The sequence below is a fragment of the Lactuca saligna genome, chromosome 4 (genome assembly GCF_052625555.1).
Source record: "Lactuca saligna cultivar CGN05327 chromosome 4, ASM5262555v1, whole genome shotgun sequence".
Taxonomy (NCBI): domain Eukaryota; kingdom Viridiplantae; phylum Streptophyta; class Magnoliopsida; order Asterales; family Asteraceae; genus Lactuca; species Lactuca saligna.
This window is the reverse complement of record NC_136420.1, coordinates 119,388,467-119,460,555: the sequence shown is the minus strand read 5'-3', so window position 1 is coordinate 119,460,555 and position 72,089 is coordinate 119,388,467. Positions and strand designations below refer to the sequence as shown.

The 72,089-nt window shown below is 37.8% G+C and overlaps 1 protein-coding gene and 2 pseudogenes across 1 annotated transcript; 2 read left to right on the top strand and 1 right to left on the bottom strand.

Moving 5' to 3' along the window:
• Window positions 1-19,426: 19,426 nt before the first annotated feature.
• LOC145042694 (putative UPF0481 protein At3g02645 pseudogene) lies at window positions 19,427-21,450 on the top strand (annotated as a pseudogene).
• A 16,845-nt stretch (window positions 21,451-38,295) lies between these two features.
• On the bottom strand, window positions 38,296-40,633 carry LOC145040089 (uncharacterized). The gene is made up of 7 exons (XM_078988071.1): window positions 40,600-40,633; window positions 40,386-40,450; window positions 40,113-40,265; window positions 39,655-39,977; window positions 39,274-39,588; window positions 38,485-38,680; window positions 38,296-38,442 (listed from the first exon to the last, which is right to left on the bottom strand). Exons 1-7 carry the CDS (start codon window positions 40,631-40,633, stop codon window positions 38,296-38,298), a joined length of 1,233 nt encoding a protein of 410 aa, XP_078844197.1.
• An 8,683-nt stretch (window positions 40,634-49,316) lies between these two features.
• LOC145042693 (putative UPF0481 protein At3g02645 pseudogene) lies at window positions 49,317-51,252 on the top strand (annotated as a pseudogene).
• The last annotated feature ends 20,837 nt before the right edge of the window (window positions 51,253-72,089 follow it).

Sequence of the window (72,089 nt, the reverse complement as noted above, 5' to 3'; positions counted from 1 at the left end):
AAGACAATTCAAAAATTCCCAAATCGCCCTTCATGGACCGTGCTTAGCACGGGCCTCAAACTTTTCTAGTATATATATATATATATATATATATATATATATATATATATATATATATATATATATATATATATATATATATATATAAAGGCATTATTGGTATAGTAAGTTTATCAAACCTTGATTGGCATTTGGTGTGAAGACTATAGCAAATGTAAATGTATTTTTAGTGGAGCCACTATTAAGAACACCAAGTTGTCCGTTTGATGATGAATCAATGTCAACCATGGTTGACCATCCGGTCAAAGTTTCTTGTTTGCTTGGTGGACGTCATCTACAAAACACCTGTGTGTTTCCTGAAACTATAAAAAGAATTAGTATTTATAGAAAGTTAGAAACTTTATATATTTGTTAAAAAAAGAGAGAAAGTTTGCACACCTTTTGTATAATCAAATTGATATGAAGATTTCTTCCCACGATTTGTTATTCGTTGCATTTGACTTTAAGATGCTCCCACTGTGCAAGTAAAAATAATGATAGAAAATTATAAAACTTACAATAAGGTGAGAATTTAATCATGAATTTACTAATTTACCCACTAATGCTTGAACTGTAGAAACCATGTTATTGAGATTAGGAAGGAACTGGGTCAGCACAATGGTGTGCTTGAAAAGAGAGCTGAGAGTGGCCTGGTTTCAATAGCAAGTTCCTTGACTGTAGTAACCCAAACTTTCTTTTCATGTTCATATCTACTTGATATTTCCCTCAATTCTTCAGATTGCTTCTCCATTTTTTGGTCTAAAAATAAACAAAATAAAGAATTTCTAACATCTATAACAAAATTATTATTTATATCAGCAAATGAAAACATGATAGTAAAACGATAGCAGTAATTTCATAAGGAAAAATGTCACAAACATGCATACACATATATACATACATAGTCTATTAAATATTTCATTAAAGCGTTTATAAACATGAAAATAGGAAAAACTCATTTGAAACTATAGTGTTGTTCTGTCTGCATTAAGTAAAAAAAACAATAATAATAGAGAGACTAACCTGGAGTTTGTCTTCCCATCTTTTAAGTTTGTCACTATATTCTCTCATATTAAGAAAATATTTATGAAGCTGCAAGAAAAAAGAAACTATACAACATGAATACAAAAAAAGAAAAATAAATTAATGGAAGTGCCTTAATCAATTGATCCTTGCGATTTAAAGTGAGCTTTTTAGCAATTGCAAGTGCATCCTTTAATGAAAAACTTATGAAGGGTAGAATCATAATTTGGTGTAAAGGAAGAGATCGATCATACAGTTTGTAACGACCTAGTTTCCAAGGTAAAATTTTCATTTTAGAATAAGCAAACACAATGTCATACATTAAGAAATCCAGTTATAATTGTTTTTAAAACATAAGTCAAATACAACTTTTATTCCAAAAAGTCTGTGAGAGAGTGCACGTCGTGCCATCACGCCTTGCCCTTGGAATTGAAGTACCTGAAACCATAAACAAAACTATAAGCACGAAGCTTAGTGAGTTCCCCAGAGCATACTCCACACACAAATCACATAACATGATAGCTATAAAACCTACCTCTACCATATACACAAATCAATCAGTATAAAGTTACATCTACCACACAACACATATCAATTAGCTATAAATCTATCTCTACCATTAGCCATAAGGCTATCTCTACCCTTAGCCATCCATGTTATCTCTACCATTAGCCATACATGCTATCTCTACCATTAGCCATACATGTTATCTCTACCATTAGCTATAAAAGCTATCTCTACCATATATCAATGCATAACAATGCCACACATCTCCACACAACAAGTATGCTAACTATAATAAAATTACTTGGCCTTGGTGCCTTAGACCCATTGGTATGTTGAGAAGACTCACCTCGAATGCGGAAACTTCCTGAAGAAATCCTTAGTTGTTTCCCAAACCACTTCCTAACCATCAATACCAACACAATATACCCAATTAGAAACTGGGTCCCATACCATAATCCTTAATCCATGCATGGGGATAAAATGACCATTTTACCCCTGGCCCAGTATGATCCAAAACTGAGGCCCAAATCTTGAAAATAAAACCCAACACCAGGTAGGCTATCCAAGCCCACTAGTGGTCCACCAATGGCCTAGCTTTCTCAATTGGGCCCAATCCATTTAATGGGTCTTTCCCTAAGCCCAAACATCTTCTTGGCCCAAAACATCTGACTCCTAATGGCCGACTAAAGCTCAAAGACCCAAAGTCCATTGCTTGGCCCAACCCGAGGCCCAAAACATTACAAGCCCAAAACTAATGAGTACGCAGGGCGTACTCTTAGGTACTCTAAGCATATTAACCGGAAGTGGTGTACGTGGCGCGTACTTGCATGTACGCACAACGTACTCCTCTGTTAAACTACTTTTCCATTAAGTGCTTAATACTCAGGATTTCCAACATCAAACTTCAGATCTAGGTCCATTAAGACGTCTAAAGGCATAAAGTTGGCAACTTTATTCCTTTGCATGCTCCATATGTTTTCAAAAACCCATTAAGAACTTTCCAAGGGTCTTGATCCATGCATGAGATTAGAATACTCATCAGATTGCATTTTTATGAAGTAGATAGACCAAAGGACCTCAGATCAACACTCCCTAACTTCTGGAGTTGCTTAACTCCCAAGAGATAGTCCAAAAGCTCATAAAAACACCAAACAAGCCCTAATCTAGATCTCAAGCTATAAGATAACAAGGTAGAAACTCTATACCTTCTAAGACTTGCAAATGAGCTGGAGAACCTGGATCCAAAAGCTCTTTCCTAATCAATGGAACTTCAAGACAATCAATCCTCTTCAAGAACACCAAAATGCACTCCAATATGGCCTTACATGCTTACACTCTCACGATTAGGGTTAGGTTTTCGAAGAGGGGTTTAATGATGAGAAGGAGGCTGACCCTAGCGGGTGTAATGTTCTTTATATAGTGTCACACCCTAAAACTTAGGGTTTAGTGACTCTCGGCGTACGCTAGGCGTACGTCTCGAATCACCCGTGACCATTTACTCCATCTATGTTGGGCGTACCCCAGCTTACGTTGGGCGTACTCTTGAGCTAGCCACCTTAGATGCATGGGATCATCTTATCACTAATTTCCATTAGGGGCTAAAATCAACAATAAATACCAAGTGTCATAACTCCTTCATTCCATGTCTGTTTCTAACGAACTTTATATCCATAAAAAGTTGGCGGGAAGCCCTACGCTCCCCTTGACACCTACAAGCCTAAAACCTTTCAAAAAAAATCCTAGGACCCATAAAAGACCAAATCACCCCTACCCCCTTGGTTTCCGATGCTCCAACCGAGTAAGTTCAAATAGGGTGTTACAACTCTCCCCTACTTAAACTAGAATTTTTCCTCGAAGTCATGCATCACCATCCTCGACATACCAGACTACCTGAGCACCACAGCCACAAACCCGGGGATATTCCAATCTTCCCAACGCAATCAAAACCAACCCTCGTAGGTTGTAGAATCTGAAGATGAACGATTTCCTTGCGACCTGATCTTGTCTATTCCGTTTGAAACCCAAATCCCTAAGATGGTCTGTCTCTCTGACAGACTGCCCACAACAAATCATCCTTAAACTGATTCCTCGAGAGACCGGCATAGATAGAATACTTCCCACTCATGATACCATGATGTTTCTTAAAGAACAGAAGTCATCGACTAATTGTGACTACCGAATAACCTACAATTCCATTCATAGGCTCCAAATCATTGAATTCACTCCAATTCCTCTTGTTGCCATATGATTGCTTTCCTAAAGAACGGCCGGGAGCTTCCCGGTACCAACTTGTCTGCCAAGTATCTGAAACACCGGAAACCTTCCTGATTGCTGAGCCAGAGACACACGCTCAGTAGTCCCATATCACCTCCAAAGGACACCCTGCCTGACAATAACTGCCCTGAAGATGCCTCCTCTATCGACTCCTTCAATCCTTGATCCACCTGATCATAAAAAGCTGACAACCCTTCGCCACAGAATCTGACGTAATGACGAATGCTACTAGAACAACTATAGACTTACATCATACCCGACCTCCCTTGATCTGACGTTACCTAGGTTCAACATGTCGTGGTCCCATTACTGATGGAACCACTCAAGGTACATCATGATGGCTTGTGCCACCATCAAACCATACCCATTCGTTACCCTGGTATACTGCATATGATGCCCTTGGCATCCTTACACTCCCGAATCCCATCTCACGGAGTTAAAATCCTGAACCGAATCTGTGCGAACCCCAATTCCAATTCCTCTCGAAAACAGGTCGATACACTGGCACTCACTCGGGATCCATTAGGCTTCATAACCTCTGATTACCCTTACCTGACCGATAATTAGGCGTCTACCCGACCGGTAATTACGCGTCCTTAGCTGATTTCCAAGATTACTAGCCTCGTACCCGGTCCAACCACTAGGTTCCCAAGAGGTCAAATATCAAGACTAACCAGTCGTAGCCTTTTTGCATCCCACACCGCTTATCCACATGATCCTGCAACTTAGGGTTCAAACCCTTGTCTCAACATTCTCTACCAATTCCACCCCGAATTCCCATAAACATTCGGGCTCGCCCACAGAGATCCGATCGAATCATGATTACCTACCCTGATTCTGCCTAAGATGCGGATTCCTCATGACCTTGCAAACTGGTCTACCCTGGTCTAAGCCATCTGAACAAATTTGTGAATGCTATAGCTGCATCCGTAGACTTACAACACTCCCAGCTAAACTCAACTACTGATTAGACCCTACCTGGTCCCCTCCTCCAGATCCTGCTTTATGGCGTCAAGAAGATGCGATCCAAAAGTTGGGGAGTTTCCCGAACTCCCATCCCTTGCTATCATATATTCAGTTGGACCCTAACCACCCTTTCCTCCCCAATAGGAATGTGAAATGCATCCTCGTCTCACACTCACTTCCATCATGGATATCTGAGTGATTCGCCCCCACTTAGATTCAACTAGATCCGCTCGACACACTAGTATTGAAGGATTTCCCAAACCCTCTCCTGTCATATTGACAGTCTGCCAATGGTCGGCGACTAATAGAGCTAGGGTTCCACGAATAACCCTTCCAGACAACATGACTCCTGAAAACCAGCTAGCACTTCTCGAATCCCAACAATGCCAATAATTCTAGCTACTTGAACTAACACCGCTCTCGCGGCCCTCGAATCATCTACAATCTCTACCTCGAGCAGGAATCCAAGGTTCCCGACGCAACCTCAGACTTCTTGCCAAGTGCAAGGGACACGAACGATCGGGTAGCACCCAAATAAAACAAAACATGCACCGACATACCATCGACCAAAAAGGTCCTTATACTAGCATAACTTACCCATCATATATATGAATAATAAAAAGCAGGGAATAATAGACACATACCAGCCACAACGTCCAGTGCTGCCTGAGCCTCCTCAATGATCAACTGAAATGTGCGGCTCTTCACCACTGGATTGGCCTTTGCAGGGTGGCCATCGTTAATCCTCATCGTGGGGGGAGCACGCACCGCCACCACTCCCACTCCTCCTTGCAACCTCGGATAATTGACCTGCTTATGGTCGGTCTGGTTGCAGTGAAAACAAATCAAGCCCTTCGTGGGGCAATCCCTTCTTAAGTGGCCCTTCTGGCCACATGCATAACATCTCGTGCTTGTGATAAGACAAGATCCACCGTGCACCCTAATGCACTTAGCACACCGACCCTAACCCTACTGACCCTTGCTGGATGTATCTAAGGTCTTGGTCTTCTTAGCCTGACCCCCCGCTGTTTGTGTCTGCTCCAGATCCGCTTGGTGCGGAAATCCAACTCCATCTCTTGTTCTCGGGCCTTCTTGACCATCTCATTCAGGTTTTTGCACCCTGTAAAGCTCATAAACTCTCGGATATCATCCCTCAACATAGAATGATATCGTATCCTCCGCATCTCCTCATCAATAGCATATTGTAGGATCAACAAAGCTCGTTCCCGAAACTTGGCGATGATCTCCATCATAGTCTCGGTGGTCTGCTAAGGGTCATGAAACTTCCTCACAAGCCGTTGCACCTCAATGGATGGTGCAAACTCCAAGTCGAATCGCCAAACAAACTTGACCAAAATCATCTCAGCCACACTGGCTGCTCCCACCTAACTCGTAACCTCTCCTCACCAATCTCGGGTCCTTTCTATCAGCATGCAAAAAGAAAATACTAACTTTTCCGCTTACGGGAAAGCACTCGTACACTGGGCGTTCTCAATATCCGCTACCTAGTGTCGGCTAACAATGGGGTCCCTGGCCCCCAAAAACTCTAGTACCCTACACGCCTTGAACTCCCAGAACGAGGGAGTTCGGGTCCGAATCTGGCCCGCAACAATCTCAGCTCCGAGTGATCTGAGTCTCTACTCCATGATCTCCATAATGCCCTCCTTGACTGTCCCAAAAATTACTAGAGTAGCGTCAAGGATGCCCCTGGTAACCTCGGTTGCAATGAGCTCGCATAGCCTTTCATCAATCGTATCAGTAGTGTCGCCTGATCCTTCCCCATATTCAGATCCCGATCTTGATGCCCCTACTTCAAATTGTGTCACCACCATGCTAGATTGAAATATCATAAATCATAACGATTAGGATTTCCATAAAGGGATGTCCCCCACACTGCTCCTCCTAGTAGTCGTCACATCTAACATTGGTTCAGGTATAAGTCTTGTGCTTTCAGTAGTATAGGCCTAATACTACCTTCCACAACTACATGTACCTTTCCCCAATGCTCTACCTCATAACCCCAGTTCGTCCCAAAACCAAACCATATTCCACAAACTAACGTATACATCAATCTTAGGCTGCCCTAAGATTTACTCTACTCATATCAATCAAACCAATCTTGACAGGTTGCCTTTATGCATGCGAATTATACACAGAAAAGGATCAAATAGACTTTCGAATAAAAGATTCTACCCTAAGACCACAACCAGACGAGGAACAGAAAATAACGCCAAATCAATCATTCTAAGGCTATGAGCTCTTAACCGTATATAATTTTAAAGCTCTAATGTAACATCTAGGAATTTCAGAAGTAACGTTGAAGGACTAAAAGTGTAAATAAGAAGGTCGACTCGGCAAGTCTATGGATAGACTCGGCGAGTCAAGTCGCGTTTCAGGTCGCGTGATAAGTGACCAACTCGGCGAGTCGGATGGGTGGACTCGGCGAGTTGGTGTTGTATGGAGAAAACCCTAATCCCGGGGGTTAAGCCCTATATAAACAACATAATACCCACTCCCCAGCCTCTTTACCTTCCCTTTGAGTTCCAGAGGCCCTAGATTCGTGTGAGCATTCATTTGTGAGTGATTAGAGCCTTGGAGGAGGACATCGTGGAGGGGAATTGAAGATCAAGAGGATTTGGAGCAAGGGGCCTTGCTGAAATTTCGTTCATTCTCCAGTAGGAGCTTGTATTTGAGGTAAGAGATCTGTTCTTGAGCTTTTATCCATCTAGATCTATCATTTGTGGGATTTTTGGGTGTATATCTAGTGCTATATTCAGTTTGGAGATTAGATCTAAGGTTGCTACCTCAGATCTAAAATAGTGATGATCCGAAAGAGCATAAAGTCCCTGTTCAAGAGCTGTTGATGAAGTCTTTTAGCCCCAAACCTTAGCCCAAGAGTGTATTATGCTTAGATCTCCTTGGATTCACGTAAATTTTTCCACGTTACGTGATGGATGGCTTGTATAAGAGTAGATCTATGGATTGGAGACCCTGCATGGCTTGGAAAGCCTCTGTAAGGGTTAAGAGCTAGTGGTACTCAGCGAGTCACATGGGTGTACTCGGCGAGTTGCATGAAGATAGGAAGAAACTCGGCGAGTTGGTTGAAGATAGCCTTGGACTCGGCGAGTCTGTTCTTGGACTCGGCGAGTCTGGTCTTGAGGTCCTAACCTTTTCTGGTTAAACTGAGAATCAATGAGTCAAGGGATGACTCAGTGAGTTGAGTACGGTTTGACTCAGAGTTGTGGGACTCGGCGAGTCTTGGTGCGACTCGACGAGTTGAGTCGTGTTATGGGAGTTTCAGAGCATTGGGACATGACGAGTCAACGGGCTGACTTGACGAGTAGAGTCAGTTAGGAGGGTTGGATTTGACTGAGGACTTTGACTTTGACCAGGGGTTGACCAGTTTACTTCCAGGGGTCTTTTGGTTGTTATTGGTATTTATTGTTTTCGATGATTCAGTGGTGGAGTTCGTGAAGGTGGTCGAGCAGCGTGATTTTATTCTCCAGTTTTCAGTAACAGGTGAGTCTTCTCACTATACTTTACCTAGAGTGGTAATAGAGTTATGTCACAGAGTTATTGTATGCTATCTATGTGATGTGTGGCACTGCATTATTTCTATGTGATTTTTGTTGTGTGTATATCAGAGTTAGGACCGAAAGGTCCACAGAGCTTGGACCGGAGGCTCCACAGAGTTAGGTTTAGAGTTATGTGCCAATGTAATTGTATGCTATTTATTTTCTGAGATTTATTGTGGTATGTGATATGCCTGATTTTGAGTTTTTTGAGTTAGGACCTTTGGGTCCATAGAGTTAGAACCTGAGGGTTCACAGAGTTTGGGTGCACGGACCCACAAAGTTATAGCCTCGAGTGGCTAATATGTGTTAGAGTGGTATTTTGGGGAACTCACTAAGCTTCGTGCTTACAGTGTTTTGTATTATGTGTTTCAGGTTTCTCAGGTTCACTGGACGGCACCGACTCGATTGTACACACCGGGGGAAGCGTTTGTTTGAGGATCCTGGTCTATTAATTGATTAAACAAAAGAGTTATGTATTGTAACTTAAACAAATGGTATTTTTATGAAAAGCGTTAAAGAGATAAACTATTTTAATTTTCAAAAACTTGTTTGAAAAATTTCAGTGTTACAAGTTGGTATCAGAGCCTTGGTTTGAGGGATTCGGATGCACCTTCGGGTAAATCTGGACTCAAAGTGAGCATTTAAGACATTTCTTTTCAAAAAGAAATATGTTTTTATAAAGCGAATAGGAGTTTCAAAGAGAAAGCAAAAAGTGCAGTGTGTACAATCAGCCAGAGCCCGAACGGTGATTTCCCAAAATACTCTTACTTTTGTGTTATGAGATATTTATGATACATTTGATAAGATATTATGCATGCTAGAGACATGCTAGGTATTTCATATCTTAGGACTAGAGTGGCCTAATTTGTGATGCCTTAGTCTAGGAGTTGTTGTTATATGTGATGTGCTTTTGAGTATGAGTGAGAGTATTCAGTTGGAATCGTTTTAGGGGATTTGAGTAGAGGAGTAATCTAGGAGAGACGCCTAGATGACTATTGTGGTGTTTATCGAAGAATAGTTAGAACTCGCGAGGGGCAGAGTTGCAGAGTTTGGTGGTACCTTGAGAATGAGCAGAGCAAGAGGAGTTATCATCAAGAGTGAGCTCTATGTATTCTTCGATGCCCAAATGTTGCTTGCTTCGTGCTTTGTAGAACTCTCGATGATGGGAGTCAGCTACCAAGTGAATATGACGATATTCAGTAGGTAGATGACTGGCATCATTAGGAGCTCTTCAGCAGTTGATGGCGGAGAAGTGGGAGAAACCTTAGCCAGATGAGTACGCTGGTGGAGTGGAGCATTTCGCTGAATAGCGACTACGCGTGATAGAATTAGTGAACGAGAAGGTTGAGCAGCTACTTAGGAGCTCTGGGATGGTCCGTGTGGAAAGTATGGGTAGATGTGGCAGGTAGTATGGGCCCGTACTACCGAAAGCAGAGGACCCATACTCGATACAGGGAGTATTCTGAAGGTTCTAAGTAGCATACTGAGGAGTGATGTCATTGTTCGAGTACCATACATCATAGCATATTGAGGAGTGATGTCATGGTTCGAGTACCATACATCGTAGCAGATTGAGGAGTGATGTCATGGTTCGAGTACCATACACCATAGCATATTGACGAGTGATGTCATGGTTCGAGTACCATACATCGTAGCATATTGAGGAGTGATGTTATGGTTCGAGTACCATACATTGTAGCAGATTGACAAGAGATGTCAGGGGCTGAGTACCATGGTTCTTAGCAATTGATGCTTGTGATTCTTCAGTTGTCCGATCAGGATTGATTGGTGGAGTTTGGACGCGATGGGGTTTTAGTCCTGAGCACCATGATTGAGTCCGTAGAGGCATCCCTTGAGAGGGAGGTCGGGAGCATTTCAGAGTATTATTGGTAAGATGTCAGATGTAGTCGCAAGACTCAGGGATTTGTAGAGAAGGCATTTATGGGGGATTACGGCCTGAGTGAGCGATCAGTCAATGGACGAGATGTCACCTTCTGTAACCTGATGGGTGCTATTTATGTTTCTGTGGGAAACAGGAGAAACGTGAGATTTCAGTTTTGGAGTATAGGAGTAAAACCCTACGGGTTGACATTGATGTTGATTTTTCCACCAGAGTATCAAGCAGCATGTCCTCCACGTGGAAATGATCTACCATGAGCAGGTAGTCAGTGGGGACTGAGATGGTCAAGGACCACATTACACCCTAATTGAGTATCGTAGGGCGTGTGGTGGCGATATCAGCGGGTAATCCAGTCGAGTATATCAGGGCGGAAACTCTTTTGTCTATAATGGATATTGAGTATGGGAGTGGAGACCCTGTTCTTGTGATGATTCAGGTGTTGGAACTTGGGTTGAGAAGTTGAGGTTGAGGAGTACGATGATTTATTGTTCCAGTCTAAGAGTCGGTGATATTACTGGATAGTTGAGATGTTCAGTATTAGGATGGTATGAGACTTTGAACGACTAGACTCAGTCGTGATGAGAAGTTCCTATGAATTTCTTCTGAGATTCAGGGTATTTGAGGTTGCGTAATCTCTTTAAAGGAGATTATTAGGCGTTGCGTAGCACCTTCCAAGGGTAGGTGCGATATTGCTAGTGGAAAGAGTCTGTAGGATGGTGTGTGCGTCAATTGGTGATGGTTCGAACCCTAAGTGGGGGAGAACTGGGTATTTTATTGAGGGAACCAGAGATTGGTGTAAGAGAGGTTAGGGGTTGGACACAGAAATCTGCGGCTGAAACTCGTGATGCCAGGGTCATTGGTGATCAAGGAAAGGTGCAGAGTGAGATAATGCATGTGGTATGTGTCTAAGAAAGGAAGGGTGTCTCATCGGCAGTTGGCCAATGGTCAGGAATCCGGTGGTGGCTAGGGCCATTTCAAAGGGAAGACTCGTAACGATGGTATGGGCAGTTGAGAACTTATGGGTCGAAGTATGGATTATTTATGCCCTCTTTAGGGTGGATAGAATATTATCAAGCAGCCAACTCTTGGGCCGATATGTGTATACTTGCTTGGATTTTGAGTAGTAGGGGAAAGGGTTTCGGAGAATCATCAGCGTGTTCTAAAGCGTTAGCGTGTTCTGAAGCGTTAGCGCCTTCTTTGTATTCCAGATGAGTGTTTGAATACAATGAAGTTGTGCATTGGGTAAAATGAGGAATTGTTTATGGCGTTCAGAGGAAATGTGTTATTGTATCTATATGGTGCTGGGAGTAGGAGATCAGTGGTTAAAGCAGGACATCGCGATGTTTTTTAACGGTGTTCCATGGTGACCGGGTTTAATGTTCCGATTTCGAAGTTATTTAGAATCTTGAGTTGGGACAACTACTGGTGTATCATGTGTTTTCAGTTCCAGTGGGAGCCGTTCGGGTATTAGCATCAAGAGGGATTATTTAAGAAAGTGGATCTTCGTAGAGGTAGGTATTTTGTTTTGGCGGTTGCCACCGGAGTCTGTGATGCATATGTGTGGCAAGTGTGTATAGCTATCTATGATAGTCTACGTAGCATGAGTTAGTGGGCATAATGTGTCGTTGGGATGAGAATGAGAGTAGGGCGTAAAGCTACGGGGAGTCGTAGTATTCACTTGTGAGAGGGTGTTGTGATGCTAAGGGGAGCCGTAGTACTCACAAGTCAAAGAGAGGGAGTCGTGGTACTATGGGAAGCCATAGTACTCACTAGTCAGAGGCTGTCGTGTTATTACGGGGAGCCGTAATACTCACTAGACGGCAAGAGAGTGTGATGTTGGAATGTTCCCCGATCAGGGTATGATGCAGAAGAGTTTTAGGCTTTAGTAGCCTTAGCATAGAGTTTTTTTTGGAGCCTAGTGGTTGAACCAAGGGCAGGACTGGAGGTCAGAGTTGATTCGATCCTCGGTTGGATTGTGTTTTTCGTATGAGGAAAAGAGAATTTCGTGACTTGTGAGTCACTGAGCCGGGATAGTGGTCACGGGGAGGAAGCTCGTGAGATATTTTGGATCATGTTATAGGTGATCTTGGGAGGTTCAGCTGTGGAGTCAAAAGCTAACTTGGTGCTCAATATCGAAGTGGGATATGAGGAATGAGCTAGAGTTTATCATGGTGATGTCTGAGGACACTTCAGGGCGAGCAGATGATTCAGACGCTCGAGGACATGCTTCGGGTACGTGTATTAGATTCTGGAGGGAGTTGGGACACGCATTTTACTATTGGATGAGTTTTCCTATACAACAACCATCATTCGAGCATTGGTATGCCACCCTTTGAGTTGTTGTATAGGAGGAGGTGTCGGACCCCTATTTCTTGGGAAGAGGTGGTGCATGGACCTGAGAGTCCTTGCGAGCAGATTTAGAGCATGTGCGATACATGGAGTAGCGGTTACTCTACTAGGGATAATATAGAGTGGGGTGTGAGCACCGTGGCACTTGTCTGAAGCGGTAGGATTGACAAGTAGATTTCCTTGGGTAAGGAAAGAGAAAGGTAGGTAACTCTGGGAGAAGTGTTGATTCACGGAAGTGAAAGCAGTGGTGAGAATGGATGATTAAGAGTATGGTGGTTGAACACCGTGTCTGTACTAGTGGTAAGGAAGCGCATCCGGGTTGGGTGTCTGTTGAGGTTGCGGAAGAATCACCGGTGATTTAGAACCAGAGGAGTTCGGAAGAAATGCAAGGATAGAGCCTTGGATTTAAGTATGGCTGTGATTAGGAGGTTATGTATATAGTGGTAATTCATTCTGGGGATGTCTGATGGTGTCGTCAGTATGTCGCGATTGCAGAGGAGAGCTCAGGAGAGTTGTTCAGGAGCTGAAGGATGTATCCTCCTGTCAGCGTGAAAGGAGTAGAGTCGAATTCAGAAAGGAAGAGGGATAAGTTCAAGCAGTGAAGCCAATAAGGTTGTATTAATCGAGGCAAGGGATAGCAGTTGGTAGGAGTGAATACCCGGTCAGAACTCGATGGTTCAGGGTATTATCTAGTCTTGCGAGAGGCAAGTGTATATGGAGATCAAGAGTGATAAGTGTCTCTATCTGAGGAAAGAGCCGGTGGTCGGCTTGAGACAGTTGATATGAATCAGTAAGCAAGGAGTTGGATCATTTTTGGGATGATATCGGTGTTTGGAAGGATATGCGTCAGTAGAGATCCGAGGTTGCAATGTCGGGTTATGATTATTGGAATTGTGTGCTGCAGCAGGCTTCGAGGATGAAGCCTAATTTAAGTGGGGGGGAATTATAACATCCAGGAAATTCAGAAGTAAAGTTGAAGGGCTAAAAGTGTAAATAAGAAGGTCGGCTCGGCGAGTCGAGTCACGTTTCAGGTCGCGTGATAAGTGACCAACTCGTCGAGTCGCGTGGGTGGACTCGGCGAGTTGGTGATGTATGGAGAAAACCCTAATCCCGGGGGTTGAGCCCTATATAAAGAACATAATACCCACTCCACAGCCTCTTTACCTTCCCTTTGAGTTCCTGAGGCCCTAGATTTGTGTAAGCTTTCCTTTGTGAGTGATTAGAGCCTTGGAGGAGGACATCTTGGAGGGGAATTGAAGATCAAGAGGATTTGGAGCAAGGGGCTTTGCTGAAATTTGGTTAATTCTCCAGTAGGAGCTTGCATTGGAGGTAAGAGATCTTTTCTTGAGCTTCTATCCATCTAGATCTATCATTTGTGGGATTTTTGGGTGTATATCTAGTGTTATCTTGAGTTTGGAGGTTAGACCTGAGGTTGCTACCTCAGATCTAGAATAGTGATGATCCAAAAGAGCATAAAGTCCTTGTTCAAGAGCTGTTGATGAAGTCTTTTAGCCCCAAACCTTAGCCCAAGAGTGTATTATGCTTAGATCTCCTTGGATTCACGTAAATTTTGCCACGTTACGTGATGGATGGCTTGTATAAGAGTAGATCTATGGATTGGAGACCCTTCATGGCTTGGAAAGCCTCTGTAAGGGTTAAGAGCTAGTGGTACTCTGCGAGTCACATGGGTGTACTCAGCGAGTTGCATGAAGATAGGAAGAAACTCGGCGAGTTGGTTGAAGATAGTCTTGGACTCGGCAAGTCTGTTCTTGGACTCGATGAGTCTGGTCTTGAGGGCCTAACCTTTTCTGGTTAAACTGAGAATTGGTGAGTCAAGGGATGACTCAGTGAGTTGAGTACGGTTTGACTCAGAGTTGTGGGACTCGGCGAGTCTTGGCGCGACTCGACGAGTTGAGTCGTGTTATGGGAGTTTCAGAGCATTGGGACATGACGAGTTAACGGGCTGACTTGACGAGTAGAGTCAGTTAGGAGGGTTGGATTTGACTGAGGACTTTGACTTTGACCAGGGGTTGACCAGTTTACTTCCAGGGGTCTTTTGGTTGTTATTGGTATTTATTGGTTTCGATGATTCAGTGGTGGAGTTCGTGACGGTGGTCGAGCAGCGTGATTTTATTCTCCAGTTGGCAGTAACAGGTGAGTCTTCTCACTATACTTTACCTAGAGTGGTAATAGAGTTATGTCACAGAGTTATTGTATGCTATCTATGTGATGTGTGGCACTGCATTATTTCTATGTGATTTTTGTTGTGTGTATATCAGAGTTAGGACCGAAAGGTCCACAGAGCTTGGACCGGAGGCTCCACAGAGTTAGGTTTAGAGTTATGTGCCAATGTAATTGTATGCTATTTATTTTCTGAGATTTATTGTGGTATGTGACATGCATGATTTTAAGTTTTCAGAGTTAGGACCTTTGGGTCCATAGAGTTAGAACCTAAGGGTTCACAGAGTTTGGGTGCACGGACCCACAAAGTTATAGCCTCGAGTGGCTAATATGTGTTAGAGTGGTATTTTGGGGAACTCACTAAGCTTCGTGCTTACAGTGTTTTGTATTATGTGTTTCAGGTTTCTCAGGTTCACGGGACGGCACCGGCTCGATTGTACACATCGGGGGAAGCGTTTGTTTGAGGATCCTGGTCTATTAATTGATTAAACAAAAGAGTTATGTATTGTAACTTAAACAAATGGGATTTTTATGAAAAGTGTTAAATAGATAAACTATTTTAAGTTTCAAAAATTTGTTTCAAAATTTTCGGTGTTACATCTAACATCATAATAACATGGCTAGCACATTGGGGAATTACTTACTTGGCTCAGCTGATCACCCGCGTTGCACTCTCATCTTTTTCGTTCTTTCAAAAACTTTTTATGTTATTTTCGAAAACAATTTTACCATTTTCTTAGTTTGAGTCCTGACACACCCGAGGGTATGCCTGGATCCCTCAAACCAAGGCTCTGATACCAACTTGTAACGACATAGTTTCCAAGGTAAAATTTTCATTTTAGAATAAGAAAACATGATGTCATACATTAAGAAATCCAGTTATAATTGTTTTCAAAACATAAGTCAAATACAACTTTTATTCCAAACATCAAAGTGTCCCAAAAAGTCTGTGAGAGAGTGCATACCACGCCATCATGCCTTTCCCTTGGAATCTGAAGTACCTCAAACCATAAACAAACCTGTAAGCACGAAGCTTAGTGAGTTCCCCAGATCATACCCCACACACAAACCACATAAAATGCTACCTATAAAAGTTACCTCTACCATATACACATATTAATCATCTATAAAGCTACCTCTAACACATAAAACATATCAATTAGCTATAAAGCTATCTCTACCATTAGTCACAAGGCTATCTCTACCCTTAGCCATACATGCTATCTCTACCATTGGCCATATAGGTTATCTCTACCATTAGCCATATAGACTATCTCTACCATTAGCTATACGGGTTATCTCTACCATTAGCTGTAAAAGCTATCTTTACCACATATCAATGCATAACAATGCCAACTACCATAAAATGGGCCGACCTTTATGCCTTAGACCTATTGGTATGGTGAGAAGACTCACCTCGAATGCGGGAACTTCCTGAAGAAATCCTTAGTTGTTGCCCCGATCACTTCCTGACCATCAATACCGAACACAATATACCCAATTAGCAATAGGGCCCATACCATAATCCTTAAACAATGCATGGGGGTAAAATGACCATTTTACCCCTGTCCCAATATGATCCTAAACTAAGGCCCAAATCTTCAAAATAAAACCCAACACTAAGTAGGCTTTCCAAGCCCACTAGTGGTCCACCAATGGCTCAACTTGCTCAATTGGGCCCAATCCCTTTAATGGGTCTTAGCCTAAGCCCAAACATATTCCTGCCCAAAATATCTGACTCCTGATGGCCCATTAAAGCTTAAAGACCCAAAGTCCATTGCTTGGCCCAACCCGAGGCCCAAAACTCTACAAGCCCAAAACTGATGAGTAGGCGAGGCGTACTCTTAGGTACGCTAAGCGTACTGACTAGAAGTGGTGTACGTGGCACGTACTTGCATGTACGCCCAACGCACTCCTTTGTTAAACTACTTTTCCATTAAGTGCTTAATACTTGTGATTTCAAACATCAAACTTCAGATCTAGGTCCATTAAGATGTCTTAACGCATAAAGTTGGCAACTTTATGCCTTTGCATGCTCCATATGTTCTCAACAACCCATTAAGACCTTTCCAAGGGTTTGATCCATGCATGAGGTTAGAATACTCATCAAGATTGCATTTTTATGAAGTAGATAGACCAAAGGACCTCAAATCTACACTCAATAAGCTCTGGAGTTGCTCAACTTCCAAGAGATAGTCGAAAACCTCATAAAAACACCAAATAAGCCCTAATCTAGATCTAAATCTATAAGATAACAAGGTAGAAACTTTATAGCTTCTGAGACTTGCAAATGAGCTGGAGCACCTGGATCCAAAAGCTCTTCCCTGATCAATGGAATTTCAAGATGATCACTCCTCTTCAAGAACACCAAAATGCACTCCAAGATAGCCTTACAAGCTTACACTCTCACTATTAGGGTTAGGGTTTCGAAGAGGGGTTTAAGGTTGAGAAAGAGACTGGCCCTAGAGGGTGTAATGTTCTTTATATAGTGTCACACCCTAAAAATTAGGGGTTAGTGACTCTAGGCGTATGCTGGACATACTTATAGTACGCTGGGCGTACGTCTCCAATCACCCACTACCATTTACTCCATCTATGATGGGCATACCCCAGCTTACGCTAGGCGTACTCTCAAGCTGGCCACCCTGCATGCATGGGATCATCTTGTCACTAATTTCCATTAGGGGCTAAAATCGACAATAAATACCAAGTGTCATAACTCCTTTATTCCAAGTCCGTTTGTGATGAAATTTATATCCACGAAAAGGTGGCGGGAAGCCCTACGCTCCCTTGACACCTCCATGCCTAAAACCTTTCGGATAAATCCTGGGACCCATAAAAGAACGAAACCGCCCTACCCCCTTGGTTTCTGAGGCCCCAATCGAGTAATTTCAAACAGGGCGTTACACAGTTTACCAAGTAGAAACACAATCTTGACCAGATTTTTCGTTGAGGAGTTTTGTCAAGCAGTTGGTGTTCAAAACTTAAAAAGAAAAAAGAACAAAACGAATAAGATTTACAAACACTAAAACTGTGAAATTAAAATACAAATGGTGGAATCAACCTGCTCCTACACTCATCCCTGTCTTCCCTCGCCTTCCGTCTCCCCCAAACCACATCACCCGATGATAATTGTGTTTGATGGTCATTCGTTGCAGCAACAACAACCGATTGCAATAAGAGCATGCAAGACCCACACTTCATATAACTTGATGCAATCATCGACTGAGATAACACCCCGACATTATCTTCTTGCCCTGATTGAGTTCGTCGTTTTATTATTGAAGTGAGAGAATGCTGAGATCGATGTTAAATACGAACAATCCTTTAACTTATCCTACAAAAGCGAAAGAAGGTGGTCACCTGAATTCCTTAAGAAGTGTAATCAGATGAGAGCAGCATATGTGAATATAATATCGTTGAATTTAAAGCAAAATAGAAGACGTCTTTGTCGATGGGGAAAATGACGGTTTTTATAAGCCGGTTTGGATTTGCAAGAGACGTAAGCCCCGGAAGGTAGATAGATCACTCCCAAGCATCGGTAGTGACCAAGGAATGAAGCGGCGGAGATGGTAAATTAGGAGGGTGGAGACGGTGGTCTGGAGTGCGATGAGGCAGTAGTTTAGACTTTGGAGAAGGTAGAAGTCAATACCATTCACCATGTAACCCAGGAAGAAATTGAAAGCGGTGGAAGCAACTGTATGTGATTGGGCATACGAGGTGGTGAGGAGATGAACGGTGAATGAAACATGGAAAAATAATAAGCTTACATAGATAGAAACAGCATCCGTACTAGCCACCGACCATGATCTGTCATTTAATTATTATATAAATTAAATTCAGAAACTACACAAAAGAGAAAACAAGAAAAAAGAACAGCCAATCAGATGAAAATATTGGTTCCTAAGAAGTTCAAAATTAATATATATATATATATATATATATAGATATATATATATATATATATATATATATATATATATATATATATATATATATATATATATATATATATATATATATATATATATATATATATATATATATATATCCTATTAATCTAACTTTGAATTTCATCTTCATGATAAACCATAAGTTAACATTATTATTTTTATCATCTTTGGAAGAAAGTTAAGAAAGGACAGTAGTTCAAAATGCTTTTAAAAATCGGTTTTATATTCGAATTATTTGTTTTCATATAGTAAAAAGGAACGTGGGAAAAAAAATGTTTTATGTGATAAAGAAAGGAATATAAAAACCTCAATTATGAAAATAAATAAATAAATAAATAAAAATTAATGGTATCTTATCTAGCTAATTAACCAAGACAATTCGATATGATAAAAGGAATAAAAGAATAACTAGAGTCAAGTCACACACTAACATGCTTCATCACAACTCACATATATTCATCGAAATATTATTAATTCCATTTTTTTTTTTTCATATTACAGTTGCCCATGTTTATCGACATCAAGTACGTTGTTTTTCTTCGAAATTATTTTGTTGAAACGTGGTTAATATAATTAAATAAGCTAAAATAATATGTAAACAGATCACACTATGTGAACTAGTCAATCATGATAACGTCTATAATTAAGAGTCATATCGTTTGTCTCCGGACTGAAGCATTGACGAATATACTTTATCTCCAACGCTATGGCAGCCAAAACCTTGTCCAGCACTACCAGTTCACACTCCTTCAAGAAGATGAATATTAATGAACACGAATGGGTGGAAAGCATGCGTAAATCGATCTTAGAACATGAGGAAGAGATCGACAAAGTCCCAGTTTGTATATTCACAGTCCCTCAAGTACTTCTAGCCACCGATCCCGAATCCTACATCCCACAGCAAATCGCTTTAGGTCCCTTCCACCATTGGCGCGAGGAGGTCTATGAAATGCAAAGGTACAAGCTTGCTGCGGCGCGTAGAACCCAGAAAAATATGAACGTTAGCTTCGAACGTATCGTGGAGATAATGAAGAAAAACGATGAGCCTCGAATCCGTGCTTGCTACCATAAGTTTCTTGATATGTCAGGAGACGCACTGATCTGGATGATGGCTGTTGACATGTCGTTTTTACTGGAATTCCTTCAGGTGTATTCCATGAAAGAACAAGGACGGGTACTCAAGAAAATTACATCTTCGATGTCCCATTTGGTCGATGCCTCCGGGAAGAAGCTATCACACATGGCGATTCTTCGTGATTTGGTGATGGTGGAGAACCAGATCCCATTGTTTCTGATCAAGACGATGCTGGAGCATCAGTCCAAGAAAGCTAATCATGAAAAGTCACCTGAAGAGACGTTGAAGTCGATGCTGATGGGTTTGTACCATGAGCTTTCTCCGTTTCTAGAAAAGGAGTTGCCAGATGTTGACATCAACGACTGTGATCACCTGCTAGACTTTTTGTACCACATGACTGTGCCAAACAACAAAGAGCTCGGGATCATGGAGGCGGAGATTGACATCGAAGAAGAAGCTATCACTGAAGTCAACGATGAAGATAAAGAAGAAACTTTTGCAAAGGAAACTGATCTTCAACGGGTCATGAGTTATATATGGAACCTCCTCTCGAAATCCAACGCAGGGCTCGTGAACTTTTTCAAGAAACTCATTTTCGGGAGACCAATGGCTCTCCTAATGAAATTGCCATGGAAGATCTTATCAAATCTTCCCATACTCAAACTCATGAAAGAACCCATGGAGCGAATGCTGGTGAGGTTTCAGCGTAAAGGAGAGGAGAATTCAGAAGACGACGGTGGCGAACCGAAGGTACCAACCATCGAGGAAATCACCATCCCGTCAGTCACCGAAATGGCCAACGCAGGGATCATTTTCTCACCCGTTAATGGCGGAATTTCGGACATTAGTTTCGATAATATAACATCTACACTCTACCTCCCAGTAGTCGATCTGGACGTAAACTCAGAGGTTTATCTGAGAAACTTAGTAGCATACGAAGCTTGTGTTGCAGCAGGGCCATTGGTGGTGGCTCGTTACACAGAGCTAATGAACGGAATTATCGATACTGAAGAAGACGCAAAGTATTTGCGAGAGAGAGGAATAGTTTTGAACCATTTGAAGAGTGATAAGGAAGTTGCGGATCTGTGGAACGGGATGAGTAAGTCTGTGAAGTTGACGAAAGTGGCGAAGATGGATAAAGTGATTGAAGATGTGAACAAGAGGTATGGTAGAACATGGAGGGTGAAAATGGCGAATTTCTTTAATAAATATGTGTTTGGATCATGGAAGTTTCTCACAGTGTTGGCTGCTTTGTTTATGCTCTTATTGACGGGACTGCAAGCTTTCTGTTCAGTGTATAGCTGTGCTCGTGTATTTCATCAGCTTCCAGATATTCAAGGAGGGGCGACTGAAGGGAATTAGTCATGCAGTGTAAAGTATGTCTGTAAAATTTTAATTTAGTTTTGTTTTGAGTCCTATCTACTATCTTTAACCTCATGTATACCACTTCTTTCTACGCTTTTAGGTTTTCAAAGGAAAATATTTCTCTATCTTTTGATGCGTATCTAATTCGGATTCGGTGTGAAATGAGCCGTGCATCTGAACTCTATTTTTTTTAATGTCAAATTTTAGGTTTTTAATTAAAATCTCTTTTTGATTCGTATCAAAGTCCGCAGCAATATATAACTCACTTGGTTGAGATTTTGTCTATCAAGTTAGAGATATCAAGTTGTAATCCGAGTATTGACAATCTATATATACTTAGTATTACTAATTCTAATTACTAAGTACCGGTTTTTTTTGTCTCGAATTAAAATCCAACAACCCTCATTGTACCTCAAGGTAGAAACATGTGTCTATTGACCATCTACAATATGTTGGGAACCCAAGAATAAAACTTAGCCATTGAGATATTGAGATCTAAGGTTATGAATGGGCCATTTATATAAGTTTTAAAAGTTATAGAACCAATTTGTAGTTTTCTAATATGTATCAACGGTAGTAAAGGAGAATCAGTTTTTACATAAGATCAAAAATCAGATCCGTTTCCATAAAATCAGCCTAACCTAATATCTTTATATTTATTTATCTTGATTGATCCATCCAAAAGAATCAAACCCTGCATTTGTTTGTGTTTGATAACGGAGATTGAGGAGGTAGGCTCTACATATCTTCATCTGAAGAGCTCCTTTATGTCGGAATAGCAACATCACCTCCGACACTTTCACCTTGTCGGACGAAAAACTACATCGACTCTTTCTTAATGAACACCCGCGCCACCTCCTACCATCATTCTTTTCACCACCGCAACCCTTGTTTGCCAAACCTTCTTGATCCCATCGCCACGAGCTTTTGACACAACACTTGATCACCACCGAGACCGACCATCAGATAATCACTACTGTGGAGATAATCCAAAACACCAACAATACCACTACACCACGGCCACCGGTGGCTATCTTCACAAGTAGCAACCCATGATAATCTTCTATCACCTGATCTGGTTAAACATAAACTGGTGAAGAAGAAAGAATGGAAGAACAGAAAAGTAATTGAGTTTTCACACGTACAGAACGTAATTACGTAAAAACTGTATGGTCCCTTCTTTGACTTTGATTATTTACTTTTTTTTTTGTTTTGTCTCAAGTTATTTTTATTTTAATATATATATATATATATATATATATATATATATATATATATATATATATATATATATATATATATATATATATATATATATATATATATATATATATGTTTGTGAATTTTCATGATAGTTTGTTGGTGTTTTACTTCTGATGTAATTGTTCATCGTAATATGTTTTTGATTTCTATGTATCATTAAAATGATTGTGTGTGTTTAAATTTTAGTAGTTAAATTTTCTGATCATTTTGTTAAATTTGTGTGTTTTAATTTTAGTATTAAAAATGAAGTTATTACACGAGTTGTCTTTCGTCTATGTACCAAAAAGTATGTTTGATCTTTATTTTTAAAAAATTAACTTAGATCGTCTTTAGTTTGACATATTCTTACACGATTAGTCTCTATAGCCATTGGCCATTATTGGTTGCCGTTTAAGTTCCCCATGTGCCTTGCATGACGGGGTATTGTTGTCTTTTTTGGTCAAAAAAGTGTATGTAAGTGAACAACTGAAAGACCAAAGTTGTAAAATATTAAAAGCGTTACTCTAAGATGTATTGGAGTGGAACGTTGGAACCTTCCAATTTTACACAGCAAATGCACAAGCTTCTCGCCTTCTCCTCCTTCCTCTCTTCTCGCAACACCCTCTGGCAACGTACCTCCGCTCGAAACGTACCTTGTGTCTTTGATCATCGTCGTTGTCAACATAGGCAGCGTTACCATACCAGCAACACTACTTCCCTTCTTCTTTCACCGCCTCTAGTGTAATAAGCCCTAGAAGCTTGCATAAGTGGGGCTTTGAAATCGATGTTTTGTGCTTGGAAACCTCAAAGTGAATCACATCTTTAGCCTTTTTGTAAAGATCGGTAGAGAAGGATTTAGAAAGATGAACAAGTGGAACTTTCTCAGCCATTGTTAATGCCTTCATTAGTGGTGAGTATGTCTTCTTCTATTGCTACTAGATGGATGTTGGGGATACGTATCACTTTGGTATTGTGAGTGAGTTGGGATAATTCAGATCTCGGGTCGGTTTTCTGGTAGTGTTTGGGTTATCAAAGATCATATATGCCATCCTGCATGTCGAAAGGTCCTGGATGAACCCACAGAGGTACGGATTTTGCAGAGTGGGTTCCGCGCGTACCGTTATCATTTCAGATCTTTGTTGGGATTCATGCAGGAGTATTATTTAGAGGATACTCGGCCCGAGTTGGAGCGATAGTTCTCTAGTGAAGTCAGCATTCAGGGGTTCTATCATTGTTCATGTATGGTCGGTAATTGTCTATAGATGAACTTGGTGTTCCAGGCATTACCGTTGCTAGGACAGAGCTGGTGACATGAGAAGGGTAGTGCCACTCACGAGTATTCGATGCACAAGTGGTTGGCCATCGCATGTTCAAGAGAATTGTATTTTCGCATGGGCTGTGTTCGGTTAGAGTTTAGTGATATTGCAAAAATGAAAGTGGGAATAAGGATTCGTCAGCCAGAGTGAAGATTAGAGCCTCTAGTTGTTAGCATGTGAGATGGATTGAGGCATCAGATTGGACCAAATTTCAAGAGTACTCTTCAAGGTTTTAGAGGATGGGCGATCTTAAGGTTTGATTGGTGATGGATTGCTAGCACTGGTAAGTACAGGTTATCGTCAGTGGACAATTAGGAAGTAAGAAGGATTAGGAATCCTTCAATTCTCGTGTATAGTGAAGACTTAGTCGAATCTAAGTGGGGAAGAGACATTTTATAAAGTCCTCCAAATATGAGTTCCAGATGCATGGGGTGCAATCTCTTGGGCACCTTGTCAACCAGAAGGGTATTCTAGTCGATCCGGCCAAGATAGAGGTCGTGATGCAGTGGGATATTCCGAGGTCTCCATCCGAGATTCAGAGTTTCCTGGGTCTAGCAGGTTAGTACCAGAGATTTCTACGGGACTTCTCTGAGATTGTGGTTCCTTTGACCCGACTGACCAAGAAGTCGGTGGCCTTTCGTTGGGGGCCTGAGCAGCAGGCAGCCTTCGAGACTCTCAGACAGCGGTTGTGTGAGGCACTGATTCTCACCCTGCCATAGGGTGTAGATGATTTTGTGGCTTACTGTGATGCTCTGATCACGGGCATGGGTACGATACTGATACAGTAGGGTCACATGATAGCAGGTTTCGGGAACCATGTTAGAGTTACAGTTATGACTCTGGTTTAATGATGTGTTAGGTCGAGTGCGTATTCGACCCGGTTGGAAAATGTTGTAAGATTACGGGAGTAGTCGTAGCATTCACTAGTAGTCAGATAGTATGGAAAGTGTTGTAAGACTACGGGGGTAGCCATAGCATTCACTAGTGGTCAGTTAGTATGGAAAGTGTTGTAAGACTATGGGGGTAGTCGTAGCATTCAGTAGTGGTCAGTTAGCATGGGAAGTTTTGTAAGACTACGGGGGTAGCTGTAGCATTCACTAGTGATCAGTTAGCATGGGAAGTGTTGTGAGACTGCGGGTAGTCATTATCACACCCCCAAACCAGAATGGCGGAAACATTCGGGGGTGGATGACTTCACGTAGTACCATAACAATTGAATATCATAAAGAAAGTACACAACCATCATATATATAATAAAAACGTATATTGTTGCGTTATACATATTTGCAAAAGAATATTACAATATGATGATGTAAATGTTTAATAATAAACGTCCTTAGCGTTACTTCTTCAAAAGCTGGTGGTTACCTGTATTACTGATTCCCTGAGAAATACAAGTGGTTTCGAAAAAGTGTCAACAATTAAGTTGGTGAGTTCATGAGTGTTTTATATGGAAAAAGTATGTCCTTTTGGTAGCAAATCAATGAACGAAGTTTTCAGAAAATCCAATATTTTCTATAAATAGTTTGATAAGTTCTCAAAGTTGGAGTGCGTTAGTATTTTTCATACTTAAATGATAAAGAAAATCTTTGTGCTCAAAATAATGTAGAAAACTAAATGCATATATGAATCTCATAAATCAAACTTGTTTTTATACTTGCATGTGAGTTTTATAACCATGCTATTGACACTGACTGTCTGTAACAACATTCTTCAGATGTTGTAGTGTTATGACATTTGTCACCCCAAACCTACCGGTCTAACTGTAGCTAACAGTTTAGGTGCGGGGTTGTCAATCCCGTATAGATCTATACACAAGTATCACACTCTCCCTCCAAGAGATTATAGTATATAATACAGGGCTTGAAATGCATACATAAGAGTACGTTGAAGTTTGAATATCTCACATTGCTTAGTATAAATAGATTTACAATAAGACTGACTTTACTTCTTTTGAAAGTATTTCGTTTTTCAAGATATATATGTAAAATGTACGATTGACCTACTAACTACACCCATTATAGTTTTTCAGAAAGTATGTTCTATCTGGTGAAAAGAACTTGGTGATGTACTAGCCCTTTATACATAAAGATGTTTGTATCGATACTCTATAAGATAGATATTACATTTATGTTTATAAAATGATACTTTGACTTGTAATGTACTTGTATTGCCCCCCTAAAACATGAAAATAATTGAAAGGTAGGGGTATGAACTCACTTGTTCGGGTTGGAGAGAGTGGGGCTAGAGTCGAGCAGAACTTCAACCACGGAAAGTTGCGTCTTCGGGCTCTTCGGGGATCTCGGTAGCGTAGAACCTTCGTCGGGGGCTCGAGTACGGAAACCGAGAGTGTCGGGATGGTCTCTGGAGCTCTAGTGTGTGTGAAAGTGAGAGAGGATATAAGAGATATGTGTCAAAACCCGTAGCTCAAACCCTCTATTTATAGTGCTGGATGATCGCGTACGCAGGGAGTACCACCGGAGTACGCTAGGCGTACGCGTTACGTGGGGCGTACTTCGGTTACGCTGGGCGTAAAAATGCGTCATGGCTTACGACTCCGATCTAGCTAGCGTAGAGCAATTGAGCCGATGGAACTTGACACTGAGCCTAGTACGCTGGGCGTAATCTTGGATTACGTTGTGCGTAATCTAGTCTCTCATCTTCTAAATTCCGTAACTTTTGCATACGGGCTCCGTTTTTCGCGTTCCTTATATCCACGCGTAGGTGAGATTATGCTCTACAACTTTCATTTAGACTCTGTCGGCTAGTTTTGAAATTATTTTTAATGATATATTTTTAATAGGCCGGGACTGCTAAAGTCCGTTAAAAATTTATAGTTTCTTTATTCGACGTCGGTTTTCGTTTGTCTTTTTATCATTTTACTCCTATTGTGGAGGCCTTCAACTTTCGTTTAGGTGGCGATAGCTAAATAACACTCGATCTTCAATTCGAGTTTTTAGTCCTCTACTACTGTTACGAAAATTAGGAAATCTGTAACTTCTTCATACGAGGTCCAATTTGGGCGGACTTTTTATGTATGTTTACAGTCTAACGAACTCTACATCTTTTGTTTAGATACTTAAGGCTAAAATGAATTTTATTGAAATTTCACTTTTTACATTAAATAGCGTTTTAACGGTGTGTCGTAAATATACGAGTGGTTATAATTTCTTCAATATAACCCGGTTTTGAACGCTCTTTATGTTTTTGGAAACCTTGGCACGATATCTAACATTTGATGTATCCCAACTTAGATATTTAAACACTTTATTTTTGAGGTTAATTTCGTTGTTTCTAAATAGTTTTTGTTGTATTTGTCTTTTGAGTGTTACACTGCTTTTGGAAAATATATGGTTGTCACATCATCCCCCCGTTAGGGGAATTTCGTCCCGAAATTTAATCTAAGATAGAGTTTACAGGTTAGTAAAAAGATGCGGATACTTTTGTTTTATCTGATCCTCGCGTTCCTAGGTGTATTCAGGTCCTCGCTTGGCGTTCCAGCGGACCTTTACAATAGGTATGCGGATTGGTTTAGTCCTTTTTATTTCTCGGTCCATGATCTCTACTGGTTCTTCCACGAATTGGAGATTATCATTTATTGCAATTTCGTCTAGTAGGATGACAAGGGTCTCATTAGACAAGCACTTCTTTAGGTTTGATACATGAAAGATAGGGTGTACGTTGTGGAGCTCCTAAGGTAATCGAAGTTTGTACGCCAATGGACCGATCCTGACAAGGATCTCGAATGGTCCGATGTATCTTGGGTTTAGTTTCCCACGCTTTCCGAAGCGTATTAACCCCTTCCAGGGCGAGACTTTTAGTAGTACTTGATCTCCAACCTGGAATTCCAAGGGTTTCCATCTTTTATCCGCATAACTCTTTTGTCTGTCCCTTGACGCTTTCAGACGTTCCCGGATCTGAACAATCTTCTCCGTAGTTTCCCTTATGATTTCAGGTCCAGTGAGCGTGTGGTTTGTTGCTTGTCCTCTTGCTAGTTGTGTGTCCCCCACTTCGGCCCAGCACACAGGTGATCTGCATTTACGGCCGTAGAGGGCTTCGAATGGGGCAGCTTTGATACTAGTGTGGTAGCTATTGTTGTACGAGAACTCGACCAAGGGAAGATGGGTGTCCCACGCTTTGCCAAAATCGATTACGCAAGATCTCAACATATCTTCTACGGTTTGTATGGTTCTCTCACTTTGGCCGTCGGTTTGTGGGTGATAAGCAGTACTCATGTCTAGTCTTGTTCCTAGAGCTTTTTGTAGTGACTGCTAGAACCTTGAGGTGAATCTACTATCTCGGTCTGAGATAATGGATATGGGCATACCATGTACTCGTACAATTTCTCTGAGGTATGTCCTAGTTAGCTTCTCCAATTTATCCGTCTCCTTGATCGGTAGAAAGTGCGCTGATTTAGTTAACCTGTCGACGATCACCCAGATGGTGTCGAGTCCGCTTGCCGTCCTGGGTAGTTTGGTTACGAAATCCATGGTTATACGTTCCCACTTCCATTCGGGTATTTCTGGTTGTTGCAACAATCCTGAGGGCTTTTGGTATTCTACCTTGACCTTGGCGCACGTCAGACATTTACTTACATAGGTAGCAATTTCGGCTTTCATGTTCGGCCACCAGTACAACTTCTTGAGGTCGAGATACATTTTATCGGAGCCGGGGTGTATGGAGTATCGTGTCTTATGGGCTTCGTTCATGACGACTTCTCTAAATCCTCCAATCTTTGGTGTCCAAATCCGATCCATGAAGTAATGAACTCCATCATTCTTGACTTCAAACTTCTTATCCATTCCCCTTAAGGCTTCCCTTGCCACATTCTCAGATGTTAAGGCTTCTATTTGAGCTTCCTTGATTTGTGTGGACAGGTGTGAATGGATTGTCATGGTTAAAGACTTCACTCTGCGGCCCGAGTATTCCTTCCGGCTGAGTGCATCGGCCACCACGTTATCCTTTCCGGGATGATATCGAATCTCGCATTCATAATCATTTAGTAGTTCTACCCACCATCTTTGTCTCATGTTGAGTTCTTTCTGGTTGAGGATATGTTGGAGGTTTTTATGGTCGGTGAAGATCGTACATTTCGTGCTGTAGAGGTAGTGTCTCCATATCTTTAGAGCGAAGACGACTGCTCCTAGCTCAAGATCGTGCGTTGTGTAGTTCACTTCATGCATCTTTAGTTGCCTTGAGGCGTAGGCGATGACCTTCCCTCGTTGCATCAGGACACCCCCGAGTCCTTGGTTTGATGCATCGCAATAGACCACGAAGTCCTCCGTTCCTTCTGGCAAGGTTAGGATGGGCACACTACATAATGCTCGCTTTAGTGTTTGAAACGCGGTGTCTTGTTTTTCTCCCCAGTCGAAGGTCACACTCTTCTGAGTTAGGGTGGTGAGTGGCTTGGCAATCTTGGAGAAATTTTGTATGAACCTTCGGTAATACCCGGCGAGTCCCAAAAATTGCTGGATTTCTGTATGGGTTCTTGGAGTCGTCCAACTCTCTATTGCCTTGATCTTCGAAGGATCCATGTGTATCCCCTCCTCGCTAACTACGTGTCCTAGGAAATCCACCTCCCGAATCCAAAATTCGTACTTTGAAAAAATTTTGCGTACAGCTTCTCTGCCCTCAGCGTTTCCAAAACTTGGCGGAGGTGTTGGCTGTGTTCTTCCTGGCATCTATGAACACGATCACAAATTTATCCAGGAAGGGACGACATACTCGGTTCATCAAGTCCATGAACACCGCTGGAGTATTTGTCAATCCGAAGGGCATTACTACAAACTCGTAGTGACCATAGCGTGTTCGGAAAGCCGTTTTGGGGATGTCTCCTTCTAGTACTCGCAGTTGGTGATAACCAGATCTTAGGTCAATCTTTGAGAAGTAGCTCGCTCCCTATAGTTTTTCGAACAGATCGTCTATGCGTGGAAGGGGATATCGGTTTTTGATTGTGAGTTTGTTCAGCTCCCGGTAGTCGATGCACATGCGAAAAGATCCATCCTTCTTTTTCACGAATAGGACCAGTGCTCCCCATGGTGAGAAGCTCATTCGGATGAAGCCCTTGCTTAGCAGCTCGTTTAATTGACTAGACAATTCCTGCATCTCGGCTCGGGCTTAACGGTAAGGCAACTTTGCTACTGGAGTACCTCTGGGGATTAAGTAGACTCTAAACTCGACTTGGCGTTCTGGTGGAATTCCTGGAAGATCTTCTGGCAAAATGTCTGGGAAGTTGCAGACTTCTGGAATTTCTTTAATGTTCTTTGGTTCTTGTTTCTAGTCTACTAAGTGGGCTAAAAAGGCATGGTATTCCTTGCAAAGATATTTTCGTGCTTTAACACAGGAGATGATTTGCAAATTTGAACTATGTTTGTCTCCATATATGATAAGAGTTTCACCGTTGGGCAGATTGAGACAAACGGCCTTTTCATGGCAAAGAATATCGGCATGGTGAAGACTCAGCCAATCCATACCGATGATTACATCAAAACTTCTTATCGAAATGGGCATAAGGTCGATTTGAAATAAGTGTTCGTTTAAATTTAATGTGCACCCTACGTACATATCACTTGTACTTTCCGTTTTACCATTAGCCATTTCTATAGTGAATATTTTATTGAGTGGTTGGGATCTTTGATTTAGTAGGTGTTTGAATTTATGACTCACAAAACTTCTCTCCGCACCGCAGTCAAAGAGTATGCATGCATAAATGTTGTCGAGGAGAAACTTACCCGTAACCACTGTTGGGTCTGATATTGCTTCATTTTGTCCTATCGCCAGCATTCTCCCAACACCGCCAACACTCCTTGTCTTGGGGCAGTCCCTCTTGAAGTGTCCAGTTTCTCCACACCCATAACATGCTTGGCTTATCCCAGTACCAGGAACTTGAGTGACTAGTCGCGCGGGTGCTTTACAGAAACGGGCAGTGTGCCCTTTCCTGTCACAGTTCTTACAGTGCATCTCCTGGCAATTACCGTGGTGATGGTAGTTGCATTTGCTGCACTTGGGCAGGTTGCCTACATATTGTTTTGTTGGTGCCGGGGTAGCAGGAGTTGTGGCGGAAGCAGTAGCAGCATGAACCGCTACCATTTGTTTCTTTGAAGGTTCTTGTGAGGTTTACCCCTTTCTCTTGTTCCAGAATTTCTTCTTGCTGTTGTTATTGGCATTGTTATCGTTGTTGTTGTTCCCTTTGGTTGGTTCAGCTACGATAGCCGTGACTCCTTGGCAGACGCCATGATCAACGAGAGATTGCGCCAGTTCCTTGGCGCTGTCGAATGTCATGGGTTTGGAAGCTAACACACTTCCTCGAAGTTGGGGTGATAGTTCCCAGATGTACCTCTCCACTTTTTGGCTTTCTAGAATCAACATCCTTGGACAAAGTGTATCAAATCGCTGAACCTGTTGGTGTAGCCTGCGATGTCTGAGCCTACCATCGAAAGGCCCCGCAGTTCCTGTTCAAGCTTCTGAATCTCGCCTCTTGGGCAGTATTCTCTTAGGAGCATTCGTTTAAGGTTTTCCCAACCCATGAAGTTCGCCACCACTAGGGTTAGTGTCTTGACGTGGCCGTTCCACCACGTTAGTGCGCGTTCAGTGAAAGTAAAAGTAGCAAATTTTACTTTGCTTTCTTCAGGGCATGCGCAAATTTCAAATACGACTTCCGTTTTCTCTATCCATTGGGATAGAGCCAATACTCCCCCAGTCCCATAAAAGGGAATACGTTTTCCGTTGGTGAAGTCTTTGTAAGTGCATACCCTGGAACGGCCTTGGCTTGGGCCATTTGTAAAGCTGTTTATTCCTCCTCCTGACCCATTGTTGCTCATTTGAGCCATCGCCACGGTTACAGCGGCTATTACAGCAATTTGGAACATAGCTGCATCCATAGTTGGAGGGGGTGGTGGAGGTGGTGCTGGAGTTGAGTTTATGCGTGCTGATCTACGAGGAGGCATGTTCTGGTAGAGAAAATAATAATGAATACTATAAGTTGCTAATGTGTTGACAATCATGTACTAGAGGGTTAGTTGTATCTTGTAATTTGTTTTGACTTTAGTTTTTGGTTTCAAAGTAGGTACAACAATTTAGCTAATCCCATAAGTTTCGAGAGGTATATAAAGAAGTACTTCATATTTATATATATGTCACACCTAAGGTGTGTTACATTATGCTTCTAGTTTTAGGAAAATTCGGCCTATCTAGAGGTCTCCGTTTACAGATACAAAGGAAATAAGGGAAAAACTTTATCCGAGGTCCTATTGTATATCAAAATTGTTGGAGTTGAGCAAGTTCTACTTGTGGCGTGTTGCACGTTTGGAGCTAGATTCGACATCCAACTGCTTGACTCCCATCAGGCGCCTTTCAAGATCTGCTTGTTGTTCCTTCATCTCTCTTATTTCTGATAGTGCGTTCACCATTTGATTCTGAAGCGTCCCTATGTAGATTTGGGTATTTTCGTGTAGTCCTTCCAGACGACGGATGTCTGCGTCGTTACCCTGAGTAGCAGCATTCATCTCGCGAACTATGGCTGCTTGCTGGTCCGCATGGTAGTTCTGGGTAGCGATAGTGCCCACAATAACAGGAAGTGCTCGATCAGCTGAGCCTCCCCCACTGACATTGTAAAAATCTCGACACATGCCGAAAGGAGGGTGTACACCTAGTTGGTGGCTCCAGTAGTAGAGATGGCTTCCCCAGATGGGGATGGGTCCTCGGTGATATGGTCTGACTTCGGGAGGATGAGGAGCAGGAGAGTCGATCACTTCCAGTTCAGAGTCTGTCCCACTAGTAATTTCCTCGACCTCCTCGTCGACTTCGAATTCCTCTTCGACTTCGAATTTCTCCTCGATTTCATCCGGGTCTTCCTCCGGGTCTTCTTCTATCCAGCCACCGTTGCCTTGGTTTGGGTAGTAGGGGTCTCCCGGTAAAGGGAATCCGGCCATTTGTCTGTACTGGGATAGAGGTATGAGAATTTTATAAGAAATGAAATTTCTATTTAACAACATCCTACGTTTAACTATATCTTACGGAGTGCAAGTTTTTCATTGTACCGTTTTTTTATAACAATAGTCCTTTAGTATTTCAAATTAGCGAATCTAAAATAATTTTATAAGTTTTTGGCTTGTTGTCCACTATGACCATTCCTCGACGTACATTGGTCAAATCCAGGATAAATATAGTTGATCAGGCTATATTTATTCTTGATTTGATTACATACCCCGAGGCCCAATCGTAGTGTCGCAACTTGCCCTAGTACTTTTTAGAAAACATGTCATGATACGAGACTGATACATGCGAGTAAAAATGTATATATTTTTAAAAGAAAATATATTTTTATGAAAATGTTTTGTCAGAGGGTTTTTTGGTTCCCGTTGCATTTATAGTTTGTATATCTTATGTGGTTTGATATACTTAGTTCACTATAAACAATGCTCTGATACCAATCTGTCACATCCACAAACTAGAATGGCGGAAACATTCGAGGGTGGATGACTTCATGTAGTACCATAACAATTGAATATCGTAAAGAAAGTACACAACCATCATATATATAATAAAAATGTATATTGTTGCGTTATACATATTTCCAAAAGAATATTACAATATGATGATGTAAATGTTTAATAATAAACGTCCTTAGTGTTCCTTCTTCAAAAGCTGGTGGTTACCTGTATTACTGATTCCCTGAGAAATACAAGTGGTTTCGAAAAAGTGTCAACAATTAAGTTGGTGAGTTCACGAGTGTTTTGTATGGAAAAAGTATGTCCTTTTGGTAGCAAATCAATGAACGAAGTTTTCAGAAAATCCAATGTTTTCTATAAATAGTTTGATAAGTTCTCAAAGTTGGAGTGCGTTAGTATTTTTCATACTTAAATGATAAAGAAAATCTTTGTGCTCAAAATAATGTAGAAAACTAAATGCATATATGAATCTCATAAATCAAACTTGTTTTTATACTTGCATGTGAGTTTTATAACCATGCTATTGACACTGACTGTCTGTAACAACATTCTTCAGATGTTGTAGTGTTATGACATTTGTCACCCCAAACCTACCGGTCTAACTGTAGCTAACAGTTTAGGTGCGGGGTTGTCAATCCCGTATAGATCTATACACAAGTATCACACTCTCCCTCCAAGAGATTATAGTATATAATACAGGGCTTGAAATGCATACATAAGAGTACGTTGAAGTTTGAATATCTCACATTGCTTAGTATAAATAGATTTACAATAAGACTGACTTTACTTCTTTTGAAAGTATTTCGTTTTTCAAGATATATATGTAAAATGTACGATTGACCTACTAACTACACCCATTATAGTTTTTCAGAAAGTATGTTCTATCTGGTGAAAAGAACTTGGTGATGTACTAGCCCTTTATACATAAAGATGTTTGTATCGATACTCTATAAGATAGATATTACATTTATGTTTATAAAATGATACTTTGACTTGTAATGTACTTGTATTGCCCCCCTAAAACATGAAAATAATTGAAAGGTAGGGGTATGAACTCACTTGTTCGGGTTGGAGAGAGTGGGGCTAGAGTCGAGCAGAACTTCAACCACGGAAAGTTGCGTCTTCGGGGATCTCAGTAGCGTAGAACCTTCGTCGGGGGCTCGAGTACAGAAATCGAGAGTGTCGGGATGGTCTCTGGAGATCTAGGGTGTGTGAAAGTGAGAGAGGATATGAGAGATATGTGTCAAAACCCGTAGCTCAAACCCTCTATTTATAGTGTTGGATGATCGCGTACGCGGGGCGTACCACCAGAGTACGATGGGCGTACGCGTTACACGGGGCGTATTTCGGTTACGCTGGGCGTAACAATGCGTCATGGCTTACGACTCCGATCTAGCTAGCGTAGAGCACTCGAGCCGATGGGACTTGACACTGAGCCTAGTACATTAAGCGTAATCTTGGATTACGCTGGGCGTAATCTAGTCTCTCATCTTCTAAATTCCGTAACTTTCGCGTACGAGCTCCGTTTTTCGTGTTCTTTATATCCACGCGTAGGTAAGATTATGCTCTACAACTTTCATTTAGACTCCGTCGGCTAGTTTTGAGTTTCTTTTTAATGATATATTTTTAATAGGCCGAGACTGCTAAAGTCCGTTAAAAATTTATAGTTTCTTTATTCGACGTCGGTTTTCGTTTGTCTTTTTATCATGTTACTCCTATTGTGGAGGCCTTCAACTTTCGTTTAGGTGGCGATAGCTGAATAACACTCGAGCTTCAATTCGAGTTTTTAGCCCTCTACTTCTGTTATGAAACTTAGGAAATTCGTAACTTCTTCATACAATGTCCAATTTGGGCGGTCTTTTTATGTATGTTTACAGTCTCACGAACTCTACATATTTTGTTTAGATACTTAAGGCTAAAATGCATTTTTATTGAAATTTCACTTTTTACGTTAAATAGCGTTTTAACGGTGTGTCGTAAATATACGAGTGGTTATAATTTCTTCAATATAACCCGGTTTTGAACGCTCTTTATGTTTTTGGAAACCTTGGCACGATATCTAACATTTGATGTATCCCAACTTAGATATTTAAACACTTTATTTTTGAGGTTAATTTCGTTGTTTGTAAATAGTTTTCGTTGTGTTTGTCTTTTGAGTATTACACTGCTTTTGGAAAATATATGGTTGTCACAGTCGTGGTGAGTTTGTTTGAGTTTGAAAAGTTTAAAGTATATGAAATCCTTTGTTTGAAACCCAATTGTAACCAAGTTTTAAAGGCAAGTTACAGTATGTAAGACAGTTTGATAAAGAGTTTAACATGTAAAAACGTTTTGGTGAGTCATTTGGAAGTAGTATACTGAGTAAACAGCTAAAAGTGTAGTAAATCCATTTGTATGCTAGTTATTAATAACATGTGATTGATATAATAACTACCATGATTCAACTTGTACCCCCCCCCCCCTAAAAGCATTTATAAACATTTAAAAACATTTAAAATGTTAATTAAGGGATATGAAGTCACCTATAGTGAGTGGATTGTATGGAAGTGTCAGACAAGTGCTAGGTGTCAAGTGAAGACTTTAACACACACAATGATCCTAATAACATATAAAGACATATGTATGTATACAATTAGTGATTTTAACACTAATTAGACAAGTTAAGGCATCCTAAGACATGTAAAACACTTGATTTAAGTGCTATAAGTCTTAAGGCTTGCATCTAAGGGTTGTAGGACTTGGATTTTAGGTTTAGGGTCCAATGGTAAACTCTTTATGAGTTTACAGATTTGGGACCAATTCCCTTGGAGTTTACGGTTGTAAACCCATGAGTTTACGGCTATAAACTCATGGTACTTCTACCATTTTGTGTTTTGAAGCCTATAAGTCATAAAAGTATTCCTACTTCATGTCTAAGCCTTTGGAAGTGATCGTGGCATCATTTCACCCTTTTGTGGAGTTTACGTCCCATGGACCATTTCTCCATCTGATTACGGCCGTAAACTCTAATGGTTCATGGTCTTTTTGATGTTTTAAGGCCCCTAGCTTAATGGTGGTTGGTTCTAGGCTAAGTTCTAGTCATTAGGAAGGAAAAGAGGGCATCTTTGCACCCTTAAAGGGATTTTACGGCCTTGGGATATCCTTGGCCGTAAACTCTAATTCATCCTTTGATTCTTGATGTTTCTAAGGTCTAACATGTTAAACCTAGTGTACAACGAGTTAGAACAAGAGTACTTATGATCTAGGAGCTTGAATGGTCGGTTTTGGCCAAGAACACTAGTGTGTATTCTTGGTGTTCTTAGTGAAACTTGAAGATCTACACAAATGGAATGATTTCATGGATGAAATCATGTAAGATCACTAGATCAAGTAAGATATCAACTAGTTAGGGCAAAAAACTTACGAGTTTTGAAGATCGGGATGACAGTTGAAAGGATTTGGGAGTCAATCAGCCAAGGAAAAGAAAGGAATGAACAAATGGCCTTCACTTGATCATATAAGGTGGAGTTTACGGCCCACATGGAGTTTACAGCCACAAACTCCATTGTGGTGACCGTGAAATCTTGGTCAAGGTGTTATACACCTGTTCTTTGTACTATAGCTTCAGCAGATAAATCCCGAAACTTATCCTTTAAGTGTACAAGGCTTAGAACGCTCAAATAGACCTCAAATTGTGCCAAATGATAGCAGGAATGAGTTTGACTTTCAATGAAGTGTTAGACTGAACGGGATAGAAAATTTCGGGTTGTCACACACATGCAGTGGGAAATCATCAATCAAACTACTCAATTTTGGGTATTTCATATCTAAATAAACCCTAACCACCAAATGCATAAAATGAGAGAAAGTTATAAGATTAGTGGATGTAATACTTACCAAATGTTGTTAGGAGACAAAGAATGCATGAAATTTTGGAAGAAAATGGTAGAAAATTGGATGTGGGGATTTTGTTCTTCGTCCGTGCGTGTGGAAAGTAAACAAATGGGGATGGTTAAAGGGTTTAGTATAAACTCCCCCCCCCCCCATGGTGTCTTTTTAAAGGCCACGTCATGTGCTTGTTAGTTAGGCTTAGAATGATCGGGCTAATTGAATTCACCATGAAGTGGGCTTTTGACCCATGATGTGGTGTCGAGGTTTTACACATAAAATGTCTATTTTACTATAAAAACCTTAATTTATTTTACCACTCAATTTTTAAGGACCCTACACTTGATTTTCACCAAATTCTAAAATAATTAAGATGATTGATTAACCTAAAAATCAACTAGAAATGCAAAAGTTAAACTAAATGCAAAAACTAAAAGAAATTCAAACCAAGCTCAAGGTGCCTCCCGAGAAGCGCATCTTTTTATTGGAGTCATGAGCCGGACTTCATGCCACCCCACGTTGAATTTGTCGGGTTGTCTATCACCAATTGCACCTTTTTCTGCCAAAGATAAGCCTTTTTAGAATTATTTTCCTTCACATCATTTTCTTCAAGCTTTCTCTTAGTTCCCTTATTCTCCTAAAATTTATTTTCCACTTTTTCCTCATTCTTTAGCTCCATGGGTACCATGTTCTTCTCCAAAGTTAATATCTTTTCTTCGAAGGTAACCTCGTCTTCATCACTTGATATTAAATCTTCTTCACTCTCTTTGCTTACCAAAGATGTTGGAGTTTTATAAGCAATTACTTCAAAAACAAGTGGAATCGATGCTCTTGGTATGGTATGTTAAAGTTTTGAATTGACTTAAGTTCTTCTTCCATTAACTTTTCTAGCACTTCAAGCTCATCTTCTAAATCAATGTTGAAGAATTCACCTTCAATATCATTTCCTTGAAAACCATCTTCTACTCCAAAAGTAGTTACATCATCTCCAACTCTCAATGTAAGTTTGGACTTGAGAATATGAACCAGGGCTCTAGCAGTATTTAGTAAAGGGCGACCAAGAATGATTGGGACATTGTTGTCTTCTTTCATGTCCATTACAACAATGTCAATTGGAATAACAAATTTCCCAATTTTTCCCAAAATATCTTTTACAATGCCTTTAGGATATGTCACTGAATGATTAGCCATGTGAATTGTCATTCTTGTAGCCTTCAAATTGGAAGATTTAGCTTTTGATAGAACGAGTAAGGAATTAGATTTATGCTAGCTCCAGAATCAGCTAGAGCATAAGTCTTCAGACTATTCACAAACTCACATGGAAGAGTGAGGCATCTAGGATCTCCCATCTTCTTTGGTAACTATCCCATAATCACTTTAGAACTTTATTCATTAAGAATTACCTTGGAATTCTTCTGTAATTGTTGGCGAGTGTCAAGTAGATCTTGCAAGAATTTGGCATATTCAGGAACTTTAGACAATGCTTCAATAAAAGGAGTATTTATTGAAATACCCTTCACATGTTGCATCAACTTCAAATGCTCCTTCTCCAATGGGTGAATATGAGCTCGTAACGGAAATGGTAAAGGAGGAGATAAGCTGGAATATTATCTAAGTTTTTCTGATCAGACCTAGCCCACTACATAGAGATGGGATCCCCACATCGTGAGTTCGATGTTTCAGAAACTTTATTTTCTTTGAGTTTAGACTTCTTTGCCTTTGGTCTGGTATGATGTGGATCGACTTGAAGTGATTCAAGGAACTCAGAAATGGTATCCTCTTTGGTTTCTATTACCATTACCTATGATTGAGGCTTTTTCTCGGGGATTTTTGGAGATAAATTTTCTTGTACAAAAGTAGTTAATTGACCTAGTTGGACTTCAACATTTTTTTATCGATGCTTGGTGATTTCTTAGTAAGGCTTGTTGTTCCTTCATGATATTTTGATGTTCCCTTATCACTACATTTGTCACATCTTGTATTTTCTCGGAAGCCTCCATACATCTATGTTACATGGACTCAATATCAACTTTATTTTTAGGAGGTGGTTGTTCTTTTTGGTAGAAGACTTGGTCAGTTAGCCTATATTTTTCATCTTTCAGCTTCTTATATTTATCATATGGTAACCACTTCTTCTTTGGTTTCCTCCAATTTTTATCATCCTTATCCCCTCTCGAGTAGCAAACATGCACCTTTTATTTCCATGTTTATCCAAGTGGCAATCTTTTGTTAAGTATGGACCATTGTATCTTTCACAACTAACTCTAATAGCTTGAACTGATTGATCCATCTTGGTCATTATTTTGTCCATGTTGTCAAGCATAGCTAGTACAACAGCCATGTCTTCAGAATTTCCTCCCCCAATTCCTTTAGCTCCATCACGTCTTGGATTATGGTACTCACGAGAATGCTTTGAGAACTCTTCAATTAACTCCTTTACTTCACCCGGATTTTTATTCATAAGTGGTACTTGAGAATCAAGGAGTTGCCTTGTCATGACATTCACCCTGTCATAAAAGATAGACACTTCTTGTTGTATGTCAAGGTTATTTTAAGGGCAATTTCTTAGTAACCATTTGTAACACTCCCATGCCTCATGAAGCGACTCACTTGCGTATTGCTCAAAGTTGGCTATTGGCTTCTTAAGTTTAGATATATTTGATGGTGGGCAAAAATTTTCTAGGAATTGCTCACGCATCTGTGCCCAAGTAGTAATTGCACCGGGTGGAAGTGCTTTCAACCAATCTTTTGCAGCTCCCTTAAAAGTAACGGGAAGCATCCTTAACAAAACAGTCTCTCTAGGAACATTCAGGACATTAAAATAATCTACAATGTCATTGACCTCATCCAAATGCTTGTAAGCATCCTCATGATCCTTCCCAGAAAATGGTACATCCTTAAGTGCAATAAGAATGTGTCCTTTCAACTTGAATGTTGGAGCAGCGGGAATCGCAAGTTGTACTAAACTAGGACCATCATCATCTCTTATTCACTTCTTGTATGCTCCCATGGACATATCAACGATGTCTACCATCTCGTTCTTTGGTTCGTCCTCGAAATCGCTTTCTTTAAACTCGGGTTCAATCTCGTATTCAGTATCTTTTGGATTTGGATTTTTGTTAAAGCTTTCTATTTTTCTCTCTTCCTTCCTTTGACAACTAGACTCACCTACGTTCTTTCCTTTCTTATTTCCAAAAACATATTTAAGGTCCTTTAAAGCTAACTTCTTTGGCAGGTTAGCTTCTTCTACATTTTTGTCTGTCTTTCTATGAAGGGCCGACTCTGGATCTTCATGCGGTCATACCAAATGTGTGTTGAACCTATGGTCACGAACTATTGCAATAAAAAACAAGAAATAAAAACGTAAATCTGAACAAAAACTAAATAAAAATAAAAAAACTACTGACTGGACTCACGTTGTGAGCTTAAGGCGCATGTTGTGAATTGAGCTCTGAAACAAAACCTAATGCAAAAATTAACTTTTTGCAGGTTTTACCCCACAAAAAGGATCGATTAACCTAAAGCAAATAAATCATCAATCAAAAAAGGCATTCCCCGAAAACAAAGCCAAAAACTTGATGCGCGCAAATAGCTACACCTAATTTTACCTACTCTCCTACCAGCTATTTGACCTAGGGCAGTGTACCCAACGCAAATAGTATAGCAAAAAAGTTGGGTATCGAATGCAGGGAATGAAAATAATTATTTAATCTAATTACTATTAAATTAATCTAAAATTCTAACAAAAGTAAAAGGGATTTTTTTTATCTAATATTGCAAATTTAGATAAAATTAAATTCTCAAACACAATTCAATCAATTATTAAAAATACTTCAGTTAGTTTGAATCCACTTTCCCTTAATGGTTTGACTATTAATTATGACAATTCTCGTTGGTTACCAATTAATGTATTATTAGCAATTCAAGTCCAAATTTACCAATATTGAATTAATTCATGTAGAGCTATGCATGGTCATACATAATTTAACACAAAATTAATTATTAAATAGGATTGGAACTATGTAAGATTGAATTAACAAATACAATTATGGTCATAATATGAGTTCTCAAGCACAACTAATTCAATACTTTAAATACTTATCTAAGATTGGTTCAATCTTAGCTCTAATAATCTAATGTTTACTAAATTACTAGGTAGTTAAATTCATAAAGATTAATGGTCACTAACCTACACAGAATATGAATTAAAGCAATCTAGTGTTAAATTAAGCATGTTGGGTATAAATCATCAAACACAAAACATTAACAAACTAGAAAAGTCTATATTAATATAACCAAACCATGAGTTCCAGCTTCATCTAGCTAACAAAAGCCGCTAGATTCAGCTACTCATGGCTAAAATAAAACACACGACTTCAATTAATAAAGACATAATGAATTATACCAAATCAAAAGTAAAGTAATGATCTTTCTATCCTTCTTCAATACCAATGCTTGATTGCTCACTTAATTATCTCTGAAATTCGTCTTCTAGAACTCCTAATCTCTAGCCAACCTCCTAAACCCGTAAGTACCAATGATTTATATACTTTTTGAGAAATTTAACTCCACATCGTGGATTAGGACTCTACGTCATGGCCTTGGGATGAATCCTTATCAGGCGAGGATTTTGACTTTGTGTGTACTCATCTTCCAGAATTTTCAATGCTACGTCGTGTAACTGAAGTCCACGATTTAGCGTCAGCTGTTTATGTGGATTTTCTTTTCCTCAATTCTACAAGCCTCCAAAGTTCAATCTCTTGTCGCTTTTAGACCTTGTTCTTCAAGAATGCTCACTCTAGCTGCAAAATACAAATGTAATCTTATAAGTATCATTTATCTATGCAAATAACCAGAATATTAATCAAAATGTATTCAAATATTGCCTAAAAATATGTATAAATATGGAAATATCGACTTATGTAAAAACAATAAGCATAACATATGTATGGGTATTTTGGAAAATACTTACTTGAGCTCGATTGATTTCTTGCATCACATCCCTTTTCTTGAAACCTTTTTGGACACTTATTTTCTTTTAAAAGATTTTATTAGCTCCTCAGTTTTGAGTTTAAACACACCCAAGAGCATGACCAAATCTATCAAACCAAGGCTCTAATACCTACATATAATGTCCCAAAAATATCAAGTAAAAATTTCACTTTAAATAAGTCAAAACAATTCATACACTATCTACAAGAGACAATTAGAGTAAAAGTATTCTCAAAACATCAAAGTAAAATCATGAATAATCATTGTGGAATAAATCTTCAGGGAATGCAATGCGATCAAGCAAGACTCTTCTTTTTAAAATTTGAAGTACTTGAAAATGTTTAAACCAAAAACCATCAGCACAAAGCTTACTGAGTTCCCCGAAATACCACATACCATACATATAGGTTATCTCAAGGCTGTATTGGGTCTATTTATCCCCGAGTCTATTTCAACTCATATGCTAGCTTAAGGCTATACCAGGTCTATTTCACCCAAAGTCTATTTGAACTCATATCTCAACACAAGGCTGTACCAGGTCTATATCACCCTGGGGTCTACTTCATCCCGAGTCTATTTCAACTCATATGTTAGCACAAGGTTGCACTGGGTCTATTTCACTCCTAAGTCTATTTCTCCCCTAAGTCTATTTCAACTCAGATGTCAGCACAAGGCTATATCGGGTCTATTTCACCACACATATATATAGAAAACAGGAACACCTGCATACAACAAAGAGTCACAAAGACTACAAGCACATATAATCCCTAGTGTCCTACAGTATAGTGAGCAAAGTCACTTAAACTACTCATCAGAAGCTCAACCGCCACCCTAGCAACAAAACAGATAATCCAAGCTTTATAAAGCTAAAACGAATCAATCCTTAGCCAAATACTGAATTCTACTCAAGTTTGACTAAAAGTTAAACTTGTTAAAAATTCAATGGTTAACGGTCAAAGTCAAATAGTTAACATTCAGGTTATTGGCATGTCGTGGCCTTCCTCAGCCATGCCAAGATAAAACAGTAAAGGTTATAAACTCTGCCATGCCATTTGTAGCACCTGGTTCCTGGTACATAAAAAATTATCTATGTAATTGTCATTTTAGCCTTGGACTCGGCGAGTTGTAGGTCCGCCTCGCCGAGTAGGGATGCGGTCTGGGGGCACGCTTAAGTTGACGACTCGGCGAGTCCATATCCTGGACTCAGCTAGTCACCGCTGTTTGATGAAACCCTAATTCCAAGGGTTTGCCCCTATTTAAGCTACCTTGTGCGACACAAGCTCGCCCCCTTTCACCCTCAGAGCACCCTACATCAAACCCTAACTCGTTTCTTGTGAGATTGAAGTGATTAGAGTGATTCCTTGAAGTTTTTGGGAGAAGAAGGAGAGTGGAGCAAGAAGAGTAGAAGGAGACCAGATATGTTGGTGCTATTTCAGAGTTCTCTAAGGTATATCTCTACTCTATTCTGTTTGCATGCTTAAAACCCCATTAGAGCACCTTTTGAGCTCTCCTTGAACCTTTTCCAAGCTTGTGCATAAAGTGGAATTCGTAATAGGTTGAGTATCAGCTAGAACTAGTCATGTTTAAGCTCCAGAAGCTCAGATCTATAACCTTTACGGGAGTAAATTGCTGGAATGTCCTAGATCTACCTTCTTAGCCATTATTTCTCCCCTAATCCCCATTCTATGCATTTCTACACGTAAAGTTGGAAACTTTACGTGTAAACCAGGCCCTAGGAACCCAGATCTATGAATGGCATGAGTTGGATCCAAGCAAAATCGCGTGTATGGTTTTTGCATGTGGCCGACTCGGCGAGTCATTCATCTGACTCGGCGAGTCGGGTCGCGAGTCCCAGGGTTGTTCCCCTTTTTTGTGTCTGCGAGGTGGAGTAGTGAGTCATAGTGAAGTAACTCGGCGAGTCAATGTCATGACTCGGCGAGTTCATGGAAATCTTCTTGTCTCAAGAACAACTCGACGAGTTGTTTATACAACTCGGCGAGTCACAACTTAGAGTGTTCTTCGGATGAAGGCGAACTCGGGGAGTTGTTCATACAACTCGGCGAGTAGGATGAAGGACTATTGCACTTGGGTGTAGAGAAAGGGACTCGGCGAGTCGGTAAGCCAACTCGGCGAGTCTGGTCAACTGGCAGTTGACTGTGACTTGACTCATGACTTGTTAAGGGTAAATGGGCAATTTACCCTGAGGGCGGTTAGTAGTATTTGACTAAGTGTTTGGTGGGAATTACAGCCGGAGGATTTCCAGAGCAGCAGCAGCAGAAGACAGACAGACTATTCCCACACAGATCAGCAACTACTACGAGGTGAGTTACCTTCCAGTAGCGGTGGGTCTACGGCCACAATGCCGGCCCACCAGTAGGAGTTGTGTGATGGATGATTGTCTCTGTGATATTCATCTAAGGTTGCTACTACCTGTGATATGTTTATGTGCTAGTATGATATGCTTCTATGAGCTAGTGACAGTAGGGGGAGATAATCCCCAGATTACCGGTCGATAGGGCCGAAGGGGCGGTCATGCCCAGCCATGCTAGATAGATTACGAGATATATGTGTTATGTGGTAGTAGTAGGGGTGAAATAGTCCCCAGTATCCAGTCGAGAGGACCGAAAGGGGAGACCAGCCCCCAGATATGCTAGTCAGTATCCGGTCGAGAGGACCGAAAGGGAGGCAAGCTCCCAGTTATGCTAGACAGTATCCGGTCAAGAGGACCAAAGGGGTAGGTCGGGCACCCAGATATGCCTGACGATATATGCATGCTATGTGATTGTATGGTATGTGGTAGGTTGGGGGAACTTACTAAGCTCCGTGCTTACAGTTTTCAGTTTTGGTTTCAGGTACCTCTTCTTCGAAGGGGAAGGAGCTGGCGCGGTAGCGGTCCATCACACACATGCTTCGTATTCCGCGTCATGAGATATTCCTGGGGGATTTGTACTCTGACATTATTATGTTTTATGAAATGTTTTCCAGACATGCGATATCTTACTAAAATATTATGATCAGTAAACATTTAATTCGAATGTTTTGCTAAACTTATGTTTTCAAAAATGAAATTTTTGGCTCGTATTTTTGGGGTGTTACACCATTTCTTCACTAAGCACTTAATCCTTATAGATCTAAATCAAAAACATCATATCTACTACTTCTTAAAGACTTAATGGATAAAGTTTCCAACTTTATCCGTTAGGACCTCATACAAAGGTAAAATCATGAGCCCTAAGTTCAACAAGCACTTAATATGACCAAAACTCAAACATGGGATTAAGAACACTCAAGCTAAGACCTTTTTATAACGCCCTGATTCTCAGGTATTGTTTTAAATAAGATTTCTTGGGTTAAGCCCTACTCTACGAGTAGCAGCCGGGTGGGATCGCGTGTTAAGTGACCTACTCGACGAGTCCATATTAGGACTCGATGAGTAGGAGCTGGCAGATGAAACCCTAAATCCCGAGGTTTTGCACCTTATTTAAATGAATCGTAGCCTCCCTTGGTCCTCTTTTACAATTCTAGAGAGTCCTTGAGAACCCTAATACGTGTGTATGTGCCCATTATGTGTTTGAAGCTTGAAAAGAGGATCCATGGAAGTAGAAGGCTTGGAGGAGAAGGATATTGGAGCAGGTAGAGTGTGGGAATCAACCCTTATCTCATTTATCATCTTCTAGAGGTATCCAAATCGCCATTTTTCCTGGTAGATCTCTTATATTGGTTGAGTTTAGGGTTTTTGTGGAATATTAAGTTGGTAAGATGAGCAATAGGCTATATCTGAGGTTGTAATTTCAGATCTGGACCCTCCTTGGGTTCTAGAAGCATAAAGTTACAGTTTTGGTCATGATTGAGCTCCCTCTTGAGCATGAAGCTCCATTAAGAACTTAAAATAGGCGTTTAGAGCCTTTATAGCCATGCATGCACATAAAGTTTGCAACTTTACGTGATAAGCATGACCTAGAAGCTTGGATTTATGATCTAGAGCCGCTGCATGGCTCAAAATAGGTTTATATGGAAAAAGGACTGAATGGACTCGGTGAGTCGCAAGGTTGACTCGGCGAGTCACATGAATATGGCTGTGAACTCGACGAGTTGGATGAACAACTCGGTGAGTCTAATGAAGATTGCCATAAACTCGGCGAGTTGAAGAACAACTCGGCGAGTCGGATGAGTTTTCTCTAGGATATGTATGTCTGTGTATCCGTCTAGTTGCAAGGAGGAAACTCAACGAGTGGCCTTAAAGTTTGATCGAAAATTGAAGGAACTCGAAGAGTCACCTCGATGTCTCTGCGAGTTGGAAAGTGCTTCAAGGAACTCGGCGAGTTAAGGTCAACATGGACTGTTGACCTTGACTGAGGACTTTAATTTTGACCGGAGGTTTGACTAGTAGGTTATGGAGTACCTTATAAGATTAAGGACTTATGAGTATGTTGTACTATGATATTAGGTGGTGGAGCCTGTGTCAAGTGATCCGAGAGTTGGAGTTTACTTTTCGAGTCGACATCTACGAGGTGAGTTATCCTTACTATATCGATAGGTTCTACGACACCAAGGTTGGCTCTTTAGTTGTTATTGTTATGGTATGCTACATCTATGATCTGTTAGATCAGAATCAGGGTAGACAGTACGTTATGCTCTTATGATCCGTAGGGATTGGTATGTTAGTGACCTGCTAGGTCGATACTCTAGTTACAGGAGAATTCTATGATTGATGATCAGTGAGATAGATTTGTTTGATGTTTGTATATGCCAGTATATAATAGTTATGCGCACATGGTTATTTGTTTGTTTGTTGGGTTAAGGCGGTCATGCTTTGTGCTGAAGGCCAACATACCCTATGAGCGGTCCGGGGAGACTGTAGGCCGACGTGGCGGACCAGTCATGCCGAAGGCTCAGGATAGATCCAAACAGACTGTAGGCCCGGTAGGGCGATCCAGTCAGGCCGATGGCCTAATATGCATATTGATTGATTGATTATTACTAATACGGTATTGTCAGTATGGTATTGGTATTTTGGGGGTAGCTCACTAGGCCCTCGGGCTTACAGTTTTCAGTTTATTGTTTTAGGTACTTCAGGAGATCATGGCAAGGCGAAGGCGTGACCGTACCGCTCCTCATCCTTATGTTATGATTTTGGGACACTCTGATGGATATTGATTTGAAAACATTTTTGTAAACAAGTGCTGTTTGATTTTTATTTATGATTGAAAAAGTTTAAATTTGACATAAAATTTATGGATGTTACATTTTTTTTCACTAACTTAGAAGTTCAATACCATAAGAAAACCATATCATGCTCTAGAGTTCTTCAAACTCCATGAGCACTCAAGAATGGGACCAACACATCCAAAAATGGGCTCAAACATCAAAGAAGAAACACAAAGCTAATGATATAAACTTTATACCTCCAATAACTCATAAATATGGAGAGGATGTTGGATCCAAGCTTGTTCAAAGCTTCCTTGCACCAAGATGAACTTCTTTCTTCTTCAAGTTTCACTAAAAAGAAGACATTAACCTCAAGATTAAGCCACCAAGCTCATTTCCATGGAAGAGAGGCTAGGGTTTCTAAATGAAGGGATGGAGGCTGAAAAAGAGACCTAGAATGGGGTAAAGATGCTTAAATATGGGGGAAACCCTAAAAATATGTGGATTTAGGCCTGAACAACTGCCAAGCCATGGCGGTCTTACGTCACGCCGTGACGACTCCATAAAACGTCTGTCCCTTATAAACATGGCCTCATCATGGTCATCCTTGTGCCAGGTCGTTGCACAGAGTTTTCTTCAAAACTCTATCTGTATTCCTTTAGGCCAAAAGGCTTACAATCTGGAACACGAGTGTTACAGGGTATTTATGTTTTTAAGGAGGATTTTGATCTTTTCATTTTTCTAGATAATGGCATTATACTCTAGTAGTTACTATTTTTTTATAGAATAATATTTACTTCGTCATTTCCACAAATTTTTGGGATATTGCTTTTGTACCAACAATGTATTTTATTCGAGTATACATTTTCAGGTGCTTTTTTAGGAAAGGATAGTATTATTTGTGTATTTTCCCTCCATAGTTGTTGGTTTTATAGGCTGCATAAGGCCTTTTGTATCTAAGCGAGCGGTGTAGATGGGTTGACACCATACCCCATTAATGTCCAACATATAGACCAACAACTACTTCATGATATGTTGATTGAATTTTACTACTTTCACTAGAAATTAATGTATAACTTCTTAGAGCGATATACAACTTAAACAAACACCCAATTTTGTCATCTCTTTACCATGATCAATTTAACTTTGTAAGCCCACTTTTATCAAAAGTAATATCATGATATCCATATATGAACATGAATTCCATGAACGCAATATCTAATTAGTGATCTAGAACGTGAATCATGAATCGGATGGATCTAAACCCTAATTTGACCGTACAAAGAATGTAAGGGAGGAATTTACCTTTCCAAGCTCTAATGCTCCCGATTTATCTGAAAATCAAGCAAATACACTTTAAATGTCAATCCTTCTCTTCCTCTAATAAATTCACCATAGCTTCTTCCTCTTGATTTCTCCAAAATGTAGGGTACACGAAATGGGAAGGAGAGTGAAGTAACTAGTTCTTATATCAAGTTCTAATCTACTTTGGCAACTAAACCTATAAGTTTGATAGTTTAGGCACCATTTATCCAATCTTGCAACTATACCCTTTTTAAATATTCACAACTAGTCCTTCTCTAGCATTCTTATTACAAATTTGGTCATTGCTTAGTTTGTCATATTCTAATTTGCTTCGGGTATCGACAATATATTGTTTAATAGAATGTTAAATAAGCTTGAACGTAGTTGAGATTTCAATTGATTAAACTCAATTATATTCGGATGATAAGTTGTAGATATTGAACCTAATGAGAAAACATTTTTTTTTAATTTATACAAAATATGTTTCATTCAAATTTGTATAATTATTGCATTGTAGGAATAAGGTTGAAAAAAAAAAGTATAATACTGTTTGTCAAACAATTAAATATTATAAATTTTAAAATATGGTGGATAAAAACATAAAATATTATATTTGTCGTCTTATATGTGAAAAAAGAGAATGTAAACAACAAAAGAACCATATTCAAAAAAGTATTAAATTAACTTTATTCGTCTTCACAATCCACTCACAAGTTTTGTTCCCTTGAAATATCTAGCACGTAAATCACGCCAACACAGTGTATTAAACAAATCCTTGGGTGTATATAAGATTATGTAAGGCCATACACCCCATACACCATTCTTATCTTAAAAAGCATCCCCATGATATCCTCATCAAGCAGCTTCTCCGGTTCCTACTCTTTCACCAAGTCCAACATTGATCAAGAAGGATGGGTTAAAAGCATGCGTAAATCCATCGTCGAACCCGATGATGAAGAAATATCTAAAATTCCGGTTTGTATTTACACTGTCCCAAAGTACTCCTTGCCACTGATCCTGAATCCTATATCCCACAGCAAGTAGCGTTAGGTCCTTTCCACCATTGGCGCGAGGAGGTATACGACATGCAAAAGTACAAGCTTGATGCAGCACGACGTACCCAGAAATTCATGAATACTAGCTTCGAATACATCGTGGAGTCGATGATGAAACAAGATGAGGCTAGAATCCGTGCTAGCTATCATAAATTTCTTGATATGTCTGGAGAGGTACTGGTTTGGATTTTGGCTGTTGACATGGCGTTTTTACTGGAGTTCCTTCGCGTGTATTCCATGAAAGAACAACGTCGAACACTTGAGAAGGTTTCATCCTCGATGTCTCATTTGGTGGATGCCTCCGCGAAGAAACTGTCTCATATGGCGATTCTTCGTGACTTGGTTATGGTGGAGAACCAAATCCCATTGTTTCTGATGAAGACGATGTTGGAGCAAAATCTTCGAGATAATGAAAAGAAATCCGCAGCAGAGACTTTGAAGTTGATGCTGATGGGGTTGTACCACGAGCTTTCTCCATTTAAAGAACAAGAGTTGCCTGATATTGACATCGACGACTGCGATCACCTTCTCGACTTTCTTTACCACATGACTGTACCAAACAACAAAGAACTCCATATCGAAGCCATAGAGGTAGAGTATGAAGGTATCACCGAGGAAACCGGAGATGGTGATCATGATAAAGAATCTTTCGCAAAACCTAGTGATCTTCGACAGTTCATGGATTTTGTCTGGAAAATCCTTTCCAAATCAAACGCTGCTCTCTTAAAGATTTTCAAGAAAATAATTTTCAGCAAGCCAGTTACAGTTGTAATGAAACTGCCATGGAAGATCTTGTCTAACCTTCCTATACTCAAACTCTTCAAAGAACCCGTAGAAACCATGCTTAGAAACTTTCATGGTGGAGGAGAGGAGAAATCAAAAGACGATAGTAACGATTCCAAGGTGCCACTAATAGAGGAAATAAAGATCCCGTCAGTCACCGAAATGGCAAAAGCTGGGATCATATTCTCACCCATTAACGGCGGAATCTTTGGAATCAGCTTCGATAACACAACATCCACACTATACCTCCCAGTAGTCAATCTGGACGTAAACACAGAAGTTTATTTGAGAAACTTGGTAGCATACGAAGCCTGTGTTGCGGCGGGGCCATTGGTGGTGGCCCGTTACACCGAGTTAATGAACGGAATAATCGATACTGAAGAAGACGCAAAGCTTTTGAGTAAAAGAGGGATAGTTTTGAACCACTTAAAGAGTGAAAAGGAGGTTGCGGATTTATGGAATGGCATGAGCAAATCTGTGAAATTAACTAAAGTTCCGAAAATGGATAAAGTTATTGAAGATGTGAACAAAAGGTATGCTAAAACATGGAGAGTGAAATTGTCTAAATTCATGAAGAAGTATGTGTTTGCATCGTGGAGGATTCTCACTTTGTTGGCTGCTTTGTTTCTGTTGTTGTTGTCAACTGTACAAGCTCTGTGCTCTGTGTACAGCTGTGCTCGTGTGGTCAATCAGCTACCAGAAATACCTGAAGGGACTGTGGAGTGACTGTGTTGTGCGTGTGTGTGTTTTATTTAGAAAGTTCAAACTAAAAGCTATTTAGGGCTCGAATTTGGATTGTAGTTTTTTTATTTTTAAATTTTTGCTATTGGCTTTCGCATTAATGTATCTGTATCAAATTTAATAACAGAAAAGCTTAATTTGTGCCTATTACACTAAAGTTTTTCAAAAGCTTATTCATGGTCTCACAAAAAGCATATTTGTTTCCAAGTACGAAAATAAAATTATACTGTATAAAATAACTAATCTTGTAAAACGTTATAGGTTGAAATAAAAATGATAACTCACTACCGGGAAAAAAGGGGTTTCTCACGCCAATTTTCAACGATATTCGGTTGGTAAACCGCTTATCGACATATTTTCGACCGAATTTAGGTGGTCCTAAAAACCCTTGTGGATAATTATTTGTGACAGATTTTCGACGATTTACCGACGGATTTTTTCTGTCAGAAGTATATCCACAAAACGTTCTTTGACGATGGAAGGTATTTTCCAACGAATTACCTATGCATTTAGCGATGCATATTTCTGTCACTAAAATGGTTTTTACTAATCAGTAAATTTAAAAAAAATAGTTTTTTTACCAAAATAAAAAATAAATAAATAAAAAGTCATTACATTAAACCACTACAACAAATACCCCTCTACGATGACACCCATACCGACAGCAGGTAACGCTGCTTCAGATTGGATATGTCGTTACCATAGGGTTGACCATGATCTTTGGACCTCAGAGTCTACACCCACGAAAAGTTGTCGCAATAGGTAACGGGATAAACGAAAACATTTTACCCATGTTTATGAAATATATGTTGATGACTTGTTGATATATATATATATATATATATATATATATATATATATATATATATATATATATATATATATATATATATATATATATATATATATATATATATATATGCTTGTAAAAAAATATTTGAAAAATATAGTTGTACAAGAAAACAAAACAACGTTGAGTTGGTTTATATCTATAGCAACAACATGACATCCATTAGTGACGAACCTATGTAGTGCCCGAGGGACCCAGGCCACTACACCATTTCAACCTCGTAATATAAAAAAATTAATTTTCTATTATGTGCAACGTTTTTGAAATATGAATTTCACTGTTATTGTTATTTTTTTGGTGCCACCACTATTCAGACATTATGCATTCACCATCATCGTATAGAGATAAATCGATCATGGGATGGATTATAAAGACGACATGTTGTTGGCATGTGTTGGTATTAATTATTTTTCTAATCTATCTTAAATAAATAAAATGACGACGTTTTGGTTTGGGCTATAGCAACACCATGTCGTTGTTATAGGGTTCTTTCTTAAACATACTCTACATTGTGACCAGTTTCACAATGTCACATGTAATCTCTCTCTCTCTCTCTCTCTCTCTCTCTCTTTCTCTCTCTCTCTCTCTCTCTCTCTCTCTCTCTCTCTCTCTCTCTCTCCAAGCTCCGCTTCGAATTCGACGACCTTCGTTGATGCTGTTGGAAAGAATGTTCACAGTCGTTAACTATTGGTATTTTTTTTTGAACAAGATAATTTTTTTTTATTAAAACTAGTCTAGTAAGTAGTTAGAGTTACAGGACATTTGAGCATTCAATTTTAGGGGTATAACACTAATCAAAACCAGTTCATGGCCAAACCTTTCATAACTCTAATCTTCATCCAATGATAAGCAAGAAGTGTAATCTCACCAAATAACCCAAAAAAGGGCAATAAAGCAACCACTATACCCGCTTGAACTTTCTAAGCAGTGTCAGCAATCGCTTCAAAGAGTCTTGGATCGAATATGAAGTCTTTGGGATGTCACTCTACTACTTGTTACGAACTCTTTCACATCTTTTATTGTATTCTTTTATTGTAGAACACTCAATAAAGATATGCTTCTAGTTTTCGATCTTGCTATTGGAAAGAAGGAATATTGTGGATAGAATATTAAGACTAATGCACTCAATGTTTAAACGGGTGGGAAGTCTACCAAGTCTAGTCTCCATGCCAAAATATTTGCTTTGGTATAAGCAACCTTCTTCCAATTAGTCTGAATCAAGTTCTGATGCAACAACATGACATGTGTTGGTATTTAATTATTTTTCTGATATTTCTTAAATAAAAAAACGATGGCGTTTTGGTGTGGGCTATAGCGAATCGTTGTAGGGTTCTTTCTTAAACATACTTTACATTGTGACCTGTTTCACATCGTCGCACCTCTCTCTCTCTCCCCCATCCCTTTCTCTCTCTCTCTCCAACTTCCGCTGAGGCTATTGGAACGAATGTCCAGGATCATTAACTATTGATATTTTTGTTTTCAACGACATAAACTTTTATTAATATTGGGCTAGCGGGTAGCTAGAGTTACAATACATTTGAGCATTCAAATTTAAGGGTATTACACTAATTAAACCAGTTAATGGCCAAATGTTTCATAGCTCCAACTTTTATCCAATTATAAGAAAGAAGTTTAATCTTACTAAATTACCCAAAAAAGAGCAAGAAAAACAACCATTATGCCCGCTTGAACTTTCTGGGCAGTAACCATATCAGCAATCAATTCAAAGAGCCGTGAATCGAATATGCAATCTTTGGGATGTCATCCCACCACTTGTTAGTAAGGCTTTCACTTCATTTATTGTAGAACACTCAACAAATATATGTTTCTCGTTTCCAGTCTTGATATTACAAAGAGAGCAAATGGTGGATATAGTATTAAGACCAATGCACTCAATATTTAAACGGGTGGGAGGCCTACCAAGTCTAGTTCTCCATGCCAGGATATTTGCTTCCGCAGGAGAAACTCTGTTCCATGTAGTCTGAGATTCTGGTCCAACAAAGAGTCATCAATTATCCTCCTAAGAGAAGGGAACAAGTATATTTCATCATTATCACCAAGCCACGACGAAGTACCATTTTGATAATTGAAGAGCTTGTTGAGTCCACATTGTGGTCTAATATAAGTCGAGGAATATGATTAATGGTACCCCACGTCCCTTATCTTTTAGCAAAAAATCAGTCTCGATAAATGCCTCCATCGGAACCATGAATTGATGAATAACATGCTTCCGAATAGATCCATGATCGTATCTAAACCTTCACCACCATTCCCATGGAGCCATATCTATATTAAATGCCACATTTCCTATCCCAACGGTCCTTTCGGGTTTCCGTCATGACCCATTTGAGGAATTGAAAGAGAAAGGAATTAAGGAGAAAAAGCATTGTATTGATTTATTATGTTTAATAAAGTAATTAGAAACTATTTTTTAATTAATTAAGACTTAATTAATTTGAGGTGTTGAATATTAACGAATCCCTACGGGAAAATGAGGAATCAAAATTTTACATTATTCCATACACTACAAGAAACCATGTCATTTTCGGCGACACCTTTATTGGCGACAAAGACTTTTAACGGCGACTCAAGCTTGACTCTCTGCTAAAAGTTTTTGTTGTCGGTAAAGCATCACTGCTAATGCCTGTAAAACACGATCCACATCAAGCCTTTTTGTGAAACATTCTATATTCGGTCTGTGTTCGAACTGTCTATAATCCAAGAGTTGGTGGCATCCGTTTTGTATAAATCAATAGTGACGACACCAATACTAGCGACAGTGTCACTGATAATAGTCGAAAAAAACCCACAATATTTTTCCTCTTTTTTTCGTCATCGTTTACTAATTGTCGTCACTATTCATCGATTCTTTCTGCTCTTTAGTGTCGTCGATATTACTTGTCAAAGATATATCCAGGTGTGACTGTCTATCTTCTCATTTTGTTTCACTTTTCTTCCTCTCGTTTTTCCTCTAAATTTCCACCGATTCATGCCAAACTATTGGTGAAGGTTACTATGAAGCTACCCCAAACTACCCTATTGTAACATTATCGATGAAGACTAAGGAGGTACCGAAAACAATTGTTTCTTCTCCAGTGATTGTTGTTTAATTCCGATGACTAAGGTGAAATTCTTTCCTCATTTGTCTTTCTCTTTCTCTTGTAACAATGATTTCCAGTTTATATAGGATTTAACTGCCAAAAAAAAATCATTGATTTCAGGTTGTTTTAGTTGTTATGGTCATGGGATCCACTACCATGTACGACAATGCACCACCTTGTTGATTTTCGGTCACCATTATTAATTTCAGGCCACCACAAGTTCCTTCCTCTATTAATTTTCAGATTATTTGCAAAATTTGTGTACTTATGTCTATTATGTGAAGTTTTCCATATATGTGTATATATGATATATATATATATATATATATATATGTGTGTGTGTGTGTGTGTATTTGCATAGTATATCTATCTAAATGTAAATATAATGTGTATTTATATGTATGAAGACATGAATGTGAAATATTTTATGTCTGTATATTCCACATTCATGTCTGTATATTTTATGTATATGTGCATTTGTATGTATATGTGTGTATAATGTGTATTTCTCTATATGAAATATGGATTGTATGTATGTATGATATATAGATTGTATGTGTGTATAACTTATGTATGAATATTTGAATTTTGAAATGTAATGTACATATTGCAATGCTATAGTGGAAAAAAAAATAAAGTAGGATGCCATTATTGATAATGGTTTTTAAAGTATATGTGTATTTGTATGTAATGTGGATTGTATGTATGTATAATGTTTATTTGTATGTATGAAAACATGAAATTATATATGGATACCTGAATTTATATACAATGCTTAAATAGAAAAAATGTAATATTTAAAGTATAATGTTGTTATAGAAAACTTAAAACAAATCAAATACCATAAATAACAAAAATATACAAAATTAAGATGTTATAAATAACAAAAAAAGTTCCAAATTTTATTCGTTTGTTTGTCTTCATTCTTATTACCACAAGCCTAGAAATATTTGTTTGAAATTGATTTAGAAAATCATTTCAGGCTTTCCTTGTTTTGGGACTTATTTTTGATAACTTTTTCCTATATAGGATGTGAACATGTATTACATGATTGTTTGTTTAATATAGATTTGATTGTTATTTCCTATTTGCTTGTAACACCCGTGTTCTGGATCGGTTAAGCTTACTTTTATCAGTGACCAAAGATGGAGTTTTGGTTGAAACTCTGTGCCACGACGTGGAAACGGTTTGGAGGATCACATGTTTAATTTGGATCGGTACATCATAGCTAAGGATTGCCACGGCATGACAGCTTTTCTGTCCCAAGTCCATAATTATTTTAGAGTCCCATCCGTATTTAAACCCCTCCAAGCCATTTCTAGGGTTCATAATAAGCCTCCAACACCATAGTGTGATGACTGGGAATTTCCCATTTGTTTAATTGCATGAGGATTCCGATGTGGACAGGGAACGCCACAAATGTGGCGGTTGAAAAAAGTCAACATTAGCCATTAACTTTGACTGTTAACTTTTGGCATAGGTTGACTTTTGGTCATATTTCTATTTTTAGAAGGTAGACTTAGGGTTTGCCTTGTGTGGATTGATATGAGGTGTTTAACACCCATATTTTATGGTGAGAGCTATTAGTTATGGTTAGCATGACATTGAGCTAGGTTTTTTGTTGGCTTTGTGACTCAGGTGAGTCTCTTCATTATACTTGGGTGTTAAAGGGACCAATGATAGCCCACTAGATTATGCTATGTAGAAAGATCAAGTGGTGGCACCTGGCAATTGTATGGAAGACCTAGATATGGCTCCCAACAATTTTGTGCAAGTCCATGGTCTGGACCTTGGCGGTTACATATATATATATATAATGCTAGTTGTCTTTATGATACTTCCATGTGTATATATATATATATATATATATATATATATATATATATATATATATATATATATATATATAATGCTAGTTGTCTTTATGATACTTCCATGGAAGACCAAAAGGTGGATTTGGGCACTTGTTTGTAAGACCAAGGTTTTGGCCCCTACCAAGCAAAGACCATGATACAGCTCATGACATAATGGAAATTATAATATGGTTAGCACATAACAATCTCTATTATAATTATGGTATGTTGTATTTTAGGGAACTCGTTACGCTTTTTGCTTACAATTTTATGTTTATGGTTTTAGGTAGTTCAGGTTCTAAAGGGAAGAGCCCGACGTGACTGCACTACATCCCCCAAAGTTTTCACATTGACTAGTTATGACGTTTACTCTGATGTTTACATGATCTAATCACTTTGATTGGTTTTGGAACAGCTTATTTGTATTGCTTATTATTTTAAAAATGAAAACTTTACTGTGAATTTTTCGGATGTTACATTGCTCTTCGAGTGTGTGTATATATATATATATATATATATATATATATATATATATATATATATATATATATATATATATATATATATAGACACACACACAATTGGGAGGTAAGTGGAAATAATTCCAAATTTCTTGAACATACAATCATGTAATGCACATTCGCATATGAGATAAGGTATTCAAAAAGTGGGTTTAGAAGCATACCCTTGTGAACATGCTATCTACTTCTGAATTTTGTCCCCGTTTCATGGGATACTTTCTTAATCATCTACTTTATGAATGTTCTATCTAACTTTTTTCCATAGAATGAACTTTGAACACAAATTATGTTTTAGCAAAATCATGTTTATTGATAAAATTTGGACTACTAATCCACACTGAAATCATCCCGACCCTATGCAACCATTTAAATAAGATTCATCGTACTGCGAGTAGTTAAAAATATATTATAACGACACTTATATAAGTCAAAATAATAGCCCAAATATTTATTGTAAGTTCATAATAACAATACTAATTTTAAATATAAGATATATTTAAAATAGGGTAAGCATAACTTACTTACAAGGGGGTTTTTGCTAGGAGTCGGGATCTGCAGGGCAGAACTTCGTCGCTGAATCCTTCTAAAAAAGATTCTTGAGCGCTAACCTTACTATACTAAAAACTACAGCAAGAGAAGCCGAATCACGAGGGACCGAAATGCTTACGGGATAAGAAGAGAAAGACTCCTGAATCACGAGAATGGTGCAAGAAATATGAGAACCCAGAGGCTCTTATTTATAGTAATTGAATTTTCAAAAATCACCCTCTATATTTACTTAAATGACTAAACATCCCTTTATAATATTATTTCAAATATATTTAATGATATTTGCACTAAACTAATGTCGAAAGTACTTAGCGCTAGTCTTATACCGACCACATCGTCGATACATTTCTAATGATATATACATATGTATATATATGTATACATATATATGATTTACACTTTATTTTACTTCGTAAATGTGCTATTAAAAATTATAAATTGTTCATACGAACTCCGTTTTTGACGTTCATTATATCCACACGCAGCTATCGACGAGATCTACAACTTTTGTTTAGACTCCTGCGGCTAAATTTGAATTTATATTTTTGTCCATATTTTTATAAAATTAAATGATTTTGTTAAAATCATAACTTTCTCGTACGGACTCCGTTTTTGGCATCTTTTTTTTCAAATTTCCTATTTTTAGGAGTACTGTGATTTTTTTGTCGCATTAGCTAAAAGTCAACCATTCTCTTCGTACCTTTTGACGTCATACATTCATTGTACGCAACTGACTTTTATATCTTATAAAATTCATATCTATTTCATACGGAATTGGATTTCTACGAAATTTATATTTTCGGGATCGAGGAGACATGTACTTTCTAAATTATATATATATATATATATATATATATATATATATATATATATATATATATATATATATATATATAAGCTTAGGTAATATGTGGCTATCATGTATCTAATGTTAGATATACAACCATCATGAACTACACAATTTTAACAAAATGCAATCAGATCTCTCTACCATCTTTCTCGCATCTTCTATTAGAGCTTATGATAAGCTTTGTATATATTTTTATGGAATTTTATAAGTTTAGTTTTACATCGCAAACCATTTATAAGAATATTTTAATAACTACTTATAGGTCTCCTAATTGAAATTCAATATAGAAAATGATATTTATAGATTGATATTGTTTGTTGAAAACCCACTAAACCTCTTGTCATAAGTCATCATAGAAAAACCATACAAGTATATATAAGATAAGTATTGAAGGAAGTTATGAAACCTACTAGAGATCTAATAAAAAAACACATTAAAAAATGATAGATATTAGGGATGAATCACGAAATCAAATATAATACGAGTTTAAAGGCAATAGGAAGAATATAACAATGAAAGAAAAATGTATTTTTTTTTAATCAACATGAAGTCAATTTTGATGGTTTTATACCTAACATTACATACATGACAGTAACATATTCACTTATATATATATATATATATATATATATATATATATATGTGTGTGTGTGTGTGTGTGTGTGTGTGTGTGTGTTTTGGCGTACTTATTTTTACGATTTACGTACGATTCGGCTGATTTTTCCTATTTATGTTATAATAATAATGAAACACATAATATTCATATAATTCTTCTTCATGACGTGAAATATGTTACAATTATTGACCATAACTATTACTTTGGTTAAGATTATTTATCATATATAATAAAAAAAAATCATTTTTAACGCTTATTATTGACTAGCCCGAATATGTGGGTGTTACAATAAGTCATGCACAACATTTTTTACTAGTTGGATTCTTTTGTCTTTTACCTAAAGACAAAGTTAATATTTTATAAACTTAGAGTTTAAAAAAATTAATCCTCCCCTTTTCAAGAGGTTTGGGCAAATTTATTATACAAATGTGGAGGTTGCTTGTCTACCTCCAAGCCTTGTCTCCCATGCTTCTTATGCTAGCCAGTACTTTTAGAGTGTTTTAATGGTTAGGTCTTATTTTGCATGGCCTATATAATAGATACATGAGACTTGCATTTTTGGCTACTGAAACACTCTCTTCTTCCTCTTTATTCTTCACTAAAACCATAAGATGCATCTTACATCCTCTCTTGCTTTCTCTTGAAGATTATTCAAGTATTTGGTAGCTTAAAGTGCTTCTCCTTTAGTTCTTATTTTAGTTAAGCACTTAAAGTCTTAAGAAGTACTTTATATAAGAATGAACTAGCATCCCAAGCGTCTTACTGTTGATGGTGGATACATATAAAGAAAATCATGTTCTTTGATTTTTTTTTCTATCTTCATCAACACTGAAAAACCAAGTGGGTTCTAATGCTTCAAAGGTTGTCATTCTAAAAAATCTTTGGTTATTTTTATTTTATTCTAATCTCTATAAATGAATCATTGATAATTTGGTTTTATTATAAGCTAAAAATAAAATTTTTATTTTTAACGCTTCCGTTGACCGGTGTTTAAGAAAAACTAACTTATATTTTGTATCAAAACCCATCAACAGTATCAGAACCATCTTTTATATGTTAGAATAATTTTTTATGTTTAATAATCTTTTGTTTTTTGAAAACAAGTGTGGATTTCTTTTAGTTCAAAAAAATTTCCATATTTGTCTTCTTTGACAACTTCTTTGTTAAAATTGTTTATTTTTTTATATAGCCATTTTTCATGCATTTTGTTTATATAAAAGTTGCCTAGAAAAAGCAAAGAGTTGTTTGTTATAATATTTGATATGTTGTTGTGTATTAACAAGTCATTTTGACATTTGTGTTTTGTTTGGTTTATATTTATTTATTCATAATATGTAATAGATAAATAGGTAGTTTTTCATTTGTTGATTTGTTGTAATACATTAGTTAGACTAGTTGTATTTCTTTTTAAATGTAACAAGATGAAGAAATGACCTCTTTGAACATACATTAACCATTTAATACCATAAGCTTCTACTTTTGGTTTTGGAATTAATTATAGTCTTAATGGTTTAAGTGTTGCAACTTTCACAACATGAAGACTTGAAGTCCTTTTGTAAGCAAGTATTGACTTGGCAAGTAGAAGCTTGAAGACTTTTTGAAGTGTCCCTAAGTCTTTTAGGAAAGAGCTAATAATTCTTGTGATAACTCGCAAAATTATTACTAGATATGGTTTTGTTTATACACATTATAATGCATGCATGTGATGTTTATTTTTATGTTATTATATGTTGTATTTTGTGTATGAAAATAAGTTTTACACGTCAAACAAAATTTTAACATAGGATAATATCACTTAGAGTTGAAGTAAAAAATATTTAAAAGATTACATAAGATGTTTAAAAATTGATATTTATAAAAACATTTTTACCGGTTACTGGTTAAAAATCGATTTTTTGGTGAAAATAGATTTATTGTAAAACTTATAAATACCCAACATTAAAATATTTGAAATGGTTAAAAAGATGTTTAAACATTATATAAACTCGATGTCTTTATAATAAGTAAAGAGTTTTTTATTAAAAAAACTAAAATCATTTTATAACTTTATAACAACAAATAATAAAACAAGTGATTATTTTTTGCGTCGAAACTTAATATATGATATTGATATTTTAAACATAACACAAAATGTTGATATTATGTTTTATGCATGCCAAATGCGATTTAAAACATAAGTATTATCACCTAAGTTTTGGTTTATCAAAATATGACTTTTATCATAAGATGCATAAAATTGAGTTTATAAAATTAAATGAGATTATTCTATAAATTCATGAAGTCATAAGTTTTTTATTCGTAAAAGGATATTTAAAATAGTGATTTTATAACTCATTAAAAACTCCGAGTATTACATACAAAATGAAGTTTTACTAAGACTATTACCGGTTCTTAAAACTAATCAATGACTAAACTTTAAAATATCAAATTTAGTTTATAATTAATCGCGACTAATGGAAAATAAAATGAAGTTTTATTTGCCATCTAAAGAACCACATAAAAAGTTATATGAATTTTACAAAAGGGCACATCAATTGTTGGATGGATGTGATAGTCATGAGACCATGTTTGTATAAACTATAATTGTAAAACATATATAAAATCTTTTTCTGAAAATGCAAGACATACATGTCTTTATGAAGAACACTTGTTATCATTTGTATGGTCTTAGTCTCGTAGGGTCACCTTATCATTAGGATTGTCTTATGATGTTCGTGGTAGTTTTGTAGTTCCTAGTTTCTAAACGGTCACCTTGTCACTGGAAAGTTACAATACTACAAGTTGTTTCAAGTAAGATAAATTGATCGTAATCTTGTGTGATAAAGGTCACCTAAGCATAAGAGGCCTGCGGCATAGATGGGATAAATATGCCAAGTTAAGCAATAGTTGTTTAGGGTCCTATAACCTAGGAGTTACATATTGTATGTAATTGGTAATTGCTACCAACCAAGTTTGATTAATTTAATGGGATAAAGGTCACTTAACCATTTACTTGTTTCGTTACTTGGATCCTAGACTTTAATAAATTAATGTTTTCAGAAACAATAAAAGGTATTAATTTTTAAAGAATTAATATTGGAAATATCAAATGAAACATTGTTAAATTCTTTTAATAATTGTTAATACTCTTACGCCATGCAAAACCTCTCTCTTGTTGAGCTTCAAGAGATAGTAACATTTAATGGCTATAATTTCTATAACCAGTATAATATCTTGAGGTTCCGCCTTAAGGATAAATAGAAATTTTTTATACTGAAATATCACATACCTGAATAACCTTTACAAGCGAGTCTGTCTAATCATGATACTTTTTTGGAAGCATTATTGTGATGATGTTGATGTGTCTCACATCATACTGGAAATATTAACATTGACTTGCACAAAGTCTTATAAAATTATGAAACAAATCAGATGTATCATCAAGTAAAGCATATATGCATTCAGAAGACTAAAAAGTGCTTCAAGTTTGTTCAAGCATTAAATAAAAGGAAGTCTAAGATTGTGAACTCAAATAAACTTATATTTCAGTTAAAGGGAATATAACATAAAACCAGAAATCAAGAAAGGACCAAATGATTACTGTTCTTTCTACTATGGAAGAAACTAGACACTAAAGGAGGAATTACTCCTCTTATCTCATTGAGGTGGAGAAATTTGACTTGGATAAGACTTCAGATATCTATATGATAGAACTATTTATTTTTCCATCATTTACTTGAGTATGTTATACTTAAAGTGACACTAATAATTGGTATGATGTGCTGATGATTGGAAGAAATAATCAACTGATTACAAACGAATGGTATTTCGTGTCGAAGATATAACAAGTGTTGCTATAGTCTTTCTTTATGGATGTTCACATTGATGTTCTGAAAAGATGTATTCTGTGATAGATAATATTTTCTCATAATGTCATTTATGAAGTAAATCTATAAGCTTTCAATGAACTGATAGTTCTGATTATGACAACTAAATAATCAAATGATGTTTGATTCAAACCTATCTAAGCCGTAATTATCATGACTATATAAATATGAAACACATATACCAACTTCAAAATGATGGAAATTTTTAGGGCAAATGAGCTTGATTAATTTGATATATGTGAGTCCTATTTATATGGGAAGATGATTTGCAAGTGTCTTTACCTATTAGTAGTTAAAGAACAAAAGGCTTGATAAAGAATTATAGATAAGTGATGTATTTATTCTTTTCAATACATGAATAGATTTATTGATAGATGCTTACTCAATTTCACTGATGATTTTTGATTTTTTGTTATTATTGAAACTTTTGGTTTGCTCAAACTGTTTCATAGTGATGATTGAAACACAACTTAAAGAGATCATCATGAACCTTTCGTTGTGATAAAGAAAATTAGTTTTGTAAACCAAGTCTTCTTGGAACATCTTAGGAGTTGTGGAATCGGTTCACAACCCATTCCGACAAAAACACTCAATCGTTATTAGTATGGTTCTTGTGGCACAAGATCACCTGGTCACTTGGATCTATCTTTGATGTCCGAGGTAGCCTTCGAATTCTCTAGTGGGATAGGGTCACCTAGCCACTGGTTCAATGTTGATGCTACAAGTTTTTGAAAATGATAAAACATAGACCTTGCAGTATATTATATTATATTTTAAAAAGAACTATTACTTTATAAATTTTTTGGAATTATGGTCATTGCAACAAATATATATTGAAAATCTCTCTCTCTCTCTCTCTCTGTGTATATATATATATATATATATATATATATATATATATATATATATATATATATATATTCCAACCATAAAAGTGGATTAAATACTTTCATTAGAATAAGGACGTAATCGTAAAGGTACGGAGTTATGGAGCTTATGTTAGACAATAAGCTTAACCACTCTAGCATATACTAATTGCATTTATGTAGACTATCCTAAATGATTGTTTAAGATGAAGTCTCCACTAATGCCACTAATTGTCATTATCGAAGACAAGTACTTAGAAAGTTGTTTTTCTAAGTTGGATCCATAAGATAAACGCATTATATCTTGGAACTAGCAAGTTTGGAACTATTGATGAATCTACTCAATTGCTTATTAGAAAGTAACAAAACACACGAAGGTGCATTCATATATGATTATCAAGTATGAGCTTGACTAATCTTCCTCGATATCATATGCATATAAAGTGATAGTGAGTTTTCAGAGGAGAAAACATACATGAATGAAAATCTTCTCAGATTTAAGCTAACATCTCAAAGTAAGAATCTTCATTCTTATAAAATAATTACATAGTGCGATTTGATTATAAATCAAGATGACTCTAGTGTCGTCTACATAGCATATGGGAGTGCAGTAACATTCCTAGTCTTATATGTAGTCGACCTACTGATACCTGGAATAAAGATCCATATAGATAGATCATGACAACTTAAAGGATTATGTAAAAGTGCATTAACTATTATGGATCTTAAAGAGCTTAAGATAAAAGAATCTAAGAGAGGTTACCTTGTCAAATACCACATGACATGATTTTAAGAAAAATACTAGTACAAATGTTGTTGAACTAGATAACATGATAATATTCCATATGTTGATGCAATTGGATTAATCATATATGTCAGGATTATACATGAAGGTCAGCTAAATCGTATACTTAGGACATGTCGAATGATACCAGTATAATCTGAGAACAAGTCATTATGTGACTTATAGGACCATTCTAAAGTACTTGAGAGAACAAGAGAAATATTCCTAATCTATGGATTATTTTAAAGAAATTATGTTTAAAGTCGCTACATATGTGCTAAATTTTCAAATAGACTGAGAAGACTCTTAGTCACATCGGGTGTGTCCTTATTATAAATGAAATTATAAATGAAGAGAAAGTTACCTGGATGGTATTTCGATGTGGATTTTAATGATAGTTATACATCATAGAGTAGATTGTGTTTTGGAGAACCACAAATGAAGATACTTAAAGTATAGTTCATTATGACAATGAACAATCCCATTATGCTAGTATTGGCATCTAATTCATATTTAACCATCTAATATATTCTTAATAATTTTATTTGTATATTAGTTATATATATATATATATATATATATATATATATATATATACAACTAAAAACTTTTAATTCGCAAAGTTTATACAAATCAAGTTTGTCAAATCTACTCAACAAAGATCATTCATTAGCTAAAGCATGAAAGTCAAGATGGTGTTATATGGCCTTATTGATATAAATTGAGTGCAATTTAGTATTTGGATATTATAACAATAAAATATATTGTAATGAGAAAGAGATTTAACACCCTCCGAAGAAAGAGCGTGTTTTGCAACCGAAAACCTTCTGTGATCCCTTCGATTGCACAACCATCGTAGCACCACCAAAGTCATATCCATCCAAGGGAAAACAAGACTATTTAATTTCAAAGTCTCATATACCTATATAATGATCATTAAATGCATATTGATTTCGTAATTGGGTTTGTAGTTTTTCTATGTTGCAAGTGCAAGAAATAACAATGTACTTGAAATAGCATTATACTTTGGTAGTAGTAAATGAATTTTGAATTGGTAACTGTGTTTTTGTCCCAAGTTCAAGAAATAGCAATGTACTTTTATATTTCTTGTATTTAAGGTTCTTTAGCTCAAAATAAGTAAAAGGTAAACTACCATTTCTTGTAAAACACACCACTTAATTTCAAAGTCTCATATATCTATATAATGATAAATAAATGCATGTTAATTTAGTAATTAGTTTTGTAACTGTGCTTATGTTCCAAGTGCTAGAAATAGCAATGTACTTTGGTTTTTCGTCGCAAGTGCAAGAAATAGATGTGTACTTTGTATCAATAAATGCTGTTGATTTGGTAATTATATTTAGGTCTCAAGCGTAAGAAATAGCAATGTACATTGGCATTTCTTGTATTTAAGGTTCTTTAGCACAAAATAAGTAGAAAGTAAGCTACCATTTCTTTTAAAACAAGACTATTTAATTTTAAGGTCTCATATATTCATATAATCATCAATAAATGCATCTTGATTTGTAATTGTGTTTATGCTCTATGTGCAATAAATAGCAATGTACTTTGGTTTTTTGTCCATAGTTTAAAAATAGCAGTCTAGTTTGGCATCAACAAATGCATGTTGATTTGGTACTTTTATTTATGTACCGAGTGTAAGAAATAGCATTGTACTTTTGATATTTCTTTTATTTAATTGCAAGAAATGGAAATGTACTTTGGTAGTTTTTGTTTACGTTAATACTTTAACTTATATATATATATATATATATATATATATATATATATATATATATATATATATATATATATATGTTGTTATTTACTTTGTAGTTGGAAAATCTTCATGCAATGATTGTAACATATGGTTTTGAGAAGCTTCCTATTTCGGGAATTATAGGCACGAAATGGATCATTTTAGGGCCTTACAATTCTAGGGTTTGGATTTTAGACCCAATTGAGTGTGGAGTATATTAGTAAGGTGATCCAAGCTTTCAGTTTGTGTTTGGGAGTCCAAGGATACAATGGTAACAATGATGCTTTACACCTTTTCTTGAATTAAGGATTTAAGTTCGAAAGGCTTTAAGTCAAAGGAGATTTGCTATGATTGTACGGTTTTTAATTACCTCTCCGAGCATATAAAGAACACCAAAAATAGATTTAGACGCTTAAGTTATGGTCTTTGGAAGTTTAAATGGGGTAGAGTTTGACATGTACGTTAGGTGTACAAGGCATCTACAATTGGCGTACATGGCTTAAATGATCGTGGTGATTCACCCTAATACATTGGGCATTCCTGGTGTACGTTGGGCATATGCATTGCAGGATCAAACACTATTGGGTATTGGACACTATTTAAAGGCCTTAACCTCTTGGAAACCCTTCTTACCTTCAGCCTCCACCCTCTAAAGCAGTTCCCTCGCAACCCTAGCCCCATTTGTGTGCTTCTTGAGCCTTTGAGTGTATTGGAGTAATCTTGGTGCATCATGGAGAATTATGAGATCATTGCAGAAGTATTAGTTGTCTTGGAGCTTGTAGATCCAGACTTTATTCACCTTAATCTTTCTTCTAGAGGTATAAAGCTTCACTCTTTATGGTTTATTAAAATAGATCAATTTTAGGTTATGTTATGAGCTTGTTTTGGTCTCTTGGGTTGGATCTTGTGAATAGAAATTACTCAAGAACATTTGAGCCTTATTTCTAGTCATTTTTAAAGGTCATTAAGGTATAAAACCTGAATCTTGATGGTATACATCTTCTATGAATGAGTTAGTGGCCTTTTGGTGAAGTTATGAATTTAGGGATTTGGTTTAGACTCCATTAAGCCATGAAAATTCATAAAGTCAGGAACCTTATGCATTAATACATCCCTTAGAGGTTCGATCTATGATTTGGGTGAATTGGTCTCTAAGCATTAAGAGCTTAAATTTTTTTTGGGTTCATTGGTAGTACGTTGTGCATACCTCTCTGGTACGCTGCACGTAACGGGTTTCGACCCAATTGCCTTTCTTTGATCGAGCATCATGTCGGTCTTACTTGATTCGCGGGTCGATACAGACCCAAAATAGCTACAAGCTATTATATATAGTCATTATGGACTCGGGGTCGATACAGACCCTAGGGTTGATACGAATGCGACACATCCACGTGTTGTTATATTTGTATACATGTTGTATGTGGTACTTTAGAGAACTCACTAACCTTTGTGGTTACAGCTTTATAGTTATGGTTTTAGGTATTTCTAGTTCAGAAGGGAAGGGCCCAACATGACTGCACAATATCCCCCAAAGTTTTATTTCACAGTTGTTGTTTATAACTTTTACTCTGATGTTTAAATATTAATTTTTCACCATGAATTTTTCGCGGAACAAATTGTTATATGGATTAATGTTTTAAAAATGAACTTTTTTCAATGGATTTTTGAGATGTTACAATGCTCAACGACCTAATATGTAGGGAGGAACTTTATGCATTTTTTTCAATCGAGGAAACCACAAAGTGATTATCAAGGAGGAAACGAAGGGAGCGGAGATCATGGTTAATCAGTTAATTAGTTCGCGTTCTGTACGTTAGGCTTGTTGAGACATAAATTTATAACAATTTTGTTATTTAAATATTTTGATATTTGAATATAATTATAACACTTTGGTACCTAACTAGATGTCATTATGTATTTTTTTTACATTTAATGTCGCTACATATTGGTTTTTTTTGCACCCGAAGAGTGTTGATTTAAAAAATATGAAGAATAATATTATCGAGGACATTATAACCGGAGACATATAGCATTATTGGCGACATATGTATTACCGATGACAGAGCGTATTATCGACCACAAATATGCTTAGCAGTGACATTTTGAGCAATAGAGATAGGGCAATATCAATGACTTTTTAGTAATGATGTTTCGCCGCTAGTACTTTTACCAACAAAAAATCCAACATTTAGCACCGATACTATTTCTAAAGAAGAAGGATGAATTCCATGAGATGTGTATTGATTATAGGGAGTTGAACTAGTTGACGGTGAAGAATGCCTATCCGCTATTGAGTATTCATGATTTGTTCGACTAGCTACAGGTTGTGTCTTGTTTCTCCAAGATTGATTTGTGTTATCACCAAATGATGGTTCGAGAGGAGGATGTTCAAAATAAGGATTTCAAGACTCTTTATGGTCATTATAATTTTGTGGTGATGGCTTTTTATCTCACCAATGCACATACAGTGTTCATGGATCTCATGAACCGGGTTTGCAGATCGATGTTGGATCGGTCAGTTATTATTTTTATTAATGATATCTTGGTTTATTCTAAGACTAAGGAGTAGCATGAGAATCAACTGTGAGATGTTCTGAAGGCTCTGAGGAGGGAGATGTGGAATGCCAGTTTCTCCAAGTGTGATTTCTGGTTATATAAGGTGTAGTTTACTAGACACCTTGTTAAGAAGAAGGGTATTTTGGTTGATAGTCCAAGTTTGAGGCCATGATGCAGTGAGATATTCCAAGGTATCCATTTGAGATTAAAATTTTCCTTGGTATAAATGGGTATTATCAGAGGTTTATCAAGAATTTCTCCAAGATCGCAGTTCTATTGACTAGGTTGACGAAAAAGACTACTACTTTCCATTGGGGGCCTAAGCAGCAGGAGGCGTTTGAGACTTTGAGACATAAGTTATGCGAGGATCCGATCTTGACCCTTCCATAGTGTGCACATGATTTCATGGTGTATTGTGATGCATCAATTTCGATATTATGTGAAGTTTTGATGTAGAGGGGTCATGTGATAGCTAATGCTTCGAGGAAGCTAAAGCTTCATGAGGCAAATTATCCAACTCATAACTTAGTGCTAAGGGAAGTGGTTTTTTCCGTCAAGAATTGGCGAGCTTACTTGTATTGGATTTTTTGTAACATTTATGGATCATCCAAAACTGAACATGAGGCAGCGTAGATGGCTTGATGTTGTGAAGGATTATAATTGTGATATCCCTTATGAACTAGGGAAGGCCGATGTAGTGGTTGATGCTCTCATCCACAAGGCGGCCTATACTCCCATCAGGGATGTTTGTTAGAGTATATTAGGGAGGTTTAGGTTGATGCTATGAAGGAAGATCACCAAAAGAATGAGCACATAGTGGTTCAAGTGGCTTCTTTTTATTATGATAGCCAAGGATTGTTGACCCTTACCCAGAGATTCTAGGTTCCATATTATGGGGGTGTACGATAGATTTTTATTGAAGAACCACACAAGTTGAGATTTTCTATTCATATGGGTGCAAAAAAAATGTAGATATATCTCCGACCTGATTATTAGTGGCCATGGATGAAGCGAGATGTGGCTTTATACGTGGAGAGGTGCTTACTTGCAGGAAATTCAAGGCCAAGCACTAGCAACCTCACAAAAAATGGATTTTTTGGTATTCCCATTTGGAAATGGTACAAGATCATGATGTAATTCATCACGAAGTTGCCATGGATATCGCAAGGAGTGGAATCGATTTGGGTCACTCTGGACCGATTGAGCTAGAGAGCTTATTTTATTCCCATTTAGGATTACATCTCTGTGGAGAAGTTGGCAGACATTTATATCCAAGAAGTGGTGGTATGGCATGGATTCAAGTATTAGTAGTTTCGAATTGGAATGTTCGGTTCACTTCTAGGTTTTGGAAGAGGTTCCATGAGGAGTTGGGTAGTCGGTTACACTTTAGTATGACTTTTCACCCTCAAACCAATGGTCAAAGCAAGTGGACTATCCAAACCTTGGAGGATATGCTTCAGACATGCGTGCTGGATTTTGGTGGTTGTTGGGATACATATCTTCCCTTGGTCGAGTTTTCCTACAACAACAGCTACCATTCCAGTATTGATCGCTCTCCTTTCGAGATGCTTTACAGGAGAAAGTGTTGGAGCCTAATTTATTAGGGTGAGGTCATTTATAGAGTTATAGGAGGTTGATTAGGTGTCTAATCCCATAACTATAATTGGTACATACTTGAATTGATAGTAGCACAGTCCTTTTGGGTTGTCCTCAAGACTAGCAACTAGACATGATGATTTTGGAGAAAGAGGTTGATTTGTTATTTAACTAATAACTTGAAATAAATAATTTGTTAATATATTATGGGAATAATATAATAACTAGGAATGCTTATATTAAATTAATATTTAACAAGAAATTAGTTAGAATTAATTTTAGGATTAAAAGAATTAATTAAAAATTCAGGGACTAAATTGTAATTGTTCAATAGTTGAGCAACAAGCAATCTAGAACCCTCCATAGGCTATGGACCCTTTTCTAGTGCCTTGGGGTTTCTAGAATAGTCTCTAATGGATAATTAGTAAAGTGGATAATTACCCAACTTAAGATAATCTTGGATTTAGGCTTATCTAGGGTTTGCTGACGGCACTTAAATAAGGTTGATACCCTATGATTTTCGGCCATTGGTTCTTGAAGCATACTAGCCAAAAATTGCAACTTACCACCTCCTTCTTAATCATTCTTCTATTTCTAGAGTTGGGTGTGAGACATTAGAGAAATGACAATTACGACGCTTGCTCTCAGAGTCTCAACAAAAATAAGGATTTGTATTGTTATTGCTATATAACAATCAAATGTATGTTTTGTAACCCTAATTATGTAATTTTGATTATATACTATTGTTCTAGGGTTCTACATTGTTGTTCACATTATATGAACAATTAGAGAAAACGTAGATCAATTTAGGGTTGCATGCACATATAGGACTAGTTGTTATCCTCAAAACCCATTAGTGGTATCAAAGCAAATGTTTAGTTTTCTATTAAGTTGATATTAATGTGAACTTAAACAAGAAGGAGAAAACAAAATCGTCATTATGTTCATCAAAGACGTCGTGGTGTTCTTCCAACACAACGTGATGACCTGCGAAATCAACCCAACACGGCATGGTGATTGTTCACCACGACATGTTGAGCTATCAGATCCTAAAAATTCGATTTTTTCAATTATCTCACGGATTGATTAGGTTAATTACCTTAATATTGTTTTAATTGGATAAAATTGAATATTTTTTAAAATGTAAATTGATATCCTTATCTTGAATTCATGATTGATTTTATTTTTTAATTTAATTAATTTTTAAAATATAACCT

What these genes read in the sequence shown, in the direction of transcription:
- LOC145040089 (XM_078988071.1), bottom strand. Translation starts at nt 40,633, where the DNA reads ATGCCTTTTTTGATTGATGATTTATTTGCTTTAG. An exon ending in ATAGGTTCAACACACATTTG is followed by an intron (nt 40,266 to 40,385) that starts GTATGACCGCAT and finishes TTTGGAAATAAG; the next exon opens with AAAGGAAAGAACGTAGGTGA. An exon ending in GCATGGGAGTGTTACAAATG is followed by an intron (nt 39,589 to 39,654) that starts GTTACTAAGAAA and finishes CTTTTATGACAG; the next exon opens with GGTGAATGTCATGACAAGGC.